At 40.1% G+C, this 72,089-nt stretch overlaps 1 protein-coding gene and 1 long non-coding RNA gene across 5 annotated transcripts; one reads left to right on the top strand and one right to left on the bottom strand.

Moving 5' to 3' along the window:
- Nucleotides 1-804: 804 nt before the first annotated feature.
- LOC131221595 (cysteine-rich receptor-like protein kinase 44) lies at nucleotides 805-51,929 on the top strand. Of its 4 annotated transcripts, none has more exons than XM_058216877.1 (7): nucleotides 806-1,647; nucleotides 23,554-23,679; nucleotides 42,815-43,008; nucleotides 43,420-43,630; nucleotides 50,730-50,967; nucleotides 51,156-51,306; nucleotides 51,382-51,929. In XM_058216877.1, the coding sequence occupies exons 1-7, from the start codon at nucleotides 864-866 to the stop codon at nucleotides 51,688-51,690; spliced, it is 2,013 nt and encodes a 670-aa protein (XP_058072860.1). In that variant the 5' UTR covers nucleotides 806-863; the 3' UTR covers nucleotides 51,691-51,929. The 4 variants fall into 4 exon arrangements, with proteins under 4 accessions (XP_058072862.1, XP_058072860.1, XP_058072861.1 ...); XM_058216876.1 differs by lacking the exons at nucleotides 42,815-43,008; nucleotides 43,420-43,630 and adding exons at nucleotides 24,319-24,512; nucleotides 24,924-25,134 and having other exon boundaries at nucleotides 811-1,647; XM_058216879.1 differs by lacking the exon at nucleotides 23,554-23,679 and having other exon boundaries at nucleotides 805-1,647.
- Nucleotides 51,930-53,174: 1,245 nt separating this feature from the next.
- On the bottom strand, nucleotides 53,175-59,354 carry LOC131221599 (uncharacterized). The gene is made up of 3 exons (XR_009159478.1): nucleotides 58,976-59,354; nucleotides 54,060-54,122; nucleotides 53,175-53,456 (listed from the first exon to the last, which is right to left on the bottom strand). It is a non-coding gene; the product is annotated as an uncharacterized LOC131221599 (long non-coding RNA).
- Nucleotides 59,355-72,089: the final 12,735 nt, after the last annotated feature.

Raw genomic sequence — 72,089 nt, forward strand, 5'->3', positions numbered from 1 at the left:
AGTGTCTAATTTGGCCGATCCACATTGTTCTCCTAATTTTTCGAAGCACTATTCATGTTGGGCACGACTGCTACCACTCAAAGGATCAAAAGTTATAATGAAAGTAAAACTTCTTATTTATAGTAGAAATGAAACTACTTTTGACCATCGATCTGATGGAATCTTGTAAATCTGGCGTCGGCAACCACAGGGTTGGTTGGCTAAAGTAGCTTTTCCTATCCAAAATCATATATTATAACTTTCAGAAACTCATCCCGGTTCGTGAGAAGTGACTGTTTTAAGGTTTTGACAGTCCATCTTGATCATTTCAGCTTTCGATCAGGCCTTCTCTGGTCCATTGATAATGGTCGTAGATAAAGTGTTCCCAAATATCAGGTAACAGAATTGCAACGAAAGACGGTAGAGCCGGAGTAAGGTAGAGCACCAATGAGAGAGACAAGGGGAGGTGATAAGGTAGAGTTAGTATAAGTGGAATATTGTAGATCTAACTCTCTGGCAGGGCCTTGAATCAATTGGGTCCATCCATTCGGTGGCCCCTACTTTGGATAGATAATTCTTAAAGGATGTTACTAATCGTTCAAACTCAGCTAATAGCATTACTAATCGTGCCTAAAGGATGATCCTAGTCGTTGATTTCAGGTCGTGGATCTTAATGTTGAATTTTCATCTCAATGTTTAAAAATCAACAATTTATGTTGACCATTCCAACCATCCAATCACCATCAACTATGAATTTTCTCCGGTGCTGAAAGCGTTTCTTCATGTGGGGCCCACAATTCTCCCCAGATCATGGGAAATTTATACAAGTTTTCGGACAGAGGTTTCATGTTCTCCTCTCCCCGAACTAACCACTCAAGGAAGACATGCATATTTTCCAATTATCTTTCTTTCTTCTTCTCTTCCATTCCCTATCTCAAGCCCAGCAGCTCTACAATGAGTACTACTACTCTAACTGCTCGGTAGCTGATTACACTGCTAATACCACCTTCGAAATTAATCTCAACTCTCTTCTTCCCATTCTAATTTTCAATGCTCGTTTTGTCTACTACTTTTACACCGAGAGGGGCGCAAATCCCGACACCATCTACGGCCTCTTCCTTTGTAGAGGCGATGTTACTTTCAACACCTGCAATGCCTGTGTCAATCAGTCAACTCAAGATATCAAACAAAGGTGCCCCAACAGAAAACAAGCAGTCATATGGTATGATCACTGTATGTTGCGTTACTCAGACCGCAACTTCAAATCCGTATATGATCCATCTATCAATTCAATAATGTTAACTCGGAGCTCGAAGAATACAACGGACCCACAACCATTTAACCAAACACTGAATAGTCTGCTGAGAAATCTTTCTTCAGTGGCTGCATTTAATCCTTCCGTACGGATGTCGGCGATGGGAGAAGCTAATTTTACGGCTTCTCAGAAGATATATGCGATTGTACAGTGTACACCAGATTTATCAGAAAATGACTGTTATACATGCTTGCTAGCGGCTATATCTGAGATTCCAGTGTGCTGTGATGGAAGGGATGGGGCGGTAATTAGCGGTGCGAGCTGTGCTATGAGGTATGACGTGCTTCCTTTTTATGTTGGTGCAGCTTCGGTTCCTCGTCCTCCTCCTTCGTCACCTACTGATTCTTCATCAGGTAAGCATGGTTTTGCAAATGCTGGCACTTTGTTCGGATCTCTTGGAATTGTATAATTAAGATGGTTGTTTTTTTGGAGACAAAGGAAATTAGTCTGATTCGGAAGATATGCGGGGCTGGCAAGATGCCCGTGACAAATCCACTCTATCCATCAGTTTCTAAAGGACAGAACAGGACAAGGGTCCAAAAATTAGAAGGATATAGGACTCATGTTGGCCACAACACGAAAATAGCGGACATTGAACGCTAACCAGAAATTCTGTATCAGGATGATATTTCTGCCTGTAGTTTATTTGAGTGGTGATAACTCTCCACCATCTGAACGGTTTGGATGGCATATAAACATCATGGTGGGCTCAGGAATGTTTTGAACGGTACATGTTCTCACTGTTTTTGTGGTGTGGCCCACATGAGTTTTGGATCTTCATATTTTGGATTCCAGTTTATTAATTGTGGACGGAGTGGATTTGTCACCGGCATATCTGTGGGACCCCGCGTAGCTTCCAGCCACTTCGTGTGGCGGGGCCACAGGCATTTGGCGTCCAGAAAATGTTGTATTTTAGTTTTTAATAAAATATAATATATATATTTTTTTAAAAATGTTTTTTTTTTAAAAATATAAAACAAAGGTTTTCTTTTTTGGTCACTCATTCCTCGGAAAGAGAAAAGAAAAGACGAGATGATATAAGTGGGATGTGGCGTACCTTATTAGTTGGGTAAATCTGGCGGGGTATGGAAGCTTGCGTGCTCCAGATCTCAGCGGTGGAGCACAGGCACATGCATGAGTGAGAGTGTGGATATTAAGTAGAGCTGTGTATTGAGCTGAGTCGGAGTGAGTTAGGGTTAACTCAACTCGATCTGGTTTTGAAATATGCCTGACACGAACTCGATCTGACTCGATACCAAGTCCAGCATGCCTGACTCGATCCGAGTTCAGTCTAGCCTGATTGATCCAGACTGAGTCCATAGATGCTTCCACCTAGTAGAAAGAACCTTATGACCAGTCTAATGTTCGGAACCTCCTGCATTCGATCTCCTCCCCTTCTAGGATGTTTTCACGATCTACCCGATGGAGAGGTGTGGCAGCCACTCGGCCACCGAGAAAGGAATAAACTATACAGAGCCAGGTGCTCTTATTTCACGACGGTAGGGATGATTGCTTCCATTACCAACTAGAAAGACACCAAATTCTCCTTTAGGTGCTTCAACTGCAGTATAGGTAGGAGCTAGTACGGAAAAACCTTCTATATAAGTTCAAAATGGTGAATTGAGGTAGAGTAGACTGATGATCCTGTAGTCATTTGGCCGGCTATTGAAAGAAAAAGCTTGCATATGCTCCCTCTATTAGATAACCGGTCTGACCGAGTCGGATTGAGAAATGAGGGAGGGGAGTGGAGAGGAGAGAGAGGAGGAGGAGGAGGAGGAGGAGGAGGGTGATGGTGGTGGGTGGTTGTAGGGCTTGGAAGAGGAGGAGGATGAAGGAGGGAGAGAGAGAAGTTGGGGTCGGGTCAAGGTAGGGTTAGATAGTTGGGTTGAGTCGGGTTTCAGATTGAGTTTTAGGTCGAGTTGGATCGAGTTAATAGGTAACTTGATCTCGACTCGATTTGAGTTCAGATTGGGCGAAGCTTACTCGGTTTGGACCGACTCACCCATTTGGTTCGGGTTGAGTCGGATCGGACCGAGTCGGACGAGTCGAGTTAGCTGGATTGGGTCGTCCCATGCCCACCTTTAGTAGTAAGGAAGAAAACAAATATTTTTCCAACTGTCGGAGCCTATATAAGCAAGGCGTGTTGGGATCATTTAATCACACAACAGAAGCAAACAAGTCTCCTATCCTCTCCATCTATAAACAAATTTCACCTAGTGACTCAATGTATCCACTTAGTATACAACTAAGTATTTCATCAGTAGTAGAAGCAAACACATCTCCTATTCTCTCCGACTCTAAACAAATTTCACCACATGACTCAATGTGTCGACTCAACATATGACTCAGTGAGTTAACTTAGCATCTAACTTAGTGAGTCAAATTAGAACCATGATTCACTGAGTTTATAAACTCAATGAAAACTTTTTTCTACTCTTTTCTAAGCAAGTTAGGGATACAAATCAGAAAATGTCAGACAAGCTACATTGAACAAGTTCCTACAAATGTTTACTCGTGTACGTGGAATTGTCATTGTTGCATGTAGAATCTATTAGGCTTGTCATATCTTAGAAGAGATTTGCCGCATAGACCGTCAACGGTCCTAGATAAAATAAAGAAAATAACTATTTAAGGACAAAGTATCCCATACGTCTTTAGCTTGATTGAATATCCTTCTTTTTTTTATTTTATTTATTTTATTTTTTTATTACGTAAATTATCGTTTGGGAATCTTTTCTAACAGAAAAATGTGCTGCGGCTTCTGTACAGAAGACCCGGATCAACCATAGTGGGTGGATCGCTGACTTTGTACCCCACCTTAATGTTTCTTCTTTATGTCCATGCCTTCCATCCATTTTGATACATCATTTCAGGGCATAATCTCAAGAATAAAACAGAAGAAAATCTCCCGTGAACCACAGTGGTGGTCATATTTGTGTGGTCCCTCCATCCAGGTCTCTTCTTGTAGGCTATGCTAGAAAAGTGTTGGATCAGTCTTATATGTGTGTGGTCCCTTATCTAAATCTTTATAACCTTAGAAACAGGTTGGATGGCAAATAAACCCTCTCGTGGCCACCAAAATGTTTTAATTGTTGCTATTCAATCACTACTATTTCCTGTGGTGTGGTCCACTATCTAATTCATTTTTAGAATCATACCCTAAAATGAATTTTTAAAATAAATGGACAGCATGGATGTAGGGAAGATAATTAAGGTGGGCCCCACCGTCAGGGATCACTAAAACCAAGCCTAAAAGTGGAACCCCCGTTTAGTGCCACAAAGATCCAGCTAGGTGAGTGCTAGGCTGACCGTAGGGCTAACCTCAATGTATGTGTTGTATATATATCCACACCGTTAATCAGTTTTGCCAACTCATTTTAGGGCATGATCCCAAAAATGAAGGAATTTTTTTTCCCTGGTTGACCACAAAATTGGGATTGGATTTCCACCATTAAAAACGTTTTAAGAGCCAGAAAAGTTTGGCACCAAGCTTCTATTTGGCTTTACCCTTCATCCAAGTCTGTGTGACCATGTAACAGTTTGGATGGCAAATAAACATTATGCGGAACCTAAGAAGCTTTTAACATGGGTGTTCAATGACTTTTGTTATAATGCAGTGTGGTACACCTAAGATTTGTATCTGCTTCCTCTTAAGACCATGCCATTAGATGAGCTTGCGAAATAGATGGACGGGAGGTTAGGCCCACACCCACCTGGCTGGATCCTGGTGGCAACTATTGCACGGGAGTGGATTAGATGCAGCCCCACCTCACGCAGGACGGTGCAGCCCTCTCCCTAAAGCCCACCTTGATATATTTATTCTATATCCATCCCGTACATCTGTTTTGCCTGGTATTTTATGGCATGATTCCAAAAATAAAGAAGATTCCAATATAAGGTTGACAGTGGCAATGGCCAATGAATGCTTAAAAACTTCCTAGGGCTGACCACAATGTTTCCTTCGCGTTTAGTAGATTAGTTGAGACCCTGCATCCACTTAGTTGGGTGGGACCCCTGACTGTGGGGTCCACCGTGATGTATGTGACTACATCCATACCGTCCATCGGTGTTGAAAGCTCATTTAGGGTATGATCCAAAAAATGAAGCAGATCCAAATCTCAGGTGGACCATAATACAGGAAAAAGTGGTAATCGACCATTAAAAATTTCTCGTGAGCCACAAAAGTTTTGGATCAAAATGTTATTTGTGTGGTCTCTTCATCCAGATTTTGTTGACCTAATCAACAGGTTGGAATGGCCTTCCCTGAATTTAAAATGGATGAACAGAATGGATTAAAAGCATACATCATGGTGGGGCCCATAGAGCACCGAACATCAGCCACTGGGCTGGTGGCTGGGGGAGTAGCGAATCCGTTTCCATTTCTGTCAATGCAAACAGGAAAGCGAGGGGACGTGTCACTAGCGCAAGTCAAATACCCCAGCATTTTTAGTCTTCAGTAATATCGACCCAAGGGCCTATTCGGAAGAAGGAAACGGATTGGCTACTCACCCCGCCATCAGCCCGTGGGCTGTTGGTCCGTGCTCTGTGGGCCCCACCATGATATATGTGTTTCATCCATTCTGTTCATTCATTTTTACATATCATTTTAGATTTTAACCCAAAAATGAGAAGGATATAAATCTCACTTGGACCACACCACCGGAAAACAATATTGATTGGATATCCACCATTAAAATCCTCCTAAGGCCCACTGTACTGTTTATTTGACATCCAATCTGTTGATTAGGTCATACAGGCCTAGATGAAGGGAAAATACAAAGATCAGCTTAATCCAAAAACTTTTATGGTCCCCAAAAAGTTTTTCATGGCCGACACTCATTCAATACTATTTCCTGTAACGTGGTCTATTTGAAATGGGATATACATCTTTTTTTGTCTCGAAACATAAAATGATCTGTAAAAATATATGGACGGCATGGATGAAAGACATATATCATCGTGGGGCCAATTCGTTTCCGATGAAAAAGCTTAGGAGGATCTTGTAATTCAAGATAGTGTTTCTTGTACTTCATTCTTCACCGTGTCGTCAACGTCAGAGGCAAATAACAGACCTGTGCCGCGGTATATAAGCGTCCTGATAGACTGGGGCCCAAAGAGACTTTTGATACAATTTTTCAAAATCCTATTCATTTGATACTCTAGTTGATTGCATGATGCATTAGAAAATTGCGTGCTCGATCTGGCACATCTTAAATCAAAATAGACCACTCGAATCGTAGGAGTCATAGTAGATGGGCGCCTATTGACACATAGACAAATGAAAGCGTGTAAATGGATAATGGGTTGAAGATCATTGACTTTCTCAAGTAATTAAAATTTTGAATCTACAAAGTAGGTTCTTTAATTTATAAGAAAAATAATATATATATATATATATATCTATATATATATATATATATATATATATATATATATATATATATATATATATATATTTTATTAAATAATGTTTAATCATGTCTAATGTGTAAATTTCTCCGTTACATAATTAATATAGAAAAAATAAATCTAAATTCATAATTATCAAAAATAACAAAATTCCAACCTTAATAAAAATTTTAATTATAACAAAACTCTTTTAAAGCATAATATCTACAAATTTAAAACATATATATATATATATATATATATATATATATATACACACCGAGTCATGCTCCCCTGCGCACCTACGCACGTGTGCGCCTTTGCACACGTGTCATGGGTGTCTAATCTGAACGGTCCATGTGATGCGAAATCCAATGAAACCTCATGTGAGAAATTTTCACCTTGATCTATAATTCTGGTGGGCCATAGCAAAGGGAAATGCAAATCAAGGGAGGAAACTATTTTAATTTTTCATGGCCTATCAAAGCTCTAGATCAAAGTAAAACTTGGTCCTGAGGGGTTTCACGAGGTGTTGTTTCACATGAACGGTTCAGATTTTGGATCCACATCACGTATGATGGGTTCTCAAAAAAGTTCGTATGTACTAGATACGAACTAGTTCGTAGGTGAGCGTTTCCGTATATATATACCTTAATTGTATGGTCCTTACATGGTTACAAGTAATTTCTAAAAATGTAGAAAATCTAAAACGAATTGGCCCCATGATGATATATGTCTTTCATCCATGCCGTCCATATATTTTTACAGATCATTTTATATTTTGAGACAAAAAAAGATGTATATCCCAATCTCAAATAGACCACATTACAGGAAACAGTATTGAATGAGTGTCTACCATGAAAAACTTTTTGGGGACCATAAATGTTTTTGATCAAGCTGATCTTTGTTTTTTCCCTTCATCTAGGCCTGTATGACCTAATCAACATATTGGATGTCAAATAAACAGTACAGTGGGCCTTAGGAGGATTTTAATGGTGGATATCCAATCGATATTGTTTTCCGGTGGTGTGGTCCACATGAGATTTATATCCTTCTCATTTTTGGGATAAAGGCCTAAAATGATATGTAAAAATGAATGAACGGAATCGATGAAACACATACATCATGGCGAGGCCCACAGAGCACGGACCAACAGCCCTCGGGCTGATGGCGGGGTGAGTAGCCAATCCGTTTCCTTCTTCCGAATAGGCCCTTGGGTCGACATTACTGAAGACTAAAAATGCTGGGGGATTTACCTTGCACTAGTGACACATGTCCCCTCGCTTTCCTGTTTGCATTGATAGAAATGGAAACGGATTCGCTACTCCCCTAGCCACTAGCCCGGTGGCTGATGTTCGGTGCTCTGTGGGCCCCACCATGATGTATGCTTTTAATCCATTCTGTTCATCCATTTTAAATTCAGGGAAGGCATGTCTCCCAACAGGTTCATCCATCAAAATGTTATTTTTTTTAAAAAAATTTTTTTTGTCACACATTCCTTGGAAAAGACAAGAAAAGACGAGATTATATATGTGGGATGCGGTGTGCCTTATTAGTTGGGTAAATCTGCCGGGGTATGGAAGCTTGCGTGCTCCCGTGCTTAGTGGTGGAGCACAGGCACATGCATGAGTGAGGGTGTGGTAGTAAGTAGAGCATCGAGTCGAGTCGGACAGCGTTAAGGCTGACTCGACTCGAACCGGTTTTGAAATAGGCCTGACCTGAAATCGATCCGACTTGATACTGAGTCCAACATGCCTGACTCGATCCGAGTTCGGTCTGGCCTAGGCTGATCGAGTCTGATCCGGTCAGCCGAGTCGGATCGAGTTGGTGCCAAGTCGGATTGAGAGATGAGGGAGAAAGGGAGTGGAGAGGAGAGAGAGGAGGAGGAGGAGGAGGGTGATCGTGGTGGGTGGCTGCCGGGCTTGGAAGAGGAAGAGGAGAAGGTTGTTGTCTGGCTTGAAAGAGGAAGAGAAGGAGGATGATGGAGGGAGGGAGGGAGTGGAGAGGAGGGAATGGAGGAGGAGGATGGTGGTGGGTGGTTACTAGGCTTTGAAGAGGAGGAGGATGAGGGAGGTTGGGATCGGGTTGGGGTAGGGTTAGAGAGTTGGGTCAAGTCGAGTTTCGGATCGAGTCGAGTCTAACCGGATCGAGTTTCGGGTCGAGTCGGATTGAGTTACTAGGTAACTCGAACTTGACTCGGTTTGAGTTCGGATTGGGCGAAGCTTAATCGGTTCGGACTGACTCACCCATTCGGTTCGAGTTGAATCGGATCGGACCGAGTCGGACGAATTGAGCTAGTCGGATCAGGTCGTCCTGTGCCCACCTCTAGTAGTAAGGAAGAAAACAACTAGTTTTCTAACTGCCAGATCCTATCTAAGAAAGGCTTGTTGGGATCATTTCATCACGTAGTAGAAGCAAACACGTCTCTTATTTTCTCCATCTATGAACAAATTTCACCTGGTGACTCAATGTATCTACTCAGTATACGACTAAGTAATTAGTATTTCATTAGTAGTAGAAGCAAACACATCTCCTATTCTCGCAGGCTCTAAACAAATTTCACCACGTGACTCAATGTGTCGACTCAGCATATGACTCAGTGAGTTAACTCAGCATCTAACTTAGTGAGTCAAATTAGAACCATGATTCAACTTTTTTCTACTCTTTTCTAAGCAAGTTAGGGCTACAAATCAAAATATGTCAGATAAGCTGTGTTGAACGAGTTCCTACAAATGTTTATTTGTAATTGTTGATTTGGCCTACAAATGTTTATTTGTGATTGTTACACACCGAATCGTGATTGCTGCAGGCATAATATATATTAGGCTTGTCGTATCTTGGAAGGGATTTGCCACGTAGCCTATCAACTATCTTAGGTAAAAGGGGGGAATAACTATTTAAGGACAATGTATCCAATATGTGCTTGGCTTGATTGAATCTATTTTGTATTTATTTATTTTTATCTACATTATCATTTCGAAATATTTTCCAACAGAAAAATGGGCCGTGACTTCTATATAGAAGTCCCGGATCAACCGAGGTGGCTGGGTCGCTGATTTTGTGCCCCACCTTAATGTTTCTTCTTTATATCCATGCCATCCATCCATTTTGATACATCATTTTCAGGGCATAATCTCAAAAAATAAAATAGAAATAAATCTCAGGTGAACCCCAGTGGTGATTGGCCATTAAAAACTTCTTCTAAGTTAGAAAAGTTCTGGATCAAGCTAATATTTTTGTGGTCCCTCCATCTAGGTCTCTTCTTGTAGGCTAAGCTAGAAAATTTTTGGATCAGTCTTATATTTGTGTGGTCCCTTCATCTAAATCTTTATAACCTTAGAAACAGGTTGGATGGCAAATAAACTTTCTAGTGGCCACCAAAATGTTTTAATTGTTGGTATTCAATCACTGCTAATTCTATGGTGTGGTCCACTTAAGACTTGGATATCTAATTCATTTTTGGAATCATGCCCTAAAATGAGCTTTTAAAATGGATGGACAACATGAATGTAGGGAAGATAATCAAGGTTGGCCCACAGTCAGGGATCGCTGAAGCCACTCCTAAAAGTGGAACCCCCGCTGAATACCACAAAGATCCAGCTAGGTGAGTTCTAATCTGATAGTAGGGCTGACCTCAATGTATGTGTTATATGTATATCTACATCATTAATCAGTTTTGCTAGCTCATTTTAGAGCATGATCCGAAAATGAAGCAAAAAAATAATATAAAAAAAGTTTGGTTGACCATATAATAGGGATTGGATTTCCACCATTAAAAACGTTTTAAGAGCCAGAAAAGTTTTGCATGAAGCTTTTCTTTGTTTTTACCCTTCATCCAAGTTTGTGTGACCTTATCAACAGCTTGGATGGCAAATAAACATTACATGGAACCTAAGAAGCTTTTAACCATGGGTGTTCAATGACTATTGTTATCTGTTATGTGGTACACTAAAGATTTGTACCTGCTTCGTCTTAAGACCATGCCATTGGATGAGCTGGCGAAACAGATGGACGGGAGGTCAGGCCCACAGGATGGATCCTAGTGGCACCTAATTAGGGGTGTACATCAAGTTAAACCAAATTGAGTTGGCCTCAGCTCAGCTCAGCTTGGTTACCAGGCACACCTAATTCGAACTTAATTAGCTCGGCTCAGCTCGGTGATCAAGCCAGCATCTCCAGCTCGACTCGGCTCAGTCAACAATCGGACCAGTTCGAGCCAGGTTCGAGCTTGAGCTTTTGAGTTGAGTTCAGGCTCCAACTTTTGAGCCAAGTTCAAGTTCGATTTTTTTAGCCGAGTTTGAGTTATAGTTTTTGAGTTTTCAAGTTTGAGTTCAAGTTTAGTTTTCTAGTTTAGTTTTTGAGTTTTTGAATTTGAGTTCGAGTTTAGTTTTCGAGATGAGATCAAGTATACGATGTCAGAACTCGGAAGTATCGAGTTAAAATTATAATTTTACTACATAAATTTAATAACAAGTAGAAAATAAAATATTAAATACAAAGTGAATTCTAATTACTACTGCAGAGGAGATTCGTCTGCCGAGCTGAAGCTGCTTTTCAATTCTTTATATACGCAATCGTTCACCTCTCCTGAATCAGAGGTTGAAATAGTTTTTTATCATCTTCTTGTATAGTATGAATTAGATTTTTCAAACATTTTTTTGTGAGAAAATTAATATGTAGTTCCCAACACCCAGTAAAACGTATTAAGATTGGAGAGACACTTATATGAATTCTTACTCTTCTTCTTTTTAGTTGTGCTATTTGAACTTACTTCGAAATCACATTGTCTTAGAGGACATTATTGATATGTAAAAGCTTCTTCCATACTACACTTTAAGGCGAGTTGGAATTATTCTTCTTCCAATGCTAATTTAACTTCCTCCTCTTTCTTAAAAAGTTTGGATGAGAGAGTGGAATGTTATTTGTTTAAATCAATAAGTTCTTAAAAAATAAGTTGGGCTTCCTTTAGGGCTTTAATACACGGTTTTGCATCTCTACCCCGATAAGATAAGTATAACTTAAGCCAATTAGTTTTGTTAACAAACTTGGCTCCAAACAAATAACACAATATGTTTAACTTTCTAGACTTTGAGAATGAACTAAGGAACCATAGTCTCAAACATCAGTTAATGGTTCACTTGAAGACATATCTATATATTATGCTGGAAAAATTAATATTTTAGCAATAACGAAATACGACATAAAATAAAAGTAATTTATTAATGAAAAAAACCATTAATGCATTGCACATATAGTATCCATCAACATAACATTAAAAAAAAAGTACCGATTGCATCATTTTCAAGTTCCAATAAATTAATAAGAAATGTTAACTTAACTCTATTCATGTCGTTGTTGTTTTATGTACTGCGGCTTGAAACACATTCTCTTCTTCTTTCAGATCAATATCATAATTATTACTTCCTCAACTTGGACGCAACCAATCTTATGTATAAATTAATGCTTCCACTGTCTACAAGTGTCTTCTAAAATTTCAACAATTTCCTAAGTATTTAAATCAGTCATTCATTTAATGTTGAATAGATTACAATGCTTTCATTATTCAATTTAAATGTCATGCTAAACTTTCGACAGCATCTCCACTTATCTCTTCAGAATATATTAATCTATTATTTGATTTACACGTCAATTATCCATAGAAAGTGTGGATATTTGATGAGAAAATAAATGCAAGAAATATATCAAGAGAGAATTATGAGAGACGAACCAAAACAAGTATATGCATTTAAATTAGAATAAGTGAAAACATTATTATTTATCCAACATTGAACTGTCCAAAAAGGGAAATTTTAAGAATTTCTATGCATAAAAAAATACACTTAATCTATATCTGACAACATAAAAATCCTTATATGGGCAATTGATTATCCTACACTAAAAAAATGAAATATTTATAACATTAAAACAATTAGCAATAACAATTAACAATTAAAAAAATGATGCTAACAAATTAACAATTACCAATAAAATAAGCCATAAGTCATGGATGCTAACCAAAATAATGAAACATTTATAACACTAAAACAATTAGCAATAACAATTAACAATTAAAGAAATAATGCTAACAAATTAACAATTACCAATAAAACAAGCCCTAAGTCATGGATGCTAATTAAAACAATGAAACATTTATAACACTAAAACAATTAACAATTAAAGAAATGAGGTAAATACCCAATGGAATAATTATTACCCATTTATAGGGTATTTACTAATGAATAAAAAAAATCAAACAAGCCCTAAGTCATATGATTATCAATCTAACATTAATTGAATACATATAATAATATTGATATATTATAATATATCTATTATCCATTATTCAACCATCCAACCAAACCAATCATCCATCCATCCATCAATCACTCCCATTCATCCAAACATCCAACCAATCATCCATCCATCCATCAATCACTCTCATCCATCCAAACATCCAACCAATCATCCATCCATCAACCCATTCATCCCTCCATCCACATATTTATATGTAACATCTAAATATAATATAGGGTTTTTATAATATTATATATGTAATATATGAATATAATATAGGGTTTTCATAATATAATGTTATGATATAATCTATATAGTATGTAAAAATGGGGTTCGATTCGACTGCTTACCAGCGGGCAGGGCATGCGTAGGTCAAATTGTTGAGTGGCAGCAGGAGGAGGGCGAGCAGCAAGCTACAGACGACCGAGCAGGCTAGTCGCTAACTCGCTAGTCGAGTAGAGGGTCTCTGCTAGTCGGGCGGGTTGTTGTTGATCGGGCGGCAGCGGCGGAGAGTAGAGAGAGGCAGAGTTGGGTTGTTGGTCAGGCAGGACGAGCAGAGGGAGGGAGGCAGAGCTGCTGCAGTGGGCAACAGGAGGAGCAGAGGAGGAGGGCAACTTGCTGGCTGGCTCCGAGCAGAGGAGGGCGAGTTGTCGGAACTCACTGCTATTGGGCGGGATGAGCAGAGAGAGGGAGGAAGAGCTAGGGGCGAGTCCAAGACAAGTAAAGAGAGAGGAAGTAGAGAGCTAAGGGCAGCCGGGCGGGAGTCTGGGACAACCAGAGATAAAGGGACATAGAGAACTAGGGGCGTTAGGTGGGTGTTTTTTCAAAATAAAGGGAAAGTGGGTATATTTAGGGTTTGGGTTTTTATATACCATCTGACCGAGTCGATCCGAGTCAAGCCATATATCAATCCGAGTCGAGCTGGGGTCAGCTTGAACTTGGGTCAAACTCATTTTTGAGCTCTAAAAATCAGCTCGACTAGGATCAAACTCAGCTTTGAACTGAGCTGAGTCAAGCTTTTTCGAGCCAAGTGAGTTGATCGAGCTGGCACGGTTCGTGTACAACCCTACACCTAATGCACGAGAGTTGATTAGATGCAGCCCCACCGTAGAGCCCACCTTTATATATTTATTTTATATTCATGTCGTCCATCTGTTTTGCCTGATATTTTATGACATGACTCCAAAAATAAAGAAGATTCCAATCTAAGGTCGATAGTGGCAATGAATGCTTAAAAACTTCCTAGGGCTGACCATAATGTTTCCTTCATGTTTAACTTCGGCCTTTTAATATGGTCACATAATCAGGAGTAGATTAGTTGAGACCCTAGATCCACTGAGGTGGGTGGGACCCTCGGTTGTAGGGCCCACTATGATGTATGTGACTGCATCCACGTTGTCCATTTGTGTTGAAAGGTCATTTTAGGGTATGATCCAAAAAATGAAGCAGATCCAAATCTTAGGTGGACCATAATACATGAAACAGTGGTAAATGACCATTAAAAATTTCTGTTGGGTGACAAAAGTTTTGGATCAAAATGTTATTTGTGCGGTCTCTTCATCCAAATTTTGTTGACCTTATCAACAGGTTGCATGGAAAATAAACATTCCAGTGGATCCCATGATGTTTTTCATGGTGGGGATTCAATCACTACTGTTTCATGCGGCATAGTTTGCATAAGATTTGGATCTACTTTATTTTTGACATGATCTTAGAAAAGGGATGGACAACTTGGCTAAACCGATACATCACGGTGGGCTCCACATAGATCTGGTCAAGGCTGAGGCGGCACCCAATCTTCTCCCCATGCGCGTACAGAAAATGTAAGCTTTTCTTGCTCGACAAAACCAAACTCAGTGAAAACCAAATTGATTTTGGTGAGACAACGAAAACGTTGCTTTTGTGAAGAAATGATATTTTGAATGTTGCATATGAATGGGACCTTGGAGTTGAATTTTCAAATACCTTTTTGAAAGTTACATCCCTGGGGTTGAGCATTCGGCTCTGGTTGGATATCGGGTTAGGTGGTAGGAATGATTCCTCTTGTGGTTGAATTTTGCTTCTTCCTTTTTCCCCCTAAAGCCACTGGCATTCTGGTAGCGACCTGGCTGCTAGACAGTGCTCCAGGGACCCAAAATGATACATGTGTTTATCGACACCATCCATGCATTTTGGATGAAGATCTAACTAGCAGGTGTAACAAACCACACGATAACAGTGATGATTGAATGCCCACCATTAAAAACATCCTAAGGCCCAATGTAATGTTTATTTGCCATCCAACCTGTTGATTAGGTCAAATAGCCCTAGATGAAGGAAAACACAAATATCAGCTTGATTTAAAACTATTGTGGCCCACCTGAGATTTTGATTTGCCTCATTTTTAGGCATATACTGTAAAATAAGGTGGAAAAATGTATGGATGGTATGGATAAAATACATACACTATGATAGGGCCCATAGAGCACCGTCCACTAGTGAGTCGCCATTTGGGTGTTAGTACACAATTTGTGTCCAATTGAGGAAAGGGAGTGCGAATTGATGCAGGGATGAACATGATGAGGTCAATCACCATCTTCCTCGAGGATAAGTACTATTCTGAATCCATGGACCTTCTCTGGACTCCTCACATAGACTTCTCGAATCTATGACGAAAAGAAATAGAAATAATTTTAAGATATATGAAAGACACTTCTTAAATGATTGATTGATTGATGAAATAAATGAGTTATGTGGCTTAACTACCTTATTCTCCTAATTTTTCTAAACACTTTTCGTGTTGGGCGCAACTCTTAAAGTCCAACGGATGAAGAGTTATAATCAAACCAAAACTTAGAGTTATAATCAAACCAAAACGTACTATTTATAGTAAAAAGGGAATTAAACATGGAATTCGACCGTTGATATGATGGAATCTCTCAAATTCGGCATGGCCAACCCAGCTTTGCCTTGTTGGTTGGCTAAAGTAGGTCTTCCTATCCCAAAATCATAGACGGTATGTCGAGTAACTCATTCCAGTTTGCGAGATATGCCTGTTTTAAGGTTCTGACGGTCTTAATGACTTCTGCCTCTGATCGGGCCTTATTTGATCCATCTTGGACATGAAAGTATCCACGACCCACTCTACATCATTTCCACATTAGAATTTGCACATTTTCCTTTGTCCTTGATAGCCAAGTAACATTCACAACTTGCAAGCCAACTCATAAAGTTCAATTGTTGCTCGCTACACATGACTCTCTAAGAAGGAGCTTTCCCCATCCCCTGGCATCCACTCGCAACCTCCTCTATCCAGCATTTTACCCTCCTAATGAAAAGCTTTTCTTCATACTAGAGTACATTTCTACTTAGCCAAAGTTCCCATGTTATGGAGCATGGAACAATGCATTTTAGCAATTTGAAAGTGGTGGATGGATTAGTGAGGTTGCACCATTGATTCATGTTTCATTGAATCATTTGAATTGTAACTAGATGGACATCAAAGATTGCAGAAAAGATAGTGAAAATCTTCGACTTCACTTGGGTAAGCCACTGGATCAACATTCCTTGGGACATTGAGCCCTTCGAATCAATCGTAGTAGCAGCCATACTATGAATGCTTTGGTGCTGGTTCACCTTGTTGGAACCTAATTTTTTGTACTTTGCCAGAGTGAGCCTCCACGCATCCAATGGACTTATTGCACCAAGATGCCCTCATCACAATCCCCCAACAAGCAAAAGATATTTTTCTTGCAAACACACTTAAATTAGAGGATTATCTCTGGACTGCACCTCCTTCCCTTCTATGCTTCAACGCTCTCTGGATCTTCCTAACAGTCTGTACATGATACCCTTAGCTGGAATTTATTCACTTTGAAGAGGATTTTTTACACAGGGAAGGATGTGAGGTCGAGCACCGTCTTCCTTAAGAGGATAACTATTCTGAATACACGGAACTTCTCTGGACTCCTCACAGAGACTTCTCGAATCCACGAGGAAAGAAAGCAGAAAATAGAAATAAATTCTAATAAATTCGAAATTGATTGATTAATTCATAAAAACAAGTTCACAACCCTTTAAATAGGGGTACCAAGCAATGGGAAAGAAATCATAATCAAACTACAACTAGAACTCCTAGAATTTGCGACTTACTATAAATAGTAAACTTACTATTTATAGACGGTCGTGATGTCTACTAGTGCGTAAGGTTTTTGGCTAAAAATAGTAAGTGTCCTATTTGGCTTCATCAAACCGTTCTCCTAACTTTTCTAAGCTCGATCTTTATATGTTGGACGCAACTCCTAAAGCCCAACGGATGAAGCGTTATAGTCAAACTAAAACTTACCATTTATAGTAAAAACGAAATTGAAATAGGGGAATGATCGTCGATCTGGCGGTATTTCACAAATCCGGCTTGGGTAACCCGGCATAGCTAGATTGGTTGGCTAAAGTAGCTCGATCTACCCCAAAATTATATATTTTACGTTAGATAACTCATTCCGGATTGCGAGATACGCCCGATTTAAGGTCCGATGGTCTGGATTACTTCTGTCATTGACCGGGCCTTTTCTGATCCATCTTGGCCATGTAACTGTCAACGACCCGCTCTACATCAGTCTCCTCTACCTCAAAAGAACTCATCCTCGAGTTCTAGTCTTGCTCTGGTTCATGATACTTGGTCAGGTCCGCGATGTTGAAAGTCCGTGAGATTACCATGTCATCGGAAAGATTAACAACATAAGCATTGCCATTGATCTTTCGAATGATTGGTACCGGTCCAATCTTTTTATTCTTCAACTTGTAGTACGTTCCGGTCAAAAATCTTTCTTTGCGCAATGGACCATTACTTGCTTGCCCACCTCGAATAATTTTTATAGCTGATACTTGTACGCTTGCTCCTTATACTTTCTGTTCCTGGCATATAGCTTGGTTTGTACCTCTGCATGAATGCCCATGATCTTGTCTACCATATGTTCTGTTGCGAGGCTCATGCTTGGGAGCTTGGGGCAGAGGGACCAAGTCTAGTGTGTGGTGAGGTACTCATCCGTAAATAACCTGGAACGAGGATTTTCCTGTCGAGCGGTTCACTATGTTGTTGAATGCAAACTCCGCTTGAGACAAGACCAAATCCCACTGCTTCGATTTTTCTCCTGAAATACATCGAAGGAGGTTTTCCAACGTGCAATTCACAACCTTGGTTTGCCCGTTAGTTTGTGGATGGTAGGCACTGCTGAACTGAAGTCGTGAATTGAATCGAGTCCACAAAGTCCACCAAAAGTGGCTTATGAACTTCGTATCACGGTCAGAAGTAATAGTCTTGGGAACCCCCATGTAGCTACATAATTTCTCTGAAGAATAGATTCGTCAGGTGTGTTGTATCGAGAGTCTTCTTGCATTGAATAAAGTGCATCATTTTAGAGAAACGATCTACTACCACAAACATTGAATCCATACCACATTATGTTCGTGGGAGCTAAGCAAGAAATCCATAGATAAATCCTCCCAAGGGTCATCAGGTACGGGTAACGGGGTATAGAGGCCCATACTATGGGATTGCCCCTTGGAAGTCTGACAAATATAACAATGTTGGACTGCCTTTCCCACATCACGTACCAATTACGGGTAGTAATACCGTTCTTCTACAAGAGCTCGCGTCTTGTCTCGCCCAAGGTGTCTACTAAGGACACCTCCAACTCTTAGATTATCTATTCCCTTAGCGAACTATTGGGGATGCACAATCAATTTTCCTTGAAAAAGAATCCCTCTTGCATATGTAAGTCACAGGGGTGGCCTTCTTGGCATCTAACCCATGCGTCCTTGAAGTCGTTGTCGTCGGCATATATGTCTTTGAGACGTTCGAACCTGATAAGCTCATTGCTCATAGTGATTAACAAAGTTGCGTGGTAACTCAGCGCATTGGCTACTTTGTTTTGTTGCCCTGACTTATGTTTTAGCACGAACGTGAATTCCTGCAAAAACGAGATCCATCTATCATGTACACGGTTAATGTTAGCCTGACTATTAATGAATTTGAGAGCTTGATGGTCCATGTAAAGTATGAATTCCATTTGAATCAAATAATGTCGCCAGTGTCGCAGTGCCTTGACCACCGCGTACAACTCGATCTCATATGTAGGCCACTTCTTGTGTGCCTCGCTAAGTTTCTCGCTGTAGAAGGTTACCGGCCTACCTTCTTGAGACAAAACTCCCTCAACCTCGGCATATGAGGCATCATATTCGACTTCAAACAGTTTGTCGAAGTTAGGAAGGACAAGAACTGGGGTCATGGATAATCTGCGCTTGATTTCGGCAAAGCACCTGTCGGCTTCGTCAATCCATTGAAACTGCTCTTGTTTCATGCAATCTATGATTGGTGATACAATGGTACTGAAAATTTTCATGAACCGACTATAAAATATCGTCAGTCCATGAAAACTTCGCACTTCGTGAATATTTGTGGGAACTGGCTATTCTCTGATTGTTTACACCTTTTCCTCATCCACCGAAATGCCCATAGATGTTATGATAAAACTCCGAAACAATAGGCTATCAGTCATGAAGCTGCACCTTTTTAAATTGAGATACAATTTATTTTCAGTGAGCACTTGGAGGACCTTCTTGAGGTATTCCATATAGGTGGTTTTATCTTAACTGTATATCAAAATATCATCGAAATAAACTACAATGAACCACCCAATGAAAGGGTTCAGAACTTGGTTCATCAGTCTCATGAATGTGCTAGGCACATTCGAAAGATCGAAGGGCATGACCATCCATTCGTATAATCCTTGCTTGGACTTAAAGGCCATTTTTCACTCATTACTTGGCCGTATTCAAATCTGATGGTAGCCGCTCCTTAGGTCCAATTTAGAGAATATTTTTACACCCTCTAACATGTCTAGCATATCATCCAGCCGAGGTATAGGAAACCTGTATTTTACGGTGATTTTGTTGATGGCCCGGCTGTTGACACACATGCGCTAACTCCCATCTTTTTTTGGAGTTAATAGAACTGGTACGGCACATGGGCTCATGCTTTCTCGAATAAGACCCTTAAGGATCAGCTCCTCCACTTGCCCTTGAAGAATCTCGCACTCATTCGGACTCATTCAATAATGAGGACGACTGGGTAAACTGGACTCGGGAACAAAGTCGATATAGTGTTAGATATCCCGCATAGGGGGTAACCCATTGGGAATATCATCGGGCCAGTTTTCTTTGAATTTATGTAACAAGGGCCTTAGTCTTTCAGGGATGATAGTAGATTCGAGTTATTCTCCTTTTACAATTAATGCATAAGCCTGTCCTGTTTCTTTGTATTATTCCACGAAGTCCTGTATGGTTAAGACAAAATGGCCCTCTACTTTAGAAGTTTTAAGTGGTCCCTCTGGATCCATAGGAGCCAATATGGTCTTCTAGTCGTCCTTGACGATGATATATATGTTATCTGGCCTTTTATAAGTGGCGTCATGGTCAGATTGTCAGGGTCGATCGAGTAGTATGTGACATGCTTCCATGTTAACCACATCACATACTACTTCATCCTTATAATGTTTGCCAATTGAAAGGATATGGTGCACTGTTCAGTTACCTTTGTTTTGCTGATCTTCTTGATCCAACGATTGTATATGGGGAGGGATGACGCTCTGTTTTCAATTGTAATTTTTTCAACATGACCTTAGAGACAATGTTCTCGCTACTTCCACTATCAATGATCACGTCACAAACCTTTCGATCACTGTACACCTAGTGTAGAAGATGTTATGTTGTTGTGGATGTACCTCTTTTCTTGGCGCATATAATAGTCGCCTCTTGACGAGTGACTCGTCGCGGTCTTGCTGAACCCAACTTGAATCATCTGCCTCGTCCTCGGTGGTATGCTCCTGTTCTTCAACATCTGGATCTTCATAAGCGTTATCAGCACTACCATCATTGATGGCGAGGTTCGCCACTTTCGCTGTGGACAAGTATTTGATAGGTGGTCCGGTTGGCCACAACGATAGCAGTTATCTAGTCTTGCTCGAGTTTAGGGGTTCGAGATTCTACTTGGACCAGCAGTAGTCGATACGCCCCTTTGGGGTCTAGCTTGTCCGCTTTCCTGATCTCGGCTCTTAGACGTAAGATGTTGAGTGCGTGCTCCTACGGGCTCCTTCCCCTTGAGCTGTGGAGCTCCCTGGGGTGGACTTACCACAGCGATCCTTGCGATAGGATAGGTCCGTGTGTTAGGACATTCAAGTTGTGCTTCCGCCCGAATAGCCAACTTGATCGCATCATTTATCGTTCAGACGGATTGCATCTGGACCCGATCTTGGATCGCCATACGCAATCACCCGTTGAATCGGGCGACTTGTTACGATTCAGTCTCGACCAAATTGTTACGCGCTGCCAGGCAATAAAATTATTTTGCATATTCTTTCACTGACCGACTACCCTATCAACAATTTTGGTATTGTTGGAATAATACCTGATCATAATCGTTAGGGAGAAATCGGGCATGTAGTAGCTGCTTCATCCGCTACCATGTGCGGATTCGTGCTTTCATCTGCCTGGTTCGTCCGAGTTACAGTTATTTCCACCAAGCTGAAGCTCCGCCTTTATACTTGTAGGCCACAAGCTTGACCTTCTTTGCTTAAGGGATGTCCATATAGTCGAAAAATTACTCAACTTTAGAAAGCCAATCGAGGAAGTCCTCAATGTGTAGTTGGCCATTGAAATTAGGAATATTAACTCGCATATTGAATTCTCGATCGATTCGATCTACTCGATCGTCACCTTGTCTGGGGTGTTGGAAGATTATGTCATTGATCTCCTCCTCACTGGATCACTCTTTCTCAGGAATGACCCTTGGATGCACTGCCGGTATTATCCTGCGATCAGGGCGATTATGAGTTTCAGCAATTGGTGGTGGAGGATTTCCACCAGGAACACGAAGTTTCCTTAGGGTTTTCGCCAAGAGATCCGTTATGCGGTCGATGGAAACCTACAGCCCTTGCATGGCTTACCGATTATCTTGTTGCGCTGCTTCGAAAGCTACCGCCATTAAAGGTAAATTTCCTAAAGCACCGCCCATGGTATTGTTGCTCGACCCGTCGTTAAAAGTCATTGATTTGAGGAGAAACCTCGCTCTGATACCAAATTGACGCAGGTAAGGACGTGAGGTCGAGCAACGTCTTCCTCAAGAGGATAACTATTCTGAATCCACGGAACTTCTTTGGACTCCTCACAGAGACTTCTCAAATCCACGAGGAAAGAAAGCAGAAAATAGAAGTAAATTCTAATAAATTCGAAATTTATTAATTAATTCATAAAAACGAGTTCACAACCCTTTAAATAGGTGTACTAAGCAACGGGAAATAAATCAGAATCAAACTACAACTAGAACTCCTAGAATTTGCGACTTACTATAAATAGTAAACTTACTATTTATAGACGGTCGTGATGTCTACTAGCGCGCAAGGTTTTCGGCCAAAAATAGTAAGTGTCCTATTTGGCTTCACCAAACCGTTCTCCTAATTTTTCTAAGCTCTTTTCACGTTGGATGCAACTCCTAAAGCCCAACAGATGAAAAGTTATAGTCAAACTAAAACTTACTATTTATAGTAAAAATGAAATTAAAATAGGGAAACGACCGTCGATCTAGCGGTATTTCGCAAATCCAGCTTGGATAACCTGGCATAGCAGGGTTGGTCGGCTAAAGTAGCTCGTTGGACCCCAAAATCATATATCATACGTTAGATAACTCATTTTGGATTGCGAAATACGCCTGATTTAAGGTCCGATGGTCTGGATCACTTTTGTTGTCGACTGAGCCTTTTCTGATCCATCTTGGCCATGTAACTGTCCGCAACCTGCTCTACATCAATTTTGACCCCCTGATCTGACTCAGGGCATTGTTTATAGAGGTTCTAGGTTCTGCATTGTCCCCCTGCAACTGCAGTTGGTTCTTGCTATAAGAGGGCTCTCCTTCATTTTAGACTGCTCTCTTCTCTGGTTCTTGTTTCGATATCAGCAGAACAACATATACATTTTAAGGCTGCATAACTCCCACCTTTTGGACATTCATATTAAATAGGAACCGCTCCATTAAAATAAAATTAAAAAAAAAAAGGAACCGCTCCATCCATCACTTCCAGATTCCAGCTGTCCCTTCTTGGACAAAAGTCAAGCCACTGCTGCAGTTCTTACTCAGGAATTCTCACTCCATCTGCTATTGAAATGAGCCCAAAGCCAGACCAGTTCTGATCCCAGAATTGCATTCCCTTCTTCTACCATCCATCTTGAGTTCTGGACTGCAAAAGGGAGGATATCCTGGCCAAGCAACTACGAGAACCATAACTTACACTCTTAGAGCATCTGGGCATTTCTCAAACTATAAATAAACAAGATTTTTAGTGAAAATTAATTAATTAAAAAAAAAAAAAAAACACGAGACAGCAATCTCATTCCTTTTGTAAGTTGGACTTGAAACCAACGCTTTTTTTTTTTTTTTTTCGGGGGTTATTTCCTCTTGATTAATCTAATGTCTACAATTTGCATCCGAACATAGACCTACAATGTGCATTGCAATTGATATAAAAAATCGTTTGCTTTTATGACAGGGAATGGAGGGAACCAATCAAAGATTATAATTTTCATTAGTGTAGCATCGGTTGCCGGGTTGGTTCTATTCAGTTCTTGTATCTACTGCTTCTGCTACCGACGACAACGGAAGAGGTCACGAAAAGGTTTTAAGAAAAAGCTAAATAATCTTAAGGCCATACGTAGAGCTTTCAATAGGCTTGGATTTTATTTTTGGGCCTGTGTAATGGGCATCGAAATGATTTTTAGGCTTGAAAGAAATAAGTACACCATTCCTAGACTTGAGCTCGAAGATATTTTCCATGTTTCATGAATGATCCTAACTTCAGGCACGGGGGAAGGGCTGGGTCTCAATTTCAGGATGAAAATTTAGATGTGCCGGGCTTGGGCTGAGCTAGGCTTTGCATGAGCTCAACTTGCAGACGGCCTTGGCCGTAGAAGTCCAAATTCTCTGGTGAAAGATTCATTTCGCCTCAATTGTCTTGCCAGAATTTGCACTTGGCGTGTTATGATGAACCTCACATGGTTGAAAGACCGGATGATGAAGATCTATATGTTGGACCAAAGAGGAATATGATAGTAGAATGATACATCTGACATTTTCGTCCCTTCAATCCAAGGCTATAGATCAGATTTATAATCAGTTAATCAAAGCAATTTTGGCACCATTGGCCACACAAGTAGGGAGAGTCATATGAATGGTTTAATTGGATCATCTGATCGTTAACCAATGGGCCCATGAAAATGCCAATGACTAATTTTATGTTTTCTCATTTTCAAATCAGTGAAAGAGAACAGTCACCATGAACTATTAAATTATTTGGGGCCTCCGATTGGATCAGAACTCTTGTACTCAAGCATGAATGGTGAGCAAACACAAGATCTGCCATTGATCGACTTAGTTACAATACAAGCTGCTACAAACAACTTCTCTGATGGAAATAAGCTTGGAGAAGGTGGATTTGGTCCTGTATATAAGGTAAAGGCACTTGTCTAAGGATGTATTTGGATTCACAATGGAACCAATTAGAGATTTTTCATTCTATGAAAATGGAAAGTGGAAAGTTTTAGGCTGCATTTGGTTGCACCAAATATCATGACATAAATATTTGTTACAGCCAAACGCAGTCTTAATTTCTTCAGCACCCATATGAAGGATGTGGACTCCAGATTGCAGTAATATATATGAAATTTCAATTTAAGCACTTCTTCCTTATTATGATTACTGAGAAAACTCATTAATTTTCTAAGGTCAACTCGAATCAATTGAATGTTTGAAATTCAATTTGCTCTAACATCTAAATGCATCTTTACTTGTGAGTAGTTGAGTCTTGGACAGAATAGGCTACATGGGTTTTCTAATTAACCATTTCATGGAAAATCATTTCAGGGAATGCTACCTGATGGGAAGGAAATAGCAGTTAAAAGGCTTTCCAAGAGCTCAGGGCAAGGTCTGGAGGAATTCAAGAATGAAGTCACATTGATTGCCAAACTCCAACATAGGAACCTTGTGAGGCTCATGTATTGCTGTATAGAGAGGGGAGAGAAACTGCTCATCTATGAATACATGCCAAATACCAGCCTTGATGTCTTTCTCTTTGGTTTGGACCCTTACTTTTTGCTTCTAGTTCTGAATTTCATTACAAAGACAAACGTAAAACACAGATAGATATTCTTATGCATTTGCAACGTGCACACACAAGCACTATTCATTAAAATCTCAGTAGGCATACCAGGCAATTGACAAACCAACCTACTATTAAATCATAATGTCAAGAGGAAAACATTAGTGTGCAGGATCTGGCAACGGGGAAGGTACTTGGGAAGGGTAGGCGACATGGTCGTCTGTACGTGCTTGACTTTGATCCATCTGTCACCCCGGCTCGTTGTTTCTTTTCTCCATCTTCATCAGATATTACTTCAGCAAATAAAATGTGGAAACTGTGGTACTTTCGCCAGGGTCATTCACATTCGGATCGGTTACTTCAGTTAATTTCATCTGGCATGCTAGGGAATATTTCTCTTAATAAAAATGATTTGGATTATTCTTGTTCTTCCTGTTGTCTTTCAAAAAGTAAGTGTATTCCATTTTCTTTAAGTACTACAAAATCATCTTCTATGTTTGAACTTGTGCATACAGATGTCTGGGGTCCATCACCAATTATGTCCCTCTTTGGGTTACGATACTATGTTATATTCATTGATGACTTCACATGGTATACTTGGATTTACTTTCTGCAATCAAAGTCACAGGTTTTTGAAAAATTCAAGTTATTTCACTCTATGATGGAGACTCAGTTTCGGGTTCTAGTTCAAACTCTCTGCTCTGACTCAGGGAAAATCTAAAACGAATTGGCCCCATGATGATATATGTCTTTCATCCATGCCGTCCATATATTTTTACAGATCATTTTATATTTTGAGACAAAAAAAGATGTATATCCCAATCTCAAATAGACCACATTACAGGAAACAGTATTGAATGAGTGTCTACCATGAAAAACTTTTTGGGGACCATAAATGTTTTTGATCAAGCTGATCTTTGTTTTTTCCCTTCATCTAGGCCTGTATGACCTAATCAACATATTGGATGTCAAATAAACAGTACAGTGGGCCTTAGGAGGATTTTAATGGTGGATATCCAATCGATATTGTTTTCCGGTGGTGTGGTCCACATGAGATTTATATCCTTCTCATTTTTGGGATAAAGGCCTAAAATGATATGTAAAAATGAATGAACGGAATCGATGAAACACATACATCATGGCGAGGCCCACAGAGCACGGACCAACAGCCCTCGGGCTGATGGCGGGGTGAGTAGCCAATCCGTTTCCTTCTTCCGAATAGGCCCTTGGGTCGACATTACTGAAGACTAAAAATGCTGGGGGATTTACCTTGCGCTAGTGACACATGTCCCCTCGCTTTCCTGTTTGCATTGATAGAAATGGAAACGGATTCGCTACTCCCCTAGCCACTAGCCCGGTGGCTGATGTTCGGTGCTCTGTGGGCCCCACCATGATGTATGCTTTTAATCCATTCTGTTCATCCATTTTAAATTCAGGGAAGGCATGTCTCCCAACAGGTTCATCCATCAAAATGTTATTTTTTTAAAATTTTTTTTTTTTGTCACACATTTCTTGGAAAAGAGAAAAGAAAAGACGAGATTATATATGTGGGATGCGGTGTACCTTATTAGTTGGGTAAATCTGCCGGGGTATGGAAGCTTGTGTGCTCTAGTGCTTAGTGGTGGAGCACAAGCACATGCATGAATGAGGGTGTGGTAGTAAGTAGAGTATCGAGTCGAGTCGGACAGAGGTAGGGCTGACTCGACTCGATCCAGTTTTGAAATAAGCCTAAACCGTACTTGACCTGAGTCAAGCATGCCTGACCCGATCGAAATCTTGGTCTAACCTGGACTAATCCAAACCGAGTCCAACTCGATCACAAGTACTAAGTCGGGTTCAATCAGCACCGAGCCAGGTCGAGAGGAGAGAGAGGAGGAGGAGGAGGAGGGTGATCGTGGTGGGTGGCTGCCGGGCTTGGAAGAGGAAGAGGAGAAGGTTGTTGTCTGGCTTGGAAGAGGAAGAGAAGGAGGATGATGGAGGGAGGGAGGGAGTGGAGAGGAGAGAGAGGAGGAGGAGGAGGAGGAGGAGGATGGTGGTGGGTGGTTACTAGGCTTGGAAGAGCAAGAGGATGAGGGAGGTTGGGATCGAGTTGGGGTAGGGTCAGAGAGTTGGTTCAAGTCGAGTTTCGGATCGAGTCGAGTCTAACCAGATCGAGTTTCGGGTCGAGTCGAATCGAGTTACTGGGTAACTCGAACTCGACTCGGTTTGAGTTCGGATTGGGCGAAGCTTACTCGGTTCGGACTAACTCACCCATTCAGTTCGAGTTGAATCGGATCGGACCGAGTCGGACGAGTCGACTTAGTCGGATCGGGTCATCCTGTGCCCACCTCTAGCAGTAAGGAAGAAAGCAACTAGTTTTCCAACTGTCGGATCCTATCTAAGAAAGGCTTGTTGGGATCATTTCATCGAGTAGTAGAAGCAAACACGTCTCTTATTTTCTTCATCTATAAACAAATTTCACCTGGTGACTCAATGTATCTACTCAGTATACAACTAAGTAATTGGTATTTCATTAGTAGTAGAAGCAACACATCTCCTATTCTCGCAGGCTCTAAACAAATTTCACCACATGACTCAATGTGTCGACTCAGCATATGATTCAGTGAGTTAACTCAGCATCTAACTCAGTGAATCAAATTAGAACCATGATTCAACTTTTTTCTACTCCTTTCTAAGCAAGTTAGGGCTAAAAATCAAAATATGTCAGATAAGCTGTGTTGAGCGAGTTCCTACAAATGTTTATTTGTGATTATTGATTTGGCCTATAGATGTTTATTTGTGATTGTTACACACCGAATCATGATTGCTGCACGCATAATACATTAGGCTTGTCGTATCTTAGAAGAGATTTGCCACGTAGCCTATCAACTATCTTAGGTAAAAGGGGGGAATAACTATTTAAGGACAGTATATCCAATATGTGCTTGGCTTGATAGAATCTATTTTGTATTTATTTATTTTTATCTACATTATCATTTCAAAATATTTTCCAACAGAAAAATGGGCCGCGACTTCTATATAGAAGTCCTGGAGCAACCGAGGTGGCTGGGTCGCTGATTTTGTGCCCCACCTTAATGTTTCTTCTTTATATCTATGCCATCCATCCATTTTGATACATCATTTTCAGGGCATAATCTCAAAAAATAAAATAGAAATAAATCTCAGGTGAACCACAGTGGTGATTGACCATTAAAAACTTCTTTTAAGTTAGAAAAGTTCTGGATCAAGCTGATATTTTTGTGGTCCCTCCATCTAGGTCTCTTCTTGTAGGCTAAGCTAGAAAATTTTTGGATCAGTCTTATATTTGTGTGGTCCCTTCATCTAAATCTTTATAACCTTAGAAACAGGTTGGATGGCAAATAAAATTTCTAGTGGCCATCAATTTTTTTTAATTGTCGGTATTCAATCACTGCTAATTCCTGTGGTGTGGTCCACTTAAGACTTGGATATTTAATTCATTTTTGGTATCATGCCCTAAAATGAGCTTTTAAAATGAATGGACAACATGGATGTAGGGAAGATAATCAAGGTTGGTCCACAGTCAGGGATCGCCGAAGCCACTCCTAAAAGTGGAATCCTTGTTGAATACCACAAAGATCTAGCTAGGTGAGTTCTAATCTGATAGTAGGGCTAACTTCAATGTATGTGTTGTATATATATCTACATCGTTAATCAGTTTTGCTAGCTCATTTTAGAGCATGATCCGAAAATGAAGCAAAAAAATAATATAAAAAAAGTTTGGTTGACCATATAATAGGGATTAGATTTCCACCATTAAAAACGTTTTAAGAGCTAGAAAAGTTTTGCACCAAGCTTCTCTTTGTTTTTACCCTTCATCCAAGTTTGTGTGACCTTATCAACAGCTTGGATGGCAAATAAACATTACATGGAACCTAAGAAGCTTTTAACCATGGGTGTTCAATATTGTTATCTGTTGTGTGGTACACTAAAGATTTGTACCTGCTTCGTCTTAAGACCATGCCATTGGATGAGCCGGCGAAACAGATGGACGGGAGGTCAGGCCCACACCCACCTGGATGGATCCCGGTGGCACCTAATTAGGGGTGTACATCAAGTCAAACCAAATTGAGTTGGCCTCAGCTCAGCTCGGCTCGGTTACCAGGCACACCTAACTCGAACTTAATTAGCTCGACTCAGCTCAGTGATCAAGCCAGCATCTCCAGATCGACTCGGCTCAGTCAACAATCGGACCAGTTCGAGCCAGGTTCGAGCTCGAGCTTTTGAGTCGTGTTCGGGCTCCAACTTTTAAGCTCAGTTCGAGTTCGATTTTTTTAGCCGAGTTCGAGTTATAGTTTTTGAGTTTTCAAGTTTGAGTTCGAGTTTAGTTTTCTAGTTTAGTTTTTAAGTTTTTGAATTTGAGTCTGAGTTTAGTTTTCAAGATGAGATCAAGTATACGATGTCGGAAATTGGAAGTATCGAGTTAAAATTATAATTTTACTACATACATTTAATAACACAATAAAGCAGAAAATAAAATATTAAATACAAACTGAATTTTAATTACTACTGTAGAGGACATTCGTCTGCCGAGCTGAAGCTGCTTTTCAATTCTTTATATACGTACTCGTTCACCTCTCCTAAATTAAAGGTTGAAATAGTTTTTCATCATCCTTTTATATAATTTGAATTAGATTTTTCAAACTTTTTTTTGTGAGCAAATTAATATGTAGTTCCCAACACCCAGTAAAACGTACCAAGACTGGACAGACACTTATATGAATTCTTACCCTTCTTTTTTTTAGTTGTGCAGTTTAAACCTACTTCGAAATCACGTTGCCTTGGAAGACATCGTTGATATGTAAAAGCCTCTTCCATACTACACTTTAAGGCGAGTTGGAATTATTCTTCTTCCAATGCTAATTTAGTTTCCTCCTCCGTCTTAAAAAGTTTGGATGAGAGAGTGGAATATTTTTTGTTCAAATCAATAAGTTCTTAAAAAAGAAGTTGGGCTTCCTTTAGGGCTTTAGTACACGGTTTTACATCTCTACCCCGATAAGATAAGTGCAACCTAAGCCGATTAGTTTTATTAACAAACTTGGCTCCACATAAATGACACAAAATCTTTAAATTTATAGACTTTGAGAATGAACTAAGGAACCGTAGTTTCAAACATTGGTTGATGGTTCACTTGAAGACATATCTACATATTATGTTGGAAAAATTAATATTTTAGCAATAACGAAATACGACATAAAATAAAAGCAATTTATGAATGAAAAAAAAAAACCATTAATGCAATGCACGTATAGTATCCATCAACATAACATTAAAAAAAAATACCGATTGCATCATTTTCAGTTCCAATAAATTAACAAGAAATGTTAACTTAAATCTATTCATGTCGTTGTTGTTTTATGTACTGCGGCTTGAAACATATTCTCCTCTTCTTTCTGATCAATATCATAATTATTACCTCCCCAACTCGGACACAACCAATCTTGTGTACAAATTAATGTTTCCACTGTCTACAAATGTCTTCTAAAATTTCAACAATTTCCTAAGTGTTTAAATCAGTCATTCATTCAATGTTGAATAGATTGCAATGCTTTCATTATTTAATTTAAATATCATGCTAAAATTTCGGCAGCATCTTCACTTATCTCTTCAGAATATATTAATATATTATTTGATTTACACGTCAATTATCCACAGAAAGTGTGGATATTTAATGAGAAAATAAATGCAAGAAATATATCCAGAGAGAATTATGAGAGACGAACCAAAATAAGCATGTGCATTTAAATTAGAATAAGTGAAAACATTATTATTTATCCAACATTGAACTGTCCAAAAAGGAAAATTTTGAGAATTTCTATGCATTAAAAAACACACTGAATCTATATCTGACAACATAGAAATCCTTATATGGGCAATTGATTATCCTACGCCAAAACAATGAAGCATTTATAACACTAAAACAATTAGCAATAATAATTAACAATTAAAAAAATGATGCTAACAAATTAACAATTACCAATAAAATAAGCCATAAGTCATGGATGCTAACCAAAATAATGAAACATTTATAACACTAAAACAATTAGCAATAACAATTAACAATTAAAGAAATGATGCTAACAAATTAACAATTACCAATAAAACAAGCCCTAAGTCATGGATGCTAATTAAAACAATGAAACATTTATAACACTAAAATAATTAACAATTAAAGAAATGAGGTAAATATCCAATGGAATAATTAGTACCCATTTATAGGGTATTTACTAATGAATCAAAAAATCAAACAAGCCCTAAGTCATATGATTATTAATCTAACATTAATTGAATATATATAATAATATTGATATATTATAATATATCTATTATCAATTATTTAACCATCCAACCAAACCAATCATCCATCCATCAATCATTCCTATCCATTCAAACATCCAACCAATCATCCATCCATCCATCCATCAATCACTCTCATCCATCCAAACATCCAACCAATCATCCATCCATCAACCTATTCATCCATCCATCCACATATTTATATGTAACATCTAAATATAATATAAGGTTTTTGTAATATTATATATGTAATATATAAATATAATATAGGGTTTTCATAATATAATGTTATAATATAATCTATATAGTATGTAAAAATGGGGTTCGATTTGACTGCTTACCAGCGGGCGGGGCATGCGTAGGTCGGATTGTCGAGTGGCGGTAGGAGGAGGGCGAGCAACAAGCTACAGACGACCGAGCAGGCTAGTTGCTAACTCGCTGGTCAAGTAGAGGGTCACTGCTAGTCGGGCAGGTTGTTGTTGATCGGGCGGTGGCGGCAGAGAGTAGAGAGAGGTAGAGTTGGGTTGCTTGTCAAGTGGGACGAGCAGAGGGAGGGAGGCAGAGCTGCTGCAGTGGGCAACAAGACGAGCAGAGGAGGAGGGCAACTTACTGGCTAGCTCCGAGCAGAGGAGGCGAGTTGTCGGAACTCGCTGCTGTTGGGCGGGATGAGCAGAGAGAGGGAGGCAGAGCTAGGAGCGAGTCCAAGACAAGAAAAGAGAGAGGAAGTAGAGAGCTAAGGGCAGCCGGGCGGGAGTCCGGGAGAAGCAGAGATAAAGGGACGTAGAGAGCTAGGGGCGTTGGGTGGGTGTTTTTTCAAAATAAAGGGAAAGTGGGTATATTTAGGGTTTGGGTTTTTTATATACCATTTGACTGAGTCGATCCAAGTAAAGTCATATATCGATCCGAGTCGAGCTGGGGCCAGCTTGAACTCAGGTTAAACTCATTTTCGAGCTCTAAAAACCAACTCGACTAGGATCGAACTCAGCTTTGAACTGAGCTGACTCAAGCTTTTTCGAGCCAAGTCAAGCTAGTTGATCGAGCTGGCACGGTTCGTGTACAACCCTACACCTAATGCACGGGAGTCGATTAGATGCAACCCCACCTCACGCAGGACAGTGCAACCCTCACTGGAGAGCCCACCTTTATATATTTATTCTATATTCATGTCGTCCATCTGTTTTTCTTGATATTTTATGACATGACTCCAAAAATAAAGAAGATTCCAATCAAAGGACAACAGTGGCAATGAATGCTTAAAAACTTCCTAGGGCTGACCATAATGTTTCCTTCATGTTTAACTTCGGCCTTTTAATATGGTCACATAATCAGGAGTAGATTAGTTGAGACCCTAGAGCCACTGAGGTGGGTGGGACCCTCGACTGTGGGGCCCACTATGATGTATGTGACTGCATCCACGCCATCCATTTGTGTTGAAAGGTCATTTTAGGGTATGATCCAAAAAATGAAGCAGATCCAAATCTCAGGTGGACCATAATACATGAAACAGTGGTAAACGACCATTAAAAATTTCTGGTGGGCCACAAAAGTTTTGGATCAAAATGTTATTTGTGCGATCTCTTCATCCAGATTTTGTTGACCTTATCAACAGGTTGGATGGCAAATAAACATTCCAGTGGATCCCATGATGTTTTTCATGGTGGGGATTCAATCACTACTGTTTCATGCGGCATAGTCTGCATAAATTTTGGATCTGCTTTATTTTTGACATGATCTTAGAAATGGGATGAACAACCTGGCTAAACTGATACATCACGGTGGGCTCCACATAGATCTGGTTGAGGCCCAAGTGGCACCCAATCTTCTCCCCATGCGCGTACAGAAAATGTAAGCTTTTCTTGCTCGATAAAACCAAACTCAGTGAAAACCAAATTGATTTTGGTAAGAGGACGAAAACGTTGCTTTTGTGAAGAAACAATATTTTGAAAGTTCCATATGAATGGGACCTTGGAGTTCAATTTTCAAATACCTTTTTGAAAGTTACATCCCCGGGGTTGAGCATTCGGCTCTGGTTGGATATCAGGTTAGGTGGTAGGAATGATTCCTCTTGTGGTTGAATTTCACTTCTTCCTTTTTCCCCCTAAAGCAACTGGCATTCTGGTAGCGACCTGGGTGCTAGACAGTGCTCCAAGGACCCAAAATGATACATGTGTTTATCTACACCATCCATGCATTTTGGAAGAAGATTTAACTAGTAGGTGTAACAAACCACACGATAACAGTGATGATTGAATGCCCACCATTAAAAACATCCTAAGGCCCACTGTAATGTTTATTTGCCATCCAACCTGTTGATTAGGTCAAATAGCCCTAGATGAAGGAAAACACAAATATCAGCTTGATCTAAAACTATTGTGGCCCACCTGAGATTTTGATTTGCCTCATTTTTGGGCATATGCTGTAAAATAAAGTGGAAAAATGTATGGATGGTATGGATAAAATACATACACTATGATAGGGCCCATAGAGCACCATCCACTAGTGAGTCACCATTTGGGTGTTAGTACACAATTTGTGTCCAATTGAGGAAAGGGAGCGCGAATTGACGCAGGGATGAACATGATGAGGTAAATCACCGTCTTCCTCAAGGATAAGTACTATTCTGAATCCATGGACCTTCTCTGGACTCCTCACATAGACTTCTCGAATCCACGATGAAAAGAAATAGAAATAATTTTAAGATATATGAAAGACAGTTCTTGAATGATTGATTGATTGATGAAATAAATGAGTTGTGGCTTAACTACATTATTCTCCTAATTTTTCTAAACACTTTTCATGTTGGGCGTAACTCCTAAAGCCCAACGGATGAAGAGTTATGATGGAACCAAAACTTACTATTTATAGTAAAAAGGGAATTAAACATGGAATTCGACCGTTGATATGATGGAATCTCTCAAATTCGGCATGGCCAACCTAGCTTTGCCTAGTTGGTTGGGTAAAGTAGCTCTTCCTATCCCAAAATCACAGATGGTATGTCGAGTAACTCATTCCGGTTTGCGAGATATGCCTGTTTTATGGTTCTGACGGTCTTAATGACTTCTGCCTCTGATCGGGCCTTATTTGATCCATCTTGGACATGAAAGTATCCACGACCTGCTCTACATCATTTCCATACTAGAATCTGCACAGTTTCCTTTGTCCTTGATAACCAAGTAACATTCACAACTTGCAAGCCAACTCATAAAGTTCAATTGCTGCTCGCTACACATGACTCTCCAAGAAGGAGCTTCCCCCATCCCCTGGCATCCACTCGTAACCTCCTCTATCCATAATTTTACCCTCCTAATGAAAAGCTTTTCTTCATACTAGAGTACATTTCTACTTAGCCAAAGTTCCCATGTTATGGAGCATGGAACAATGCATTTTAACAATTTGAAAGTGGTGGATGGATTAGTGAGGTTGCACCATTGATTCATGTGTCATTGAATCATTTGACTTGTAACTAGATGGACATCAAATATTGCAGAAAAGATAGTGAAAATCTTCGACTTCACTTGGGTAAGCCATTGGATCAACATTCCTTGGGACATTGAGCCCTTCGAATCAATCGTAGCAGTAGCAATACTATGAATGCTTTGGTGCTGGTTCACCTTGTTGGAACCTAATTTTTTGTACTTAGCTAGAGTGAGCCTCCACGCATCCAATGGACTTATTGCACCAAGATGCCCTCATCACAATCCCCCAACAAGCAAAAGATATTTTTCTTGCAAATACACTTAAATTGGAGGATTATCTCTGGACTGCACCTCCTTCCCTTCTATGCTTCAACGCTCTCTGGATCTTCCTAACAGTCTCTACATGATACCCTTAGCTGGAATTTATTCACTTTGAAGAGGATTTTTTATGCAGGGAAAGACGTGAGGTCGAGCACCGTCTTCCTCAAGAGGATAACTATTCCGAATCCACGGAACTTCTCTGGACTCCTCATAGAGACTTCTTAAATCTACGAGGAAAGAAAGCAGAAAATAGAAATAAACTCTAATGAATTCGAAATTGATTAATTAATTCATAAAAATGAGTTCACAACCCTTTAAATAGGGGTACCAAGTAATGAGAAAGAAATCATAATCAAACTATAACTAGAACTCCTAGAATTTACGACTTACTATAAATAGTAAACTTACTATTTATAGATGGATGTGATGTCTATTAGTGCGCAAGGTTTTCGGCTAAAAATAGTAAGTGTCCTATTTGGCTTCATCAAACCGTTCTCTTAACTTTTCTAAGCTCGATCTTTTCACATTGGACGCAACTCCTAAAGCCCAACGGACGAAGAGTTATAGTCAAACTAAAACTTACCATTTATAGTAAAAGTGAAATTAAAATAGGGGAATTACCGTCGATCTGGCGGTATTTCATAAATCCGGCTTGGGTAACCCGGCATAGTGGGGTTAGTTGGCTAAAGTAGCTCGATCTACCCCAAAATCATATATTTTAAGTCAGATAACTCATTTCGGATTGCGAGATACGCCCGATTTAAGGTCCGATGGTCTGGATTATTTCTGTCGTCGACCAGGCCTTTTCTGATCCATCTTGGCCATGTAACTGTCAACGACCCGCTCTACATCAGTCTCCTCTACCTCAAAAGAACTCATCCTCGAGTTCTCATCTTGCACTGGTTCATGATACTCGGTCAGGTCCGCGACATTGAAAGTCCGTGAGATCGCCATGTCATCGAGAAGATCAATAACATAAGCGTTGTCATTGATCTTTCGGATGATTGGTACCGGTCCAATTTTTTTATTCTTCAACTTGTTGTACGTTCCGGTAGAAAATCTTTCTTTGCGCAATGGACCATTACTTGGTTGCCCACCTCGAATACTTTTTGTTGTGATGCTTGTCCGCTTGCTCCTTGTACTTTCCGTTCCTGGCATGTAGCTTGGTCTGTACCTTCGCATGAATGCCCATGATCCTGTCTGCCATATGTTCTGTTGTGATGCTCATGCCTGGGAGCTTGGGGCAGAGGGACCAAGTGTAGTGTGCAACGAGGTACTCGTCCGTAAATAACTTGGAACGAGGATTTCCCTGTCGAGCGGTTGACCATGTTGTTGAATGCAAACTCTGCTTGAGACAAGGCCAAATCCCACTGCTTCGATTTTTCTCCTGAAATACATCGAATGAGGTTTTCCAATGTACGATTCACAACCTTGGTTTGCCCGTCAGTTTGTGGATGGTAGGCGTTGCTAAACTGAAGTCGTGTATTGAATCGAGTTCACAAAGTCTGCCAAAAGTGGCTTATGAACTTCGTATCATGGTAAGAAGTAATAGTCTTGGGAATCCTGTGTAGCTGCATAATTTCTCTGAAGAATAGATTCGCCACGTGTGTTGTATCGAGAGTCTTCTTGCATGGAATAAAGTGCGCCATTTTAGAGAAACGATCTACTACCATGAACATTGAATCCATATCGCGTTGTGTTCGTGGGAGACCAAGCATGAAATTCATAAATAAATCCTTCTAAGGGCAATCAGGTATGGGTAACGGGGTATAGAAGCCTATACTATGGGATTGCCCCTTGGAAGTCTGACAAATATAACAACGTTGGGCTGCCTTTCCCATATCACGTACTAATTACGGCCAGTAATACCGTTCTTCTACAAGAGCTCGTGTCTTGTCTCACCCAAGGTGTCCACTAAAGCCACCTCCAGCTCTTGGATTATCTGTTCCCTTAGCGAACTGTTGGGGATGCACAGTCAATTTCCCTTGAAAAAGAATCCCTCTTGCATATGTAAGTCACAGGGGTGGCCTTCTTGGCATCTAACCCATGCGTCCTTGAAGTCGTCGTCGTCGGCATATATGTCTTTGAGACGTTCGAACCTGACAAGCTCATTGCTCATAGTGATTAACAAAGTTGCGTGGTAACTCAGCGCATTGGCTACTTTGTTTTGTTGCCCTGACTTATGTTTTAGCACGAACGTGAATTCCTGCAAAAACGAGATCCATCTATCATGTACACGGTTAATGTTAGCCTGACTATTAATGAATTTGAGAGCTTGATGGTCCATGTAAAGTATGAATTCCATTTGAATCAAATAATGTCGCCAGTGTCGCAGTGCCTTGACCACCGCGTACAACTCGATCTCATATGTAGGCCACTTCTTGTGTGCCTCGCTAAGTTTCTCGCTGTAGAAGGTTACCGGCCTACCTTCTTGAGACAAAACTCCCTCAACCTCGGCATATGAGGCATCATATTCGACTTCAAACAGTTTGTCGAAGTTAGGAAGGACAAGAACTGGGGTCATGGATAATCTGCGCTTGATTTCGGCAAAGCACCTGTCGGCTTCGTCAATCCATTGAAACTGCTCTTGTTTCATGCAATCTATGATTGGTGATACAATGGTACTGAAAATTTTCATGAACCGACTATAAAATATCGTCAGTCCATGAAAACTTCGCACTTCGTGAATATTTGTGGGAACTGGCTATTCTCTGATTGTTTACACCTTTTCCTCATCCACCGAAATGCCCATAGATGTTATGATAAAACTCCGAAACAATAGGCTATCAGTCATGAAGCTGCACCTTTTTAAATTGAGATACAATTTATTTTCAGTGAGCACTTGGAGGACCTTCTTGAGGTATTCCATATAGGTGGTTTTATCTTAACTGTATATCAAAATATCATCGAAATAAACTACAATGAACCACCCAATGAAAGGGTTCAGAACTTGGTTCATCAGTCTCATGAATGTGCTAGGCACATTCGAAAGATCGAAGGGCATGACCATCCATTCGTATAATCCTTGCTTGGACTTAAAGGCCATTTTTCACTCATTACTTGGCCGTATTCAAATCTGATGGTAGCCGCTCCTTAGGTCCAATTTAGAGAATATTTTTACACCCTCTAACATGTCTAGCATATCATCCAGCCGAGGTATAGGAAACCTGTATTTTACGGTGATTTTGTTGATGGCCCGGCTGTTGACACACATGCGCTAACTCCCATCTTTTTTTGGAGTTAATAGAACTGGTACGGCACATGGGCTCATGCTTTCTCGAATAAGACCCTTAAGGATCAGCTCCTCCACTTGCCCTTGAAGAATCTCGCACTCATTCGGACTCATTCAATAATGAGGACGACTGGGTAAACTGGACTCGGGAACAAAGTCGATATAGTGTTAGATATCCCGCATAGGGGGTAACCCATTGGGAATATCATCGGGCCAGTTTTCTTTGAATTTATGTAACAAGGGCCTTAGTCTTTCAGGGATGATAGTAGATTCGAGTTATTCTCCTTTTACAATTAATGCATAAGCCTGTCCTGTTTCTTTGTATTATTCCACGAAGTCCTGTATGGTTAAGACAAAATGGCCCTCTACTTTAGAAGTTTTAAGTGGTCCCTCTGGATCCATAGGAGCCAATATGGTCTTCTAGTCGTCCTTGACGATGATATATATGTTATCTGGCCTTTTATAAGTGGCGTCATGGTCAGATTGTCAGGGTCGATCGAGTAGTATGTGACATGCTTCCATGTTAACCACATCACATACTACTTCATCCTTATAATGTTTGCCAATTGAAAGGATATGGTGCACTGTTCAGTTACCTTTGTTTTGCTGATCTTCTTGATCCAACGATTGTATATGGGGAGGGATGACGCTCTGTTTTCAATTGTAATTTTTTCAACATGACCTTAGAGACAATGTTCTCGCTACTTCCACTATCAATGATCACGTCACAAACCTTTCGATCACTGTACACCTAGTGTAGAAGATGTTATGTTGTTGTGGATGTACCTCTTTTCTTGGCGCATATAATAGTCGCCTCTTGACGAGTGACTCGTCGCGGTCTTGCTGAACCCAACTTGAATCATCTGCCTCGTCCTCGGTGGTATGCTCCTGTTCTTCAACATCTGGATCTTCATAAGCGTTATCAGCACTACCATCATTGATGGCGAGGTTCGCCACTTTCGCTGTGGACAAGTATTTGATAGGTGGTCCGGTTGGCCACAACGATAGCAGTTATCTAGTCTTGCTCGAGTTTAGGGGTTCGAGATTCTACTTGGACCAGCAGTAGTCGATACGCCCCTTTGGGGTCTAGCTTGTCCGCTTTCCTGATCTCGGCTCTTAGACGTAAGATGTTGAGTGCGTGCTCCTACGGGCTCCTTCCCCTTGAGCTGTGGAGCTCCCTGGGGCGGACTTGCCGTAGCGATCCTTACGGTAGGATAGGTCCGTGTGTTAGGACATTCAAGTTGTGCTTCCGTCCGAATAGCCAACTTGATCGCATCATTCATTGTCCAGACGAACTGCATCTGGACCCGATCTTGGATCGCCATACGCAATCCCCCGTTGAATCGGGCGACTTGTTGCGATTCAATCTCGACCAAATTGTTACGCGCCGCCAGGCGGTAAAATTCTTCTGCGTATTCTTTCACCGATCGACTACCCTATCGACAATTTTGGTATTGTTGGAATAATACCTGATCGTAATCGCTAGAGAGGAATCGGGCGCGTAGTAGCTGCTTCATCCGTTACCATGTGCGGATTAGTGCTTTCATCTGCATGGTTCGTCCGAGTTACAGTTGTTTCCACCAAGCTGAAGCTCCGCCTTTCAACTTGTAGGCCACAAGCTTGACCTTCTTTACTTAAGGGATGTTCATATAGTTGAAAAATCGCTCAACTTCAAAAAGTCAATTGAAAAAGTCCTCAATATGTAATTGGCCATTGAAATTAGGAATATCAATCCGTATCTTGAATTCTCGATTGATTCAATCTTCTCGATCGATTCGATATACTCGATCGTCACCTTGTTTGGGGTGTTGGAAGATTATGTCATTGATCTCCTCCTCACTAGATCCCCCTTCCTTAGGAATGACCCTTGGATGCACTGCTAGTATTATCCTGCGATCAGGGCGATTATGATTTTCAGCAATTGGTGGTGGAGGATTTCCACCAGGAACACGGAGTTGCCTTAGGGTTTCCGCCAAGAGATCCATTATGCGGTTGATGGAAACCTGTAGCCCTTACATGGCTTGCCAATTATCTTGTTGCGTTGCTTCGAAAGCTACCGCCATTAAAGTTAAATTCCCTGGAGCACCGCTCATGGGATTGTTGCTCGACCCGTCGTTAAAAGTCATTGATTTGAGGAGAAACCTCGCTCTAATACCAAATTGACGCAGGGAAGGACGTGAGGTCGAGCAACGTCTTCCTCAAGAGGATAACTATTTCGAATCCACGGAACTTCTTTGGACTCCTCACAGAGACTTCTCGAATCCACGAGAAAAGTAGAAAATAGAAGTAAATTTTAAGAAATTCAAAATTGATTAATTAATTCATAAAAACGAGTTCACAACCCTTTAAATAGGGGTACCAAGCAACGGGAAATAAATCAGAATCAAACTACAACTAGAACTCCTAGAATTTGTGACTTACTATAAATAGTAAACTTATTATTTATAGACGATCGTGATGTCTACTAGTGCGCAAGGTTTTCGGACAAAAATAGTAACTGTCCTATTAGGCTTCACCAAACCGTTCTCCTAATTTTTCTAAGCTCTTTTCACGTTGGACGCAACTCCTAAAGCCCAACGGATGAAGAGTTATAGTCAAACTAAAACTTACTATTTATAGTAAAAACGAAATTAAAATAGGGAAACGACCGTCGATCTGGCGGTATTTCTCAAATCCAGCTTGGGCAACCCGGCATAGCGGGGTTGGTCGGCTAAAGTAGCTCGTTCTACCCCAAAATCATATATTATACGTCAGATAACTCATTCCGGTTTGCGAAATATGCCTGACTAAAGGTCCGATGGTCTGGATCACTTCTGTCATCGACCAGGCCTTTTCTGATCCATCTTGGCCATGTAACTGTCCGCGACCTGCTCTACATCAATTTTTACCCCCTGATTTGACTCAGGGCATTGTTTATAGAGGTTCTAGATTCTGCATTGTCCCCCTGCAACTGCCGTTGGTTCTTGCTATAAGAGGGCTCTCCTTCATTTTAGACTGCTCTCTTCTCCGGTTCTTGTTTGGATATCAGCAGAACAACATATACATTTTAAGGCTGCATAACTCCCACCTTTTGGACATTCATATTAAATAGGAACCGCTCCATTAAAATAAAATTAAAAAAAAAAAGGAACCGCTCCATCCATCACTTCCAGATTCCAGCTGTCCCTTCTTGGACAAAAGTCAAGCCACTGCTGCAGTTCTTACTCAGGAATTCTCACTCCATCTGCTATTGAAATGAGCCCAAAGCCAGACCAGTTCTGATCACAGAATTGCATTCCCTTCTTCTACCATCCATCTTGAGTTCTGGACTGCAAAAGGGAGGATATCCTGGCCAAGCAACTACGAGAACCATAACTTACACTCTTAGAGCATCTGGGCATTTCTCAAACTATAAATAAACAAGATTTTTAGTGAAAAAAAAAAAAAAAAAAACACGAGATAGCAATCTCATTCCTTTTTTAAGTTGGACTTGAAACCAACGCTTTTTTTAAAAAAAAATTATTTGGGGGGTTATTTCCTCTTGATTAATCTAATGTCTACAATTTGCATCCGAACATAGACCTACAATGTGCATTGCAATTGATATAAAAAATCGTTTGCTTTTATGACAGGGAATGGAGGGAACCAATCAAAGATTATAATTTTCATTAGTGTAGCTTCGGTTGCCGGGTTGGTTCTATTCAGTTCTTGTATCTACTGCTTCTGCTGCCGACGACAACGGAAGAGGTCACCAAAAGGTTTTAAGAAAAAGCTAAATAATCTTAAGGCCATACGTAGAGCTTTCAATAGGCTTGGATTTTATTTTTGGGCCTGTGTAATGGGCATAGAAATGATTTTTAGGCTTGAAAGAAATAAGTACACCATTCCTAGACTTGAGCTCGAAGATATTTTCCATGTTTCATGAATGATCCTAACTTCAGGCACTGGGGAAGGGCTGGGTCTCAATTTCAGGATGAAAATTTAGATGTGCCGGGCTTGGGCTGAGCTAGGCTTTGCTTGAGCTCAACTTGCAGACGGCCTTGGCCATAGAAGTCCAAATTCTCTGGTGAAAGATTCATTTCGCCTCAATTGTCTTGCCAGAATTTGCACTTGGCGTGTTATGATGAACCTCACAAGGTTGAAAGACCAGATGATGAAGATCTATATGTCGGACCAAAGAGGAATATGATAGTAGAATGATACATATGACATTTTCGTCCCTTCAATCCAAGGCTATAGATCAGATTTACAATCAGTTAATCAAAGCAATTTTGGCACCATTGGCCACACAAGTAGGGAGAGTCATATGAATGGTTTAATTGGATCATCTGATCGTTAACCAATGGGTGAAAATGCCACTGACTAATTTTATGTTTTCTCATTTTCAAATCAGTGAAAGAGAACGGTCACCATGAACTATTAAATTATTTGGGGCCTCCGATTGGATCAGAACTCTTGTACTCAAGCATGAATGGTGAGCAAACACAAGATCTGCCATTGATCGACTTAGTTACAATACAAGCTGCTACAAACAACTTCTCTGATGAAAATAAGCTTGGAGAAGGTGGATTTGGTCCTGTATATAAGGTAAAGGCGCTTGTCTAAGGATGTATTTGGATTCACAATGGAACCAATTAGAGATTTTTTATTCTATGAAAATGGAAAGTGGAAAGTTTTAAGCTGCAGTTGGTTGCACCAAATATCATGACATAAATATTTGTTTCAGCCAAACGCAGTCTTAATTTCTTCAGCACCCATATGAAGGATGTGGACTCCAGATTGCAGTAATATATAAGAAATTTCAATTTAAGCACTTCTTCCTTATTATGATTACTGAGAAAACTCATTAATTTTCTAAGGTCAACTCGAATCAATTGAATGTTTGAAATTCAATTTGCTCTAACATCTAAATGCATCTTTACTTGTGAGTAGTTAAGTCTTGAACAGAATAGGCTACATGGGTTTTCTAATTAACCATTTCATGGAAAATCATTTCAGGGAATGCTACCTGATGGGAAGGAAATAGCAGTTAAAAGGCTTTCCAAGAGCTCAGGGCAAGGTCTGGAGGAATTCAAGAATGAAGTCACATTGATTGCCAAACTCCAACATAGGAACCTTGTGAAGCTCATGTATTGCTGTATAGAGAGGGGAGAGAAACTGCTCATCTATGAATACATGCCAAATACCAGCCTTAATGTCTTTCTCTTTGGTTTGGACCCTTACTTTCTTCTTCTAGTTCTGAATTTCACTACAAAGACAAACGTAAAACACAGATAGATATTCTTATGCATTTGTAAGGTGCACAAACAAGCACTAGTCATTAAAAGCTCAGTAGGCGTACCAGGCAATTAACAAACCAACCTACTATTAAATCATAATGTCAGGAGGAAAACATTAGTGTGCAGGATCTGGCAACGGGGAAGGTACTTGGGAAGGGTAGGCGACATGGTCGTCTGTACGTGCTTGACTTTGATCCATCTGTCACCCCGGCTCGTTGTTTCTTTTCTCCATCTTCATCAGATATTACTTCAGCAAATAAAATGTGGAAACTGTGGTACTTTCGCCAGGGTCATTCACATTCGGATCGGTTACTTCAGTTAATTTCATCTGGCATGCTAGGGAATATTTCTCTTAATAAAAATGATTTGGATTATTCTTGTTCTTCCTGTTGTCTTTCAAAAAGTAAGTGTATTCCATTTTCTTTAAGTACTACAAAATCATCTTCTATGTTTGAACTTGTGCATACAGATGTCTGGGGTCCATCACCAATTATGTCCCTCTTTGGGTTACGATACTATGTTATATTCATTGATGACTTCACATGGTATACTTGGATTTACTTTCTGCAATCAAAGTCACAGGTTTTTGAAAAATTCAAGTTATTTCACTCTATGATGGAGACTCAGTTTCGGGTTCTAGTTCAAACTCTCTGCTCTGACTCAGGGGGGGAATATCTCTCAACCGAATTTCGTACCTTTCTTCAAGGTCATGGGATTATTCATCAGACCACCTGTTCTGATACTCCATAACAAAATGGTGTGACTGAACGAAAAAATCGTCATATTGTTGAAACTGCCAACACTCTGATGACAGCTATGAGTGTTCCTCGTTCTTTCTAGGCGGAAGCCATGTTACATTCAATCTACTTGATTAACCGGATGCCAACCAAAGTTCTGAATGGTAAATCTCCCTACTTTGTTCTCACCGGCTTACCTCCTGCATATTTCACACTTCGTGTGTTTGGTTGTATTTGTTATGTTCACCTAGCTTCACGTGAACGTAATAAACTATCTCCAAAATCGGTCAAATGTATGTACTTGGGATTTGGAGAAACTCAAAAAGGTTTTCGATGTTATGATCCTGTTTCTCATCGTGTTCGGATTTCACGGCATGTTGTTTTTCTTGAATATATTGCCTTTCATTCATCTCTTCCTCCTCCGCACACTCCAGACTCTTCTGGTCTAACCACCTTTCCTGAAATTCCGTTTGCCTCGAGTACTCTCCCTCGTCCATTGCAGGTATACTCACGTCGACCATGTACAGATCCACCACCTATTACTCAACCCGAACCTACTGCGGATCCCGAACCTACCTCGATCGTCGTTCCGCTCGTGAACATCGAGCGCCTGATCGTTTGATATGCTCTATGTCTGATACTGTTTTTATTCCTACTTCATATTCTCAGACCACTCATGATTGTTGGAAGAAGGCTATGGCGAAGAACTTGCGGCATTGGATGATAACATACCTGGGAGATTGTTTCCATACAAAATTGGTAATAAATGGATTTATTCTGTAAAGCTCAAGTCTGATGGATCATTGGATCGATACAAGGCTCGACTTTTCGCTCAGGGATACAAACAGGAATACGGAATTGATTACGATGAGACTTTTTCTCCTGTGGCCAAGATGAAAACTGTTCGTACTCTTCTGGCTATATCTTCTGTTCGCTTATGGCCACTCTTTCAGATGGATGTGAAAAATGCCTTTCTTCATGGAGACCTCCAAGAAACCGTATATTTGAAACCTACTCCTGGCTCTTTAATTCCTGACAATAAAGTATGTCGCCTAAAGAAAGCCCTGTACGGCCTCAAACAGGCACCGCGGGTATGGTTCCAACGCTTTCACATTGTGGTTACGGGTACTGGCTTTACTCAAAGTGGTCATGACCCATCCTTATTTTTGCGCACCACTGCTCACGGCATTGTTATTGTTCCTCCTACTGACTGGTATCGATGCTACTGGCATTTCGGCTTTAAAGGAAGTTCTGCAATCATCATTCAAGATGAAAGACCTTGGCCATCTAACATATTTTCTTGGACTTGAATTTTCATGTTCCAACTGTGGGATTTTGGTCAGCTAGCGTAAATATACTAAGGACCTTCTCACCTTAGCATCACCGACGGATCAGAAGATGGTTCAGACTCCTTTAGAACTTAACGTTCACTATGGTCGTGATGATGGTGATCTACTTGCACAGCCCGATTTATACCGCAGTCTGGTTGGGAGTCTGGTTTACTTAACTATGACTCGCCTTGATATTGCATACGCTGTCCAAGTCGTCAGTCAGTTTGTTTCACTTGGACAGCGTAGGCAATATCAGGATGAGTCATAGTTAAGTAAACCAGACTCCCAACCAGACAGCGGTATAAATCGGGCTGTGCAAGTAGATCACCATCATCACGACCATAGTGAACGTTAAGTTCTAAAGGAGTCTAAACCATCTTTTGATCCGTTAGTGATGCTAAGGTGAGAAGATCCTTAGTATATTTACGCTGGCTGACCAGAATCCCACGGTTGGAACGTGAAAATTCAAGTCCAAGAAAATATGTTAGATAGCCTAGGTCTTTCATCTTGAATGATGATTGCAGAACTTCCTTTAAAGCCGAAATGCCAGTAGCATCGGTACCAGTCAGTAGGAGGTCATCAACATAAACCAGAACAATAACAATGCCGTGAGCAGTGGTGTGCAAAAATAAGGATGGGTCATGACAACTTTGAGTAAAGCCAGCACCCGTAACCACATTGTGAAAGTGTTGGAACCATGCCCGCGGTGCCTATTTGAGGCCGTACAGGGCTTTCTTTAGGCGACATACTTTATTGTTAGGAATAAAGAGCCAGGAGGAGGTTTCAAATATACGGTTTCTTGGAGGTCTCCATAAAGAAAGGCATTTTTCACATCCATCTGAGAGAGTGGTCATGAGCGAACAGAAGATAGAGCCAGAAGAGTACGAACAGTTTCCATCTTGGCCACAGGAGCGAAAGTCTTATCGTAATCAATTCCGTATTCCTGTTTGTATCCCTGAGCGAAAAGTCGAGCCTTGTATCGATCCAATGATCCATCAGACTTGAGCTTTACAGAATAAATCCATTTACTACCAATTAATTGTTGGTCAGCGGGTCGAGAGACAATCTCCCAGGTATGTTATCATCCAATGCCGCAAGTTCTTCTGCCATAGCCTTCTTCCAACAATCATGAGTGGCTGCCTAAGAATATGAAGTAGGAATAGAAACAGTATCTAGATTAGCATTCATGCCAGACATAGAGCATATCAAGCAATCAGGCGCTTAATGTTCACGAGCAGAACGACGTATCGAGGTAGGTTCAGGATTCGCAACAGGTACAGTAGGTTCTGGTTGAGTAATAGGTGGTGGATCTGTACGTGGTCGACGTGAGTATACCTGCAATGGACGAGGGAGAGTACTCGAGGCAAACGGAATTTCAGGAAAGGTGGTTAGACCAGAAGAGTTTGGAGTGTGCGGAGGAGGAAGAGATGAATGAAGGCAATATGTTCAAGAAAAACAACATATCGTGAAACCCGAACACGATAAGAAACAGGATCATAACATCGAAAACCTTTTTGAGTTTTCCCAAATCCCAAGTACATACATTTGACCGATTTTGGAGATAGTTTATTACGTTCACGTGAAGCCAGGTGAACATAATAAATACAACCAAACACACAGAGTGTGGAATATACAGGAGGTAAGATGGTGAGAACAAAGTAGGGAGATTTACCATTCAGAACTTTGGTTGGCATCCGGTTAATCAAGTAGATTGAATGTAACATGGCTTCCGCCCAGAAAGAACGAGGAATACTCATAGCTGTCATCAGAGTGTTGGCAGTTTCAACAATATGACGATTTTTCCGTTCAGTCACCCCATTTTGTTGTGGAGTATCAAAACAGGTGGTCTGATGAATAATCCCATGACCTTGAAGAAATGTACGAAATTCGGTTGAGAGATATTCCCCCCCTGAGTCAGAGCGGAGAGTTTGAACTGGAACCCGAAACTAAGTCTCCACCATAGAGTGAAATAACTTGAATTTTTCAAAAACCTGTGACTTTGATTGCAGAAAGTAAATCCAAGTGTACCATGTGAAGTCATCAATGAATATAACATAGTATCGTAACCCAGAGAGAGACATAATTGGTGATGGACCCCAGACATCTGTATGCACAAGTTCAAACATAGAAGATGATTTTGTAATACTTAAAAAAAATGGAATACACTTACTTTTTGAAAGGCAACAGGAAGAACAAGAATAATCCAAATCATTTTTATTAAGAGAAATATTCCCTAACATGCCAGATGAAATTAACTGAAGTAACCGATCCGAATGTGGATGACCCAGGCGAAAGTACCACAGTTTTCATATTTTATTTGCTAAAGTAATATCTGATGAAGATGGAGAAAAGAAACAACGAGCCGGGGTGACAGATGGATTAAAGTCTAGCACGTACAGATGACCATGTCGCCTACCCTTCCCAAGTACCTTCCCCATTGCCAGATCTTGCACAAAACAACAGTTGGGAAGAAATATGACTAAGTAGTTATTGGAAGTGAGTTAACCAACTGAAATTAAATTGGAGGAGAGGTTAGGGACATGAAACACATCACGAAGAGTGAACTGACGATGAGCAGAAGGAGAGAAAGTCAATGAGCCAACGGACTGAATAGGTAGTCTAGTGCCATCCGCAGTAGAAATAGCCTGATTGCCGGTATAGGGACGAATGTCACGAAGATGGGATACATCACCGGTCATATGATTGGAAGCACCCGAATCGAAGAACCATGTAAAAGATGAGGATATACCTGACATACCGGCGGCAGAAAGGGCCTGAATAATTTGTTAGAGCATCACAGGAGTCAATGGAGATGAAAGACCTTCAGCAGAAGTAGTAGATGCAGACTCACTAACAGATGGCTCGGAAGAAATAGTGGTAGCCGTAGCAGAAAGAGCACGACCACGGCCACGACCACGGCCATCACATCTACGGCCGAAAGAAGATGCATAAGCTCGTGTACGGCAGTCCTGAATACCATGACCAGTCCGTCGACAATAAGCACACCATTCCTTGCATTGAGCGACAACATGACCCACCTTGTTGCACCCGTGACAAGTCAAGGGAGAGGAACCAGAACCACGTGTTGGTGGAGTTGTGGACACAGCAAGCACCATATCAGATGAGCCCGGAGTTGAGAGAACTTTCAGTCGTTGTTCCTCAGCCAATAAATCATTAATAACCGAATTCAATGAAGGAGTATGGCTACGGTTTAAGAGAGCAGCCCGACAATGCTCAAATTTCAGACGTAGCTTTATAAGGAATTGACGAACTTGCGCACTCTCGCGCATAGTTTGGAATATTTTAAAGTCATGTGCAAATGTTGGATCCATCATAGTCATCTCTGTCCAAATTGTGACAATTTTGGAATAAAATGATTGAATACTATCGTTACCCTGAGTAAGGGTAACAAGATCCTGTTCCAGACGGTATAACCGGGCCGCATTACTCTGTTGATAAATCAACTAGAGATGTTTCCACATCGCCTTAGCAGTGCGATGAGGCGTGAGTCCAACAGCAACGGACCGATCGACCGAATCGAGAATCCATGTAATAATCCGTCCATTGTTTATTTCTCAATCATCTAATTTGGCGGCATCTGTGGGGATAGTAACAGATCCATCCAGTAGTCCCCACAAACTACGACCCTTGAGGAAGTTCTTAAAATGAATGGCCCATAGAGAATAGTTGGTACCATCAAAACTACAACGTGGGGCTTCTGTACGTGATGAATCCTTATTCATTGATTGATTTGAAGTAATGGAATACACAGAAGAAAGTTTCAGATGTACCGTACAGCAAGGGATCTGGATCTGGATCTGGATGAGCAGAGGTTGAATCTGGACGAATAGGATCTGGACGAGCAGAGTGCGTCGGATTCGAATCTGGATTTGGATAAGCAGAGGCCGAGTAGGGGCTGCCGGATGAGCAAGGGCTGGCCGGACGAGAAGGGATGAATAGAGGAGCACAAGGACAGAGGTGCAAAGGTGAGCAGAGGCGAGTAGGGACGACCAGACGACGCAGCAGGGTCGGACGAGCAGATCTGAAGCAGAAGGGTCGCAGGATGACGCAACAGGGACAGCCGGACGATGCAGGGGAGGTCGGATGAGCAGGAACAATGACCGAACGCAGCAGGGATGGCCGGACGATACTGCAGGGGCGGTCGGACGGCGTGGTTTAGGCGGCCGGATGACGCAGGGGCGGTCGGATGAGAAGAGGCACTTGTCAGACGCAGCAGATGTGATGAACAGATGACGCAGGAACGGTTTCGGATCAACCTTGCTCTGATACCATGAAAAGTGAGAGATGCAGAAGATTTTCCGTGTATTTGAGATAACCCAATGGGGTTGAATATATAGAGATTACAACCATCTATATAAGGAAAGTAGTAAATGCAGAATCCCCTACCTATAGAAACAAGATATACAAGGTAACAAGATATACAAGGTATGTGAGGTGTCTAACAACATGTAGCATTGTCCACTATTTTATTGCAAATAGAACCATTTATCTAGAAGGACCCACAATGGATTTTCAAAATATTGTACGGATTGAAAGATCAATAGTCTTTAAATGAATAAATTCTGGTCATGTTGTAGATTTTTCTTATCCCTACTACCAATTAAGGTCAGAAACTTTAATCACGAAATATCATGATATTTAGTGCAGCCAAACACGCTTAAACATGATTTAATTTAATATGCGGCATGAACTTGATTTAATTCAACCTGAATTCTAGCATATGCAACCTAAACATGATCCAACTCATCATCATCATCATGTAAGCCTTATCCTAACTAATTGTGGTTAGCTACACGGATCATCTTACTCTCAAGATTCATGCTTGGAACCGGCAACAAGAGCACAAAACTCCCGCACACACTATCTAATAATCTATCACATGGATTGATTTAAATCAATGAATAGAACGTAATCCAACTTAGTTTGCATGTTATTTTCAGATCCAGTCAAGCGAGCTCAATTAGGTTGGGAAAGATGCCAAAGTATTATAGGTGGAATTGCAAAGGGCCTTGTTTATCTCCACGAAGACTCAAGACTCAGAATCATTCACCGGGATCTGAAATCTAGCAATATTTTGTTGGACCATGAGATGAACCCAAAGATTTCTGACTTTGGAATGGCACGATTTTTAAGAGGAAATCAAAGCCAGGTCAACACTAATAAAGTCGTTGGAACATAGTAAGTTTTTTTTTTTTGTTCAACTTTGGTAATACATATCAAACCCACCATCCCAAATCATTAGTCCAGTTCAGATTTCTTGGGGAGACATTGATATTGCCTGTCAGTCAGCCCTCCATCCTTTTGGAAATTTTCATTTCTAGTCATAGTGCTTCTAATGTACCTTTCACCATTGTCATTGCCAACAGTGGCTACATGGCACCGGAGTATGCAATGGGAGGGCGATTCTCTGTGAAGTCTGATGTCTATAGCTTTGGAGTTCTACTTCTAGAGATTCTAAGCGGAAAAAGGAACAATGGTCTCAATCTTCCTAACCATGCTCAGAGCCTTCTCACTTATGTAGGATTCTCCCTATAACTCAAATTAAACACACCTTCTTGGTCCCATATTCTTACATGAAATGTGAAATTACAGGCATGGGAATTATGGTGCGATGGAAAAGCTTTGAAGTTGATTGATTCTTTGTTAGCCCAGACATGTCCTACAAGTGAAGTGTTGAGATGGATCCACATTGGGCTACTATGCGTTCAAGAAGATGCAGCGGATAGGCCCACCATGTCCTCAGTCGTTCTCATGCTTGGAAGTGAATCTATGGATCTTCCACAACCTACACAGCCAGGATTTTTTGTCTCAAGGGTCGTCAATGAATCAGATCAATCTTCAGGAAGTGCCAAAATCCGCTCTCTGAATGAGGTAACTATCTCTACTCTCCGACCTAGATGAATGGGTCTAGTTGATCAGTCAATCTCATGCTCTCATGGGTTGGGATGCGATCTCCACAGGCCATGGTTCCACCTTGGCTTGCCAAAAATATATGTACTTGTAATGACACCTTCTTCACACGTTCTCATCGTGTAGCGATACAAAGTGGCTTGATGGACTTAAAATATTTGGGGATTATGTTAATTTAAGTTTCAATATACATTTCAAGATCCTATTCGTTGAGAATAATTTTCCAGGTCCGGTAAGTCTTGTATGCTTCCATGTTGAATTTGGCTAGTTTCTGAGTTGCTTAATGAGTTGTCTTTTCCTTGTTTCTGTTGAGTGGACATCATACTATATGTAATGGTTAAGCCATCAATAAACACGTGTAATGGTTAAGCCATCACCCCTTTACGTGCTTTCTCACTACGCGGCCACCCATAATCTCAATTGATGCCAAGACCTTTCCCTTCGTTGACTTGTGTAAATTTCTACATGACATCACTCCTCTTCGCCCTCCTCTTCGCCTTTCACTTATGCAAGATCTAGGCAATTTAGGTTGACGTGGTGGTGCCCATACACGTAAAATGCACTGTATTTCATAGTAGACAACACATGAATGGAAATCCAAATCACAATTACTATGAAATTGACAAGAATTGGAATCCTTTTTTTTTTTTTTTTAAAGAAAATGAAGATTCGGCCTGCCATCCCGCCAGCCCCAAAGAAAATTCGCAAACATCCTCTCTACATCCTTCAAGATACTCTTAAGAATAATGACAGCCGCTAAGGAGTGGGTGGGGATACTACTCAGAACTGATGAGATCAGCACTAGTCTGCCCGCTTGGGAGAGAATTCTTGTAGTCCAGCCTTGAATCTTTGTTGCCATCTTATCTAGGAGAGGGGCGAAGAGCAATCTCTTAGCTCGGCCCTTGAAAATAGGGACTCCGAGGTAGATAAGATTTGTGACAGATTTGTTAACGCCAATAGATTGTTGAATGCCTCTGATTCTACCAGTTGATAATTTTGAGGAACAGAAAAAGGAACTCTTGTGGAGACTGATCATTTGCCCTGACAAGGATTGGTAATCAGAGAGGAATTTCTTGACAGTTAGAAGGGAACGCTTGGAGCCATTAAGGAATAAAACAGTATCGTCCGCATACAGTAGATGGGAAATAAGAATGCAGCCCTATTTCACCTTGTAAGGGATGCATAAACCACTCGAGCTAAGCTTTGACAGGCCTCGACTCAAGACTTCAGAGGCTAGGATGAAAAGACTCGGCAATAGGGGATCCCCTTGTCTCAGGCCACGCGAGGACTGGAAGAAACCGCAACTGACTCCATTGACAAGAACCGAGAACCAGTTTTTCCCCCCAACAAGATTGAACTAACTTAACCCAGGAAGCAGAAAATCCAAATTTTAGTAAGACCTGACGCAGAAAATTCCACTCCACCCTGTGGTACGCTTTCTCCATATCGAGTTTAAGCACTTGAATGGGTGTAAAATTAGTTGTACACCCATTCAAGTGGGCTCTATAAAAAGAATCGGCCCATACCTATTGTATACACCACTATACAGCACAGAAACTAAAGATTACCAAAAACCGGAGAGGAAATTGGAAACAAGGTACTTACCCTCCAACTTTAATAGGCGAGAACAACCCCTGCGAGACACATCTCGAGTAGGTGAGCACAACCGCAGCTAATCTGAGGTACAACTATTTCTGCGGTTTCTACTCTCATGCACTTGATTGGACGGTTCAGATCTTCCAAGTAAAGTTGATTTCCTACAGCAAACAATCTGAGGCAGGCCTATGGTGCATTATATTATATTGTTTTTAGTGATTTGTGGCCCATAGCTGGTCATATCATATTAAGTCCCATTCGGGGACAAGGTAATAACAAAAGCAATCCTTTTTATTTTATTTATTTATTTTTATTTATTTATTTTTATTTATTTATAGTAATGGCCCATAAGACTGAAATCATGAAGTTGCCCCTTCATAGCCCCAACACAAGCACACAATTCCAAGGAAAACATAACATAGAAATAATCCAAATCGGAGTATCTGAAGGGGCTGAAGTTTCTTCTGTTGGAACATGGTCAGTTATTGTGTGTGCTTTGGGGAAAGGTCTTGTCAGTGCAGGAGAAGCCGATGAGGTACCGTTTAGTTCCTCTCTGATGTTCTCGTTGGAAAGGTGTTTATCTGCTGGAAATGGGGGCGCAAAAGCTCTAGGGGATTCTTTTGGCATGTCATTGTTTTGTTTTCTTCTATATCTAGTAAGGGCTTTAAAAATTCTATGTTTTGGTTTATTTATTTCAGTTTTGAGCGGTTTATGGGTGTTATATGATATATTGGCGAGGGCAGCTTCCTTTTGGTGGCACATACCCAAATGATTATATAGCCAGTTTCTTTCACCAATGAAATTGTAGGTGGTGAGCTCCCACCCTTCTGCTTTAAAAAATAAAAAAGAAAGAAAAATAGAAACAATCCAAATAAAATAAAGCCCAAGAACTCATCAGGTGAGGCCACAATATCCAGATCCAATATAAGAAATTCCCCATTTCATACCTCAGGTGGGCCACAAAGCCTGCAAACAAACCAAGGACCATTGAAAATTTCTTTTACAGTATGTTTTACTTCGTACATCGCAGCCCTACCTGAGGAGTGAAACGGTAAAAAAATTGGAGCGGAAGATCCAACCGCTTTGTTTCCAACCAGATCATGAAAAGCTCAACGTTTGAGAAGGGGCTCACCATCATGTCATGGGAATCCACCCTTACCACCACGTGTCACCCCATTTTAGGCTCAGACCCAAAATTCAGCACTATCCATGATTCAGGTGGACCACGCAATTGAAAACAATGTAGAGGGCAACCCTCACCCTCCAAAGTATTTCCCTTGATGTAGCCCACCTAAATCACGATTAGGCCTATTTTTGGGCACCAAACATAAATTTTAATTAGTGTGCCATCTAATGGTTAGAGTGGATTTCATATAATCATCATTTTGATTATTGAAAAGAAAATAATCAAGGGTCAACGTCCCACTTGAAGCCTAGGGCAGCCTTTTTTTTTTTTTTTTTTGGAGGGGGGGGGGGGGGGGGGGGACCCAACCTATGGTGACACATCCAATAGCCAGAGTGGATTTCACTTAAACATCACCATGGGTAATGTAAAAATCATGGGTGGGCATGACTCTTCTAACTACTGCCTTTTGTATGGCCCACCTAAATCAGGGAACAGTTTGAATTTTTTGCCTTGGACCTCACTTGGGTTGGCGTACTTTTTTTTTTCTTTCAAAAAGGTCAAAATTTTCATTTATCCACAGAAAATTACATGACATAAACTTGGGTTCGGGTGACGGCCAACAAAAAACTTAGGCGGGGCCTATCGTAAAGGATGCCAAAAGTGAAATAAACAGGAAAAAACACTATCTGTTGTCTCTGTGTTCCACTCCTAGGGGAATGAGCCTGAGGTTTCCCAAGCCCACCTTACCCAACAGGATGAGACCCCTGATCTGGGTCAGAATGGGCGAAATGTGCCCGAAGAAAGAGGAGGTTTGGGTTTCACTCCCTAGCCTAGCTAGCCCGTCCGCCGGGCCCTCCCTTTGGATATGGTTGATAATGAACTGACCTTTGGTCAGAATCCTCCTCAAACTAGTTATCCAGTACCTCCATCTCCAGCCCATCTTCGACTTGCCATTAATAAGATCCACAACAAAACTGGAGTCAGACTCAACCTTGAGGCCCAAAATCAGACAATATGTCAGCCCATTGGAAACAACCCTTAGTTCAGCTCTATTGTTAGAATCAAAACTGTAGGCTTTATAGAATGCGAAAATTAACTTCCTCGCTTTATCTCTATAAATAGCCCCGCCTCCTGAAGGGCCTAGGTTACCTCTGGTCGACCCGTCAACATTCAGCTTGCACCAGCTTGGGCTCGGCCTCAACCACTTTACCACCGTTGTTCTCATATGTTCCATCCTAGGAATTCCCATGCCTAAGGCTTGAAGAGTGATACCAGAGGCCAAACTCAAGGAGTGTGGACTGCATGTGTCCTTGAAAGGGATCTTGAACCATCCATTTATTCTTGTGATGACCCTGTGGGCTTGAATATTCTTATCTTCAAATTTGATTTCATTTTTGGCCCTCCATATCTCTCAGCAGAGGATGATAGGGAGTAGCTGCTGCATCAGAGCTACCGTGCCCCTGGCTAATGAAGAGGTCCACCACAAAAACAGTCTCTCCTTGAGCTCTTGAGTTTACTATAGATGGGTACTGAAGATGTTGTTGAAGTGATTTCATGCTTCCAACGCTAAGGAGCAAGAGAGAAAAAGATGGGGCAGCGTTTCTTCTGAGGGGCAGGACCCAACACAGCAATTACACTTTGAAACTATGGAAATAGCTCTACTCTGAACTCTCCCATTAATTGGAATTTCTTTGTGGAGAAGCATCCAAGTGAAAGTGGATATTTTTGGAGGAAGCTTGGAGTGCCACACCCACTTTGCCCAAATTCCGTTTTCGCTAACTAGCCTAACAATCTTCCAAGCTGATTTAACAGAGAATCGTATCTGGCGAATCATCGGTGTAGAATCCTCCTTGAAATATGAAATTGATGTCCTCCTGGTGGAGGTAAGACGATGCTGAGGAGGGAGGAAATAGGTCGTCTGGCCCGATGAAATCTTTGACTAAGAGGCCTAGAAGAGCCTCAGGAAGTAGCGATTTTGTTCTGAGATGAAGCGGGCCCAAATCAATCTAGTTGTCCTGCCAAAAGCTGCAATTTTCCCTGCCAATCTACCATTGAAGCGATCTCTGAAGGGTGGGAAACATCCCCACAATGCTCTTCCAGAGAGGAGAGGTCATCTGGTTTCTTCTGGAAGTCCCACTTAACTGGTTGGAAATCAGGAATTTTGCTCTCATCAAGGATGCCCATTAGCTGGCTTCCTCTCCATGCTTAACTGACCAAGCTAGCTTTAGCCGTAACGCCTTCACCATCTCGTTTAGACTTAGGATCCCCAAGCCTCCTTCACTCCTGGGCTTGATTAAAGATTTCCAGCCCACCCAATGTAGTTTTTTTCTGCCATCAGAGCAGCCCCACAGAAAATCAGCGAAATTCTTTTCCATATCTTTGATGACTTGTTTGGGGATAGCCGCCGCCGCTAGAAAGTGGATGGGGATGCTGCCAAGGACGTGACGAATGAGGGTCACTCTCCCCGCCTATGAGAGGCATCTAGCATTCCAGCCACTGATGCACGACTTTTTCTTGTTTAGCAGATCCCGAAAGTCTGCTTTTTTTAATTTTACCCTGGCAATGGGAACTCCTAGATATGTAGCACCTGTTGTTGCTCTAACTATTCCCAGATATCTTTCAATGGAACTGATCCTTGGAGTCGACATGTTTCTAGAGCAGAAAAAAGAACTTTTCCTAAGATTTACCTTTTAGCCCAAAGCAGCCTGGAAGGAGGAGATAAAGGATTTAACAACCTTCAAAGATGCTCGCCCGCCACCATTTAAGAACAGCAAAGTGTCATCCGCATATAACTGGTGTGAGAGAAGGGGTGTCTCCTTCCCAAGTTTGGGTTGGCGTATCTGGTGGTTGGGGTGGATTTCACATAAATGTCATGGTGGGGCTCAACTAAGCCTACCCCACTTTTTCTCACATGTGGATTTTAAAAAGAAAAAGAAAAATAAAAAAACCATAGTATTGGAGTGAAAGGATTGGACCAGACATTTATCAACAATATAAAGGGCTTATTGGAGGTGAAGGGTGAGAGAGAGAGAGAGAGAGAGAGAGAGAGAGAGAGAGAGAGAGAGAGAGAGAGAGAGAGAGAGAGAGAGAGAGCTAAAGACAATGGAATTTAGTTGAATAGAGAGAGAGAGGTGATGAGGCAATTGATGGGATCTAGTGTGATCGAACCTGGAAGGAAAAATACCGAGAGAGGTGGCAAAGCGGTGGGAACCGATGGTGATTGTCGGTGATGGTTGTGGGGAAGAGTGAATGTTTGATCATGGGGATCGCACTCTCGAGGGGCTTTTTTAGGCTTTTGTTTGTACAACTATGCGGTTTGACTCATGATATGAAATATTTGACTTGAGTTGTCATTAGCCAGTAAATTAAGATTTTTACATTTGACTAGACCTCGTGAAATCCTTACAAATTATGAAAATCAGGAATTCCTTATGTTTATAATGACTCCTAATATGAGATCTAAGATTATAAGGGACCTCAATGACAAAGAAGGCCAGAAGGTGTTAAGCACACGAATGTATGGTCTATACTTTGTGAAACTTAGTGGATTATATGAAAATTTCTTAGTTTAGCGGTAATGCAATGGAATGGATGAGATGCAATGTAATAGTGCAATGTCAAACTTAGAAGTGAGAGTGAGGGATCGAAACACAGGCGATCTGTTAAGACCTATTTACTTAATAGAGAGTAAAAAAGAAAAAAGAAAAAATGACTCTAGTAAGTTTTGAGTTTTTGATGTAGGAAGATCTGGAAAACCAACAGGCTTTAAAGCATATATACTCGAATCGACTATAGTAGCGGGAAAATTAAGAAGGAATATGCTGATGCTTAGAATGCTAGAGTGATGAGAACAAATAGGTGCAATGTTCAACTCAGGAGTGAGAATAAGGGATTGAAACAATGTGATAAATAAATAAACTCATTTACTTGAGAAAGACGGTAAAGAAAATGAAAAACAAAAAAGGCCCCAATCAATTCAAGTTGTCGATGTGGTAGGATTCAAAAATTTGAAAACCATCATAATATACATTTGGACCGACTAATGAAGCAATGAAGTTACTACGCCAAAATCATGAATTTGCGACGGACCGAATCTGTCGTGAAACCAAATAAACGACGGATTCGTCCATCGCTGTTTACTGGGTGGTTTTTTTGCAATGGATAAAATCAGTCGTTAATCTGCAATAGATAAGGTCCGTCGTTAAAATTCGACAAAATGAATGTGGTTGGTAAAAGTATTAGCGACGGGTAAGGTCCGTCGCTACGGACAAATCGTTGTTATTTTCAACTTGTTCAGAAATTAGCAATGGACCAATTCCGTCGCTAAAATATCCGTGAATAAAAAAAATATATCATCATATTATTTATTTATTTATTAATAAATCCTATTTATTTTTAACCTCAGTTATTAATAATTAATGTTAAATCATTCAATTTAATTCATTCATAAACCTATGCATAATCATTCATTCATTCAATCAAATACAATCATTCATTTTAATCCATTCATAAAAGCACAATACCATTAAATTATTTGTCATGACAATGATAGACCTTACTACCCTCGAAGGAGTTTGTCCTTTGACCTCTTTTGTGGAATGGTCAGCAACCTAAACTAGCAAGATTAAATGAATGTGAGTTTAACTGTTGTATTTAGGAAACAAAGGAAAATAGTCATACTTTGCATTGGAATTGCGACAAGACCTATATTATACAGTTACATCTAAATTGACATTGAGCAAGTCTTTCAAAACCCATGATCAACCTACAATTCTCAGGATTGTCTTTTAGAATACCACTTCTCGAAAGTCACCAGAAGTTAAAGATCATTTATCACTGAAATATGTAGATAAGGGATGCATTTGCAACTGTCCATGTAAGATAAACAAACATCCCTTGTAATACGATGAGCCAAAAGAGCTCAAAAGTACTCTTCTACAATCTGTGATCCATGTTCATCTCCGATCCCTTCCTTCTGCAGTCCGTGGCATGATCCTTTTGGACAGGGTCGGGCTTGGCATGATCAGATCGACCGCCTAACTCGGTCGCTTCCTGCTTTTGGTTTCTTTGGGGTGGTGCTGGCAGTTTCTTTGTCGGCTCCCCTGTCTCTATTTTTTTGTTGTTTTTTCTCTATTTCCTCTTCCCATATGATAGGTGTGGGCTGTGACCTTTTTGTTCAGACATGGTCGATCTGACAGGTTCCGACCAGTATGGTGGACCTCCAAATGCTTCGGTTGAGACAGTAATTCGCTTTTTGATCTGTCAACAATTCTTATTGCACTCAGTTCAATTGCCAGAGGCATGTTACGATTGAACAAAGACCATACCATTTTGCTTGCCCTCTTATGAACAGTGGATTCGAAAGACATAAAGACCTTCTCAACACACACTTGGGCACATCTCTTCACGCCTCTTAACAAATTCATCTGCAGCCTGTACCAATCAGCACATGCATGCAAGAAGTCAAAACAACAGTAATTGGAAATGTAGCAAAAAGAAAAACATGCATTCATAGCTTAAAACTAGCAATGCCAGGCTTATGTTAGGATGCATTTGGAGAAACTATATCACACAGCAAGATGTGATTCCTTATAGAATCAGAAAAAATAACACTAGTATAGATACCAGATAACAACAAATGCTAAGTCACAATCAGGAATATGAATTCACTATGAGACAATGCCTTACTTAAATGATAGACCAAAGTCATAGTCAGTGGACTGAAAAATGCATTTGAGAGAATCCTTAAAAACAGAATGGCCAAAGCTTTCCGCCAGCACAACCAAACTCCCACTCCTTTCGACTGCAACTTTAAGTTCCGCAACACCTACATGAAAGTACCAATACCCACATTCATTGAGAACTACTAAATATAATTTTTGTTCTTTGAAAATATAGATAAACATTCAAAAGGAATCTTTCCAAAAAAAAAAAAAAAAAACCCATCAAATAGGAGTATATCATGTACAGATATAGATGCACAAATTCAACTAAGAGGTGCATTTAAAAAAAAAAAAAAAAAAATCAGCTTGGGTATTTCTTGGGTATTTCCTTGGATTTCCTTACTTAGAACTTGTAATATTACAAAGCTCACTTGCATCCATTCAACTATTAGTGAAAGAGAAAGCATTAAATTCAGCCAACTTAATAACTAATGAATAGCCAACTGTTGTTGAAGAGAAACACTAAGTAAAAATCTCTAATTGAAGATGAACCCCAACCAACAACTTTTGGCCAAAACAGAACTACTGGGCATACACACTCAAGAGAGAGAAAAGCAGAGAATGCATTGGCTCCTTACCCCTAGCTCAAACATCAACCTCTAAAGCTACATCGGCGAATAGCTCCTGCAACAAGTTGAGTCACTGAGATTGAGATGCTAGTGCCTGCAAAGACAAAACAGCCATTGATCAAACATGTCAATTTTCATTCTAGAAGAATATGCCCAAGCCAGAATCAACCATGGCATCATCTAAAAACCATAAAGATTCACCAATAGATAGCAAAATCCTAACCACTTCAATTCATAAAGAGTGGTTTGGGTGTCTGGAAAATATCCACTATGGAAATGAAAACCATAGGTAGATGCAAATTCTTGCGTTTGGGCCCATGTAAATACTTGGAATTGGTTTCCGGTTGGAATCCATTTCCACCCTTTCATTATAGATCCACAAATGCCCTCTTTATCTCCTTGGAGAAAGTTTTAAAATGATAAAAATGAAAAGGATATTTCAGTGGAGTGGCTATCCAATACAAGTTTGAAAAGTGCCAAATAGAACATCTTATGTGACAGGTGAAACTTAAATAATGCACAAATGTGCCACAGTGACCAATGTTACATCAGTAACTATTATAACAGAAATGGCATAGTCAATTGTGCTTCCAACCATATATTAACTTTATTTTTAAAATCTTCAACCTCCATCAGTTAAGTTAATCAATGCTTCTGAATTTAAATGATAAAAGAATAAATGCTAACAACTTCAAAGTTCTTACATAAGGTAGGGATTATCAGCCAATACTTTCTTAGAGGCAATTCACAAATCAATTATAGACCAACATCTGTCTTTGAATTCAAATACTGCAGACAAGAATTTGACAATTTCGGTATTAAGAAAGGGCAGTAGAAAATAAAGATTTGACCACATGATGGGTTCCTTTTATCTGTGTTTGGCAAAAAAAAAAAAAAAACCTGGATTAAATTGGTGTTACCTGATACTGAGCTATAACCTTTTCTTGAGAATCTACATACACATGAACCTGCAAAAAGCAAGCAACAAGAAACATGCTACATAAATGCATTTGTACATCATTGCTCTTTAGTTTCGTATGAAAATAACTGACCTTTCTCAGGAAATCTGTCATCTTTGCCTTATGTTGATGGAGAAAATAACCTTGAAATACATAATTTAGTTAATAGGAAAGATCAAATTGTAGACTAGCAATGATCAAATTGTAATTACATTCGCAGTATTTATGATGCAGAAACATTTGTAAACATCAAATTGTAGATGAAATGATGCAGCAACTAGAGATATACACATGCAACTCGAGGAAGTCCACAGATCAGATAGCTGTGATTGTTCAACAAAGTAGATTTTTGATCTGTTGAACATTATCATTGGGATCCACTAGACGAATGATCTATATCATCATCATTAATGCAAAATATCCCCATCTGTACAGACTATTGGCCTCGAATGAAAATTCTATTAATTCAGTCGAAGTTGGTATAAAAGCTTAGAAATTACTTACAAATTGCACATGTGACATATAATTGTAAATTTGTAATAGAAGTTTTGTCATTTGATACAATAACTTCTAAGTCAAAATATGTAACAAAGATGTACTAAGAAAGGTGAATTAAGTCCTAGATGGGCCAAAGAGGAATTAGAGGGTCTTAATGCACATGTGGCAATGCCTTCCTGTCTTCCCAAATCTTTACCTATTGCAAACCAATAAATCAAGATGATACTTGAAGGTTCCAAATCATATAGAATATGTCAAAAATGGCAAGATTATCTGAAATAAGTTACTTATCTACTGCTGTAAATGAAACAATGAAACAACTAGTGTCATAACTGATAGGTCTTTTTGTTGTCAGATGCTTTAAATCTGACAGGTTTTTTGGGCCGCTCGACCGGTCGAGGGCCTGGCTTGACCGGTCGAGTGGGTCGCTCGACTAGTCGAGGCCCGCTCAACTCAAAGTCCAGTGAGCTCAGATTTTTGGGTTCCGAGGTGCTCGACTGGTCATGGCCCATGCTCGACTGGTTGAGGGGTCCTCTCGACTGGTCGAGTAGTCTACCCGACCAGTCAAGGTTACGCAAATTCGTTTCCGAATTTGATGCAGACTGTGAAAATTTGAGTCGGTTTTTGCAAGGGTGCAAAATAGAAGTTGCCTAAACTATAAATAGGTGTCCCTGGGGTTTTTCTAGGAGATAGGAAATAATTTTAAAGCTTTCTAAAAGTTTTCCAAGGGTTCCTAAAGGGTTCTAGGGTTATCAAAGGGTGTAGCAAGGGTGAGATTCGAGGTTGTTCGAATCGAGTAAGTCTTCTCTCTTGTAATTTCTATTTCATAGTGGATTTTTGTCGCTTTGTGCTGTGATTTTTTCCCGTAAGGGTTTTCCACATTAAATCTACATGTTCTCTTGTGTGCTTGGTGCCATTGAATTGCTATCCTAGATTTAAATCTGTGTGATTCCGCAGCACAAATCCCCAACACTTTTAACTATTAATTTAATACAATTAGAGAAATATGAAAGAAAATGATACAATTAGGGAAATATGGAAGAAAATTTTAAACTTAGTCGTAGCTGATGAATGTAAGTTCAGCAAATCAAGCTTCAGAAGAAACCTTCCATGCAGGTTTCAAAACTTGGACCACTCAGTTCAACCCTTCTCGACCATGAGCAACCATGTCAGTGGTGCACTTAGGACGAGATGTGAAGACATAAACCCATTCAAACCAGTTTTTACCAGTAACGTTATTAACAGTTGGCTAAACAGTTATTAACTGGCTATTTAACCAGTTTTAATTGGCAGTTTATAAATTGAATTATATATAAGATTACAAAGATTGCGACGATCAAAACTAGTTTGAATTGGTTGTGATCACTTACATCCCTTGTTTGTTGTTTCGTCCAGTTTTTAAGACAGCAAACTATATATATATATTTTAATGTCAACGTCAATCTCAATCAACATGAATTGGAAGAAAAAGCAGTCTGGATCAGGGATATGATTGCTATACATATACAGATAAAACTACTACTCAAATGTACCCAAAATAGGGGCAAGTATCAACTATCCTCCACTTAGAAACATGAAAGGACCTATTACCATCCACCATTTTCCTAACAAGGCTATATTGGAAGTTTGAAACTGATAGCTCTAGGTAGAAAGGGTCCTTGACTCTTAGAGATTCCATAAGAACATCCCAGGAAACAACACAAGTTGCCATTTTATGCAATCTGAGTCATTAATATAACATCAACGAGTCTTAATAGAAAGAATACAAGGACATCTTCTCAAGCAATTAAGTTGTTGAGCATGAGATTTCAGAATAGTAACAAATTAGTTGCAGGTGACAAATACTTGGAAAGTACATGCAGTAAAAACAACATTTTACAAAAAAAAAAAGAAAAAAAGAAAAAAAAAAGCATCATTTCCTTAATTTTCCTCAAAGTCAAGTAGGAATAAAAGGTAAGTAATCAAAAGTATTTTGATGTTTGAAATGCTTATACTTCTTGAATCACAATTATTTTTTTAATTTTAAGAGCTTCTTATATCTAGTGTATTAAAATATATGAAAAGTATTCTAATATGGAAGGAATTACCTCTCAAAAATGAATAATTGGAAGGAATACAGAATTGGAATCTCTGGATATTGGAGTACTTGAGTAAAAGTAGTATGTGTACATATTCAAACAAACTAACCTCACAAATTTCTCCTCTTGATGATACATAACTCTAGCTTGTTTGCCTTATAGGGTCCAATATGGTGAGTCAACCTTGGAACTATCAAAGACAATAAAGGTATTCCAAGTAATAGATGTATTCAGTGATCATTCAAAAGTTCAACTGCCAGCCCTTGAGAAAGATTAACCTCAAATGTACAACTTCCCACCTTCCTCCAATTTAGAATGTGGTAAAGGGCTGTCTAGCAAAAAAATGACTCAAGCTGTAAAATGAGGCAGATAGAGCAAGTCTTAATTAATAATTAACTACACTAGATACAGTCAGTTTGACAGAAAATAAATGAAATGGCTGTCTAAGCGAATACTTGGTTTATATCATGCGACCTTAGCATGTGTGACCACTCATCAACTCTTCAACGGTGACCTAAATAATCTAACATGGTTTAGTCCAATAAAACTATGCTGATTGAACATCCTAACCACTGAAATGGTGTCCATCGAATGGGTGGATTAAAAACATTGGTAACCATCAATAGGCAAGTCAGATGTTTAAGATTAAATAATTAGTGTGATATTTAGGGACAGCTCCATCAACAATAAGGCCAACCACCCAAGATTTGGACAGTTTCTAGATTGCCAAATATGACTATCATATGTACAGTCAATGAGTGATGACACTTAAAACTAGAAAATGTAGCAAGAGAAAAACCACAAGACGAATGGAACTCACCTAGCTCTTGGTGAAACCCAACAAGAAACCTACTTTGCAATGCCAAGAGCTCTTCAAATTTTGTAATCCTGTGATAGAAGGGCATTTTCTTACTCACGACATTCAACAAACAAATGACATGATTGCATAAGATTAAGAAGGAAAAAAGGAAAAAAGAAAAAAGAAAAAACCACTCCAGATGGAAATGGTTTATGCATCACAGATATGTCCAAAATAACCCAAAATTGCAAAGCAGATATTGACTTGTATCTAATTAATCTCATCAACGAAAGTGTCCAATCTAACAAATAGATGTTCAAACCTGGCATAGTTGATTGCTTTTAAAAACAACCCATGTATCTTTTAATCAATTGCTAAAATGGGATTTTGATTCGATCAACAACCTTGTCGATTCGATCGAGAAAATTCCAGAAATCCAAGTTTACTCTCTGGACACTTTTGGAAATTTTCAATTCGATCCACAAAGGCGTCAATTACAGTTGATTTGATTGACGGTCTGATTGATAGTTTGCACAATTTCTGTGTAAGTGCGCGTGTTATTTCAAATTGTGTATGGGGTGTATAAATACCATGTTAATCACATGATTAGGGTTAAGAAGAACGTGAGAGCTTGAGAGCCAAGGGTTTTGAGAGAGTAGCTAGGGTTTTCCGTCCATAAGTTGTTTAATCTCTTGTAATTCTTTTGATATGACGAATTGTTTGTCTCTTTGTGTCGTGGTTATTTTTCCGTAAGGATTTTTTCCACGTAAAATTCGTGTATTCTTTATAGTTTTTTGAATTTTCTTTCTCTATTGCGTTGCTTGAGACACACCTCATTGCAAAGGTTGACAACGTATCAGAAGCAGATTTTATTACGTACCCCAACTGTAGCATTTAGTATCAGCCAGCTGACGTGGCAGTGCAATTTATTTCGGCTGATTTTCGCTGATTTTGTGCACCAGAAAATTCGAATAAGGTAAGGTAAGGTAGTCCTCAGACTACTGAAATGAACTCGTAGTCCGGCAGCTGGGCCATTTGTGTCAGCGTAAGACCCATTCATGGGTGGGCCCCACGATGAATAGGCCATGGACGGTCTTGAAGACCCATTCATGGGTGGGCCCCACGATGGATAGGCCATGGACGGTCTTGTTTTTATGCAACGATGGTCCAAACCATTCGAAGATGGACTCGAATGCAAACCTTTGATCAGTCAATGATTTGTGTCCGTAGATGGAATAGGTGGGATTTTTCTTATTAAATCCCACTCTTTCCATTCACGATGGACCCATTATTGAACGGTCTCGATCATTCATTCACGTGGCCACCAATGGACTACGATTTAAGTTTAGTCCGCGGACTACAAGACGAGGCGTCTTCATGTAACTGCGGTCCTTTTGAATTTGAAAATATTGACCGTTAGTTAGAGTATGTGAGCTCCATGTGTTCCGGACGTAAGCCCTGGCACGCACATTTCAAGTGCCACACGTGCCACGTCCAAGCCGTTTATAAAATCAAATATCTCCCCAGACTCTCCAAATGGTATAGATGGAGCATAGTCGGAAATGGCATTAAGTAGATAATATTTAAATATACCAATCAACAGTCTTTTTTTTCTTTTAACACACACCCACACCACACACACTCATTCCCACACCTACCTGTCCATTCATTTTGACAGCTCATTTTAGGACATAATACCAAAAATGAAGCAGTTCCAAATCTTAAGTACACCATACCACAGTAAACAATGTGATTGAATCCTCATTTTAAAAACTTCACTGGGCCACCAAAATATTTATTTGCCATCCAACGTATTGATAAGGTCACAAAATCTTAAATGAAGTAACCACTCAAATATCAGCATCATCATCTAAAAATTTTGTATCCCAGAAGTTTTTAATGATTGATTACCATTCCTATATTATGGTCCACCTAAGATTCAGATCTGATTTATTTTTGGGATCATATACTAAAATGAGTTTTCAAAACAGACAGGCATAAGGATATAATGAATATACAATTACGACGAGTCCCACAGCCAGGGATCCCAGCCACATTGGTCCAACAAAGCAGTGGTCTACACCCATACTGAGGTAGGCACTCAATCCCATGATATCAGTGGTGAGACAAGGTCTGTCTACCACTGTAGACAGACCCAATCAATAGTCCTCCCCAATCAATGGTAAGAAAAGACTTCAAGTCACAACGCATTTAGGTGACAAAGAAAGACTACAACTCACTATCATTCTCAATGTAGGATTATCCATGTGGCCGTCCTCTCCTGTCCTAGTCTTCTTCTTCTTTTTTTTAATCCTGATTGTTGACCATCTGTTTTCTTTTTTAAACTTAAAGCTGTAAAACTAAAAAGCTCGGTGGTCTAAGTCATGCAGGACCATGGCTTGGGCTTACAAACTTAGCTCAAGGGTATGGCCTTAGCTGAGCTGGGCTTGAAATCTAGGCTTAATGTTCAACATGCATTGTCGAATAGCCCAGCTTGGCCTGGCCCATTGGACTCACTATATCATGCATGATTTGCTCATTTTAGCAACATGGAGTGTATATAAAAGCCAATATTTTGGCACCTGTGCGTTGCCGTGCCTCAGTGGCATGCTATGCGGAGTTTTAACACTAGGTCACTGGTTCGGGCGCGTGTTTAAGAAATCCAATCTAATTATAAGTTGAGTGACCTAATTTGAAGCATGGGTGTTCTCTTCCAACTTCTTGTTTTTTTTAAAAAAAATCTTTTTTTTTGGCCCACCTAATTCACACATCGGCTCGATTTTTTTAATCTTGGGCATAACGTGAGATTGTGTATCTAATGGTCAAAGTGGATTTTGCATAGTTGGTGTGGGTACGTGACAAGCGTTGAGGCACCTCGAGCTCCGAGTTGTACAAACAGTTCAAAGGAGATAAAATTTAAATGGGCCCCTAAATGATGTATTTATTATATCCACACTGTTCATACATTTTTTTAAAGGTCATTATGAGCATGAGTCAAAAAATGAATCATATCCAAAGGTCAACTTGACCGCACCAAAAATAGCAGCGGGGTAATGATTTTCACTGTTAAAATATTCGTAGGGCCCACAATAACGTTTGTTTTCCATCCAATCTATTCATAAGGTCACAAAAACCTGGATGAAAAGGGAAAAAATATCATATTGATCCAAAACTTCTGTAACCCCTAAAAGGGTTTCAATGGTAGATGTTCAATGCCCACTATGCCTTTTGCAGTGTGGTCCATTTGATCTTTAGATCTGTTTTATTTTTTGATTCAAGCCTTACGACGAGCTCTAAAATAGACGAATTTACTGTTTTTCAATCAAGATGGTTGAGTTCGACAAATACGGCCAAATTTAATATTTTTCGATCAAGACTATCAAATTTGAGTAAGATGGCTGAGTTTACTATTTTTCAAGAAAGATGGTTGAGTTTAGCTGAGTTAGCTGACTTTAATGTTTTTCAATCAAGATGGCCGAAATTGATGTTTTTACATGGTCGAGCAATTACATTTATTGTGTCAAACAATGAATCAACAACGCATTCAACTTTCACCAAAAGTGAAGTAATGTGGGGGGTAATGTTGTACCTTACTTCAACCTTAAATGACTAGGTATTCTCCTTAGCTTTAGAAATTCTGCTAGCCAATCATAGCAATTACGTACAAACAGTCCTTCGTGTATATTGGAACTTTTTCCAAGGTTCCAATCTATCCCGATGTCCACCCCGTTGAAGTTCCTACATGAAGTTTGATGATCTTGATGACTCATGGTTACTTTGTTTCCCTTTATTGATGTAGTCATTTCCCTTCCATCCCAAACAAATAGAAATGAATTCTTTGAGGGGTCCATTCCCCGAACTAAACATAACCAACTCTGGATCCTACCTATATGGTAGTTGACGTAATAAGACTAAAGGAATCAGATACAGTTATTTTTCAGTCTCTTTCACTTGGGCAACGACCGTTCTTAGGAAATCCAATTGGAAATGACACATGTTATAGTAAAGGAAATATATAGTATGTTAAATATATTCAAAGATACTTGGAGTGTTCTTTATAAAATCACAATCGGTAAGATGGTAAGATAGGGAGCAGTTGAGAGGTATTCAAAAGCAAACCAGGTGGCCAAGAGGCATATAAGAGGTGTAACAAGAGGTATCTGTATCCAAAGTAAACCGAGCGGCCAAGAGGTGTCTAAAAACGGAATGAGCAGCCGAGAGGTATACATAAGCAAAATGAGCGACCTAAAAATAGAACAAAGCTTGGCCAAGAGAAGAAGAGTTGTAAAAAAAGAAGAAATATAATAAAAGGAAAGATATAGAGAGGCTTTTCGACTACTATAACTGCTAGAGTAATGGAAGAAACATCTGGAAGAACAAGTTGCAAAAGAACTCTATAAATAGCAGAAAAATTTGACAGAGTAGAACATCACAAACAAACAATAGCCGATGAAATCAAACAAATCTATTAGTTTACTTTATCTTAGCCAATCCTAAAAGTAGAGATAATTATTAGTTGTAATCCAAATTTACGCTCATATGCTAGATTTGTTTTTTATCTAATATCACTAAGTTCTTTGAAAAGATATATATTCTCTGGGTTGCTTAGTCGTGAGTTTTTCTTCTTATCTTATCGCACTGGCATTCTCAAAGTCTTTTATATGGAAGGCACAAATAACCTATTTTTAGAAGAAGAACCCACCTTTTAATTATTACTTGGTTATTGAACTTACCTGCTTCTTTTTATGGTTGGAGTTGAAGTTGAATAATGGTTTGGATCAAGCCACTTTATCGATTCTAGCGTCCCTTTTACAGGGCACGTTACAGTACGATAAATAGGACACCGAATCCCTACAAAGCCTTTTGGATGAAGTTCTTGCGCAAGGATGCTTGGTGGGCTACTGATATGTTAGTGAGAAATCCAATTCGTCCATTCGTTTTGAGAGATCATTTTAGGATATGCAAAAAAAATTAAGGTGGATCCAAATCTGAAGTGTGTCACACAAGAAAAAATTTGGGGAAAGAAATTCCTACCGTTGAAACCTTCCCGGGCTCCACCTTGATGTTTATATGCCATCTAAGCTATTTATAAGGTCATTACCACTAGGATTAAGCCAAAATAGTAAACAAAATTGCTGAAACAAAAATTTATGGCCACAAAAATGTTTCAACAATTCACACCGAATCTCCATTGTTTCCTCTCTTGTGACCCACTTAAGTTTTGAATACACATTATTTTTGGTCACGTATACTAAAATGTGCTCTAAAAAAAGATGAATGGAGTGGATTTCTCACAAACATCTAGGTGGTTCCCACCCAACATCCATGGGTAGGAACTTCCTGCTAAAGGCTTTCACAGGAAATCCAGGAAATCCACGTCCTAGTAAACAAATGAGAAAATTACCACTGTAAACCCCACCTTTTATCCAGCGTCTTTTATGAAGGATCCAACACTTACCTTCCCAACTTAGACTTGCATGTATGGACAGATCATTTGAGGACGAAAATACCCTTGCTTTTCAAAGTGATTTTTCATTTCTATAGACCTATGGCTACGAATTATAACTGTAGCCTTAGGTAGCGTAAGCAAGGGTATTTTCATCCTCAAATGCACTATTTGTACGTGCAAGGTCTAAGTTGGGAAGGTAGTTTTGGATTCTTTATAAAGACGCTGGATAAAAGTTGGGGTCTACAGTGGTAATTTTCTTGTAAACAAACCAAAGTGGGAAATGGATTGGCTACTCGCCCTGCCACCATCCCCGTGGCTGGTTGTGAGACCTGACCCGAATTCGCATGTGTGCATGTATGTGTGTGAGTATGCATCTCATGTATTTTGGTCCCGCGGTCCTACCGGTCAAATTTTGGCGACCCGCGACCTTCGGATAATGATTGCGGTCACCCTTGAGTTTGGTCACGTAGACCCGACTCGGATTAACCCAAGACCTATGCCATTGCGACCGCATCGTCGCCGCGGTTCCAGCGCCGCTTCTCATGTGTAAATCTAGCGTGTCCATCAAAAGTTATGGGCCGCGCATTATTTGGACCGTTGATTGCATTTTTGGTGGGACCCACCTGATTGCACATTTCCCCATGTGCACTATTCCCCATGTAAGTCACCTTTAGCCTAGCAATGATGGCTTCTTTTCTCAAAAAAACCATCATGAGATTAGCTTCTCTAGGCAATGATGAGCCACCCTATCCCATGAGCAATGATTATTTTCTCTTTTCAAAACTCATCTTTTTCTAAGAAAGTAATCATTTCAACTTTAGAAACTCTCTCATCTCCCTCTCTCTTTCTTCATTTCTCTCTTCTCCTCCTTGCAAATGTCCTCCATTGCTGAATTTTTCCAACCCTCTATCCTCTTCTTCTCCCCTAGATCTAACCATCAAAGATCCATCATCACCATTGAACCTCCTTCCTTGAAGCTTAAGGAGCATGGTGGTTGAAGAATCTTGAAGATCCAACAAGTGGGTGAGCATGTAGGATAGATTGCATGGTTCTTATTTTTCATAGATCTTTTGTTGCTTTATATGGAGAGTGTAGGACTCACCACATCAATGGTGAAGGTCCACCACTCCTTGGATAAGGTTTTTTTTTTAGCCATCACTTGCATGCATGTGATCTTGATGGGGCCATTCTCCATGGACCCCATCTTGATGAGATTTCCTTTATTCCTCTCTTCTCCACTTTCTATGGTTTGGATGTAATGATTATGTGGCCCACCTGATGTGCCATGCAACCAGAATTTTTAAATTTTGGGACATCCAGGCCCAAGTTGTTGGACACCCAGGCCCAACTGTGCTGCCTAGTTTTGCTGCTTGATTTGGAAAGCCTTTGGGCCTGATTTTATGGATTTTCTTGGGGAGGTACTGGGCTTGGGAGTTGTGTGACACATCAGGGTGGACCCCACCTTGTGGAATCTATGATTTATTTTCCATTTATTAAATTTTTGGGCTGATCTAGACAGCAACATGTTGCTGTCCAGATTGCTGGAATTTTTTTATGCTGTAATGTATGTGTTGTAGGCCTTGTTTGTGGTCT

Source organism: Magnolia sinica, chromosome 12, assembly GCF_029962835.1.
Source record: "Magnolia sinica isolate HGM2019 chromosome 12, MsV1, whole genome shotgun sequence".
Taxonomy (NCBI): domain Eukaryota; kingdom Viridiplantae; phylum Streptophyta; class Magnoliopsida; order Magnoliales; family Magnoliaceae; genus Magnolia; species Magnolia sinica.

What these genes read in the sequence shown, in the direction of transcription:
- LOC131221595 (XM_058216877.1), top strand. Translation starts at nt 864, where the DNA reads ATGCATATTTTCCAATTATCTTTCTTTCTTCTTCTCTTCCATTCCCTA. An exon ending in GATTTGGTCCTGTATATAAG is followed by an intron (nt 43,009 to 43,419) that starts GTAAAGGCGCTT and finishes AAATCATTTCAG; the next exon opens with GGAATGCTACCTGATGGGAA. An exon ending in AATAAAGTCGTTGGAACATA is followed by an intron (nt 50,968 to 51,155) that starts GTAAGTTTTTTT and finishes CATTGCCAACAG; the next exon opens with TGGCTACATGGCACCGGAGT.